Raw genomic sequence first — 60,948 nt, 5'->3', positions numbered from 1 at the left:
GTTTAAGAATATAATCCATGCACTGTTATCATCTTCAATGCCCTGTACCAACATAGAGCAGAGCAGCTATCTGAATACTACTCCAACAGAGGTCGATTATCTTGTTAATAATTTTAACTCCTCACTACGTACGACTCTGGATACTGTAGCTCCTGTGAAAACTAAGGTCTCTAATCAGAAGTACCTGACTCCGTGGTATAATTCTCAAACACATAGCATAAAGCAGATGACTTGTAAGCTGGAGAGGAAATGGCGTGTCACAAATTTAGAGGATCATCATTTAGCCTGGAGAAATAGTTTGCTGCTTTATAAGAAAGCCCTCCGCAAAGCCAGAACATCTTACTATTCATCACTGATTGAAGAAAATAAAAACAACCCCAGGTTTCTCTTCAGCACTGTAGCCAGGCTGACAAAAAGTCAGAGCTCTTTTGAGCCAACCATCCCTTTAACGTTAACTAGTAATGACTTCATGAACTTCTTCACAAATAAAATTTTTATCATTAGAGAAAAATTACCAATAATCATCCCACAGATATAATATTACTGTATCTACAGCTACTCTTAGTACCATTGATGTTAAGTTTGACTCTTTTTCTCCAATTGATCTTTCTGAGTTAACTTCAATAATTACTTCCTCCAAACCATCTGTAACAAGTGTCACCTGGCAGTTTGTTGCTCTCTGCCAGGTGATTGGCTGAAGAGCTGTGAAAAGGTAGTGGGTGTGTGGGGTGAAGTCAGCGCTCTTCTGTGGAAAAAACCAGAGGCAATTAATTCACTCAGGTGCGAGTGGGTATACTGTCGGTAAGAGACTTCTGCCATTTTTGTTTGGATCGTTTGCTATTGCATGTGCCTATTTTTAATGTGTCATTGGACTTTTTTAGTGTGACCACGAATTTTAATAGAAGAATTGATCAAGCCCTAGAACGACTGCGCGCAGGGAAACTGATCAATATTGTAGGTATATTGAGTGTTTGTTTTAGCTTCATGATTTTGAATGGTTTCATAAAATTGAGATTTTATTGGGTAATATTTTAATTGATAATGTTGTTTGTTTTTCAGCTGTGCTGTCTTTGCTGTCCTTTTTTTCCGTTATTTTGATTGATTTGTAATTTTGTTTTGGTTAGTCCGTCCAGCCGTAAAGGCGGTTATTGATTGAGAGTAAGTTGTGTAAGGGCGGACTAACCTCTCTTTTTGTTTTTTGTTTAATTGTTTGTGCCACTTCCCTTTATCTCCCAGATCGCAGGCCGTACATAGCAATGATTCCCAGCTGTGCTGAGACCTGAATTGTTTGCAGTGTGTGCCACGATTGCAGTGTCGCTAAGTGGGGTGTGACGGGTTGCAGTGTTGTTTCGCATAGTTTGTGTGGTAAGTCTCATGTGCAGCTGGGATATCAGCAGGATGTGTTGTAAGTCCTGTCTGGAAATGACTGGGAATTTGTATGTCTAACTCATGTAATAAAGAAATGATCAATTTATTTCTTTGCCCCGTTTACTCATCCCTTGTCCTCAGTTACACATCAATGTGTATTTTAGACCCCCATTCCTAAATATGATCAACCTATCTCTAATGATCGGCTATGTACCACAGGCCTTCAAGCTGGCTGTAGTTAAACCTTTACTCAAAAAGCCATCTCTAGACCCAGCAATCTTAGCTAATTATAGGTCAATCTCCAACCTTCCTTTCATATCAAAAATCCTTGAAAGAGTAGTTGTCAAACAACTAACAGATCATCTGCAGAGGAATGGTTTATTTGAAGAGTTTCAGTCAGGTTTCAGAGCTCAGCACAGAAACAGCTTTAGTGAAGGTTACAAATGATCTTCTTATGGCCTCTGACAGTGGACTCAACTCTCTGTGCTTGTCCTGCTAGACCTCAGTGCAGCGTTCGATACTGTTGACCATAATATCCTATTAGAGCGTTTAGAACATGCTGTAGGTATTACAGGTACTGTGCTGCAGTGGTTTGTATCATATCTATCTAATAGACTCCAATTTGTACATGTAAATGGAGAGTCCTCTTCACACACTGAGGTTAATTATGGAGTTCCACAGGGTTCAGTGCTAGGACCAATTCTGTTTACATTATACATGCTTCCCTTAGGCAGCATCATTAGAAGACGTAGCATACATTTCACTGCTATGCTGATGACACCCAGCTCTATCTGTCCATGAAGCCAGATAACACACACCAATTAGTTAAACTGCAGGAATGTCTTAAAGACATAAAGACCTGGATGGCCGCTAACTTTCTGCTTCTTAATTCAGATAAAACTGAGGTTATTGTACTCAGCCCTGAAAATCTTAGAACTATGGTATCTAACCAGATTCTTACTCTGGATGGCATTACCTTGGCCTCCAGTAACACTGTGATGAACCTTGGAGTCACTTTTGACCAGGACATGTCCTTCAACGCACATATTTAAAAAATATGTAAGACTGCGTTCTTCCATTTGTGCAACATCTCTAAAATGAGAAATATCCTGTCTCAGAGTGACGCTGAAAAACTAGTTCATGCATTTTTTTACTTCCAGGTTGGACTACTGTAATTCATTATTATCAGGATGTCCAAAAAACTCACTGAAAAGCCTTCAGCTAATCCAAAATGCTGCAGCAAGAGTACTGACAGGGACTAGAAAGAGAGAGATTTCTCCTGTTTTGGCTTCCCTTCATTGGCTTCCTGTTAAATCCAGAATTGAATTCAAAATCCTGCTCCTCACTTACAAGGTCTTAAATAATCAGGCCCCATCTTATCTTAATGACCTTGTAGTACCATATCACCCTATTAGAGCACTTCGCTCTCGCTCTGCAGAACTACTTGTTGTTCCTAGAGTATTTAAAAGTAGAATGGGAGGCAGAGCCTTCAGTTTTCAGGCCCCTCTTCTGTGGAACCAGCTTCCAGTTTGGATTTGGGAGACAGACACTATCTCTACTTTTAAGATTAGGCTTAAAAGTCTGTGAAGGTTCTCAGTCATCCAGGTCATCGTAGTCAAAGGAGCTTCCAAAGAAAAGCATCTGGACTTCTTTAAGTTACTTGAAGACGTTTCACCTCGTTTAGGGATTCCCATGATGCATTGAGTTTTTCCTTTCCAGTCACCTTTCTCACTCACTATGTGTTAATACACCTCTCTGCATTGAATCATATCTGTTATTAATCTCTGTCTCTCTTACACAGCATGTCTTTTATCCTGTCTTCCTTCTCTCACCCCAACCGGTCGCAGCAGATGGCCGTCCCTCCTTCTGTCGGAGGTTTTTGACCGAGCCCCAGGCCGAGAGGCCTGGGGCTCGGTCACTCAGGCACAGCTGGCTGCCGGTGGAGCTCACGGGCGCGTCACTGCAACTCCCCCTGGCTTCTGCTCCGCGGCTGCTGAGTGAACCCTCATCTGGGACTCTCCTCAGCTCTTTCCGGGACAATGGCGCAGCTGCCCCTCTGTTGGTCTTCCTTGGTCTCTTGTGTTCTGGGGGCCTCTGGATGTCTGGAGTTTTGATCTCCTCCATACCTGCTTCATGCCCTGGAGGACGGGGCTGTGGCCCCCCCACACTCCCTAGCAGATCATTACATGAAGGAACCTTTTAAAAAAACAAGCGCGTCCATGCTCACAGGTGTACACACGGGTGATCACACCCACAAACTACACCCCTTTTGGCTCCTACCTCAAAGCACACTGTGTTCTGTTGATCTTATGTGCTGCACAATAATGTTTAACATTTAGTATTTACTGTCATATTCCCATATATCATTGTGATGTTGTTTATTCTATTACTCTTGTTCTCTTCTGCTTGCTTTCTTTTTTCTTTCTCAGCAGGTGATCCAGGTGATTGATATATGCATTTTTTTTCTTTTTTTTTCTTTCTGCCCGTTCTGTTGGTTTTTGTTTTTTGCCCTTCTCCCCCGTCCCTCTTCTCAGCTGTTTCTCTTTCCCTCTTTCTTTCTCCCCTTCTTTCCTCCAGTCAAGTCTGTCCCGTATTCAGCAAGTGAAAATAAAATAAACAATAAAAGGTGAATCAAATGGACCATTATGGCAAGGCTGGGATGGTCAATTTGGTAAAGTAAATCCGTTGGGCATCTTTCTTTGCCTTTAGACAATAATTCTGATGGCAAAAGAGCCAAACGGGACAGGCAAAAAAAAAAAAAAAAAAAAAAAAAAAAAAAAAAAAAAGATCTCACTGTTGGGTTTGTAAGGCCATGTTACTCCTAAATTTCTATCTTGTTCAAAGAGAAGATATAAACAAAGTTCTAAGCTAATCGACCTTCGTGTTCTCCTTTTTTAAAAAGAATCGAAAAAGAATCGAATCGTTAAACAGAATCGAAAATGGAATCGGAATAGTGAAAATCGTATTAATGCCCATCCCTAATCATCAGTATCAAACTGTGACAATAAAAAAAAATCTTCATTAAAGCAACCAAGAATGGGATAAGTTTGATGTGAATCTTTGGTAATGCATGGCGGAAGCTCTGTGCCAATTTTATCAACAAAATAAGGATTTTATCGTCTGCTGGATGCAGTACCTTGGCCTCCATTAACACTGAGGAATCTCTGACATTTCGACCAAGATTCGTTCGTCAATGGAAATATTAAGCAAGTATTTAAGACTCTGGTCTCTTAGCCTATGACTGCTGGGATTGGCTCCAGTGCCCCAGCGACCCTTAAAAAGATAAGCAGAAGCAAATCGATGAATCTTTACTTTCTTCCATTTCTGCAATATTATTAAGAGTAGAAATATCCTGTCTGAGTGATGCTGAAAAACTTGTTCATGCATTTATTACTTCAAGTCTGGACTATTGCAATTGGTTATTATCAGGATGTTCTTTTTTGCGTTAGGACAAAGGTAGGATGCGATTGCTGCTGTTTTATCCATGTGTGGATGCACATGCCCAGCTCCCAAATTGTACCCAAATACTGTACCTCCCTCCATCCAACCATACACTTCTTTGGGTTTGCCATCAGTCCTGCCTGCCAAAGGGTCTCTGGGACCGTGACCAACCACTGCACATGCTCCACCACTATGAATGATAACATCATCCAGGTAGCAAACAGCATAAGCAGTGTGAGGATGCAGCTGTAGCTCCAGCACGTGCTGGAAAATGGCCGCGGCTTCAAACAAGCCAAATGGAAGTGTGACAAATTGGTACAAACCATAAAGAGTGGAGAAAGACGTTTTTGATGATAATAATAATAATAATAATAATGATAATAATAATGGATTGCATTCATACAGCACTTTTTCCTCAGACCCTCAAAGTGGTTTACAATTCCACTATTCATTCACGCTCACATTCACACACTGGTGGAGGAAAGCTGCAGTTGTAGCCACAGCTGCCCTGGGGCAGACTGACTGCGAGGCTGCCATTACGCGCCATCGGCCCCTCTGGCCATCACCAGTGTTTGTCTTTGGACTGTACAGACAAGGGAATCTGCCAGTAGGCGTTGGTTAAATCCAGCATCATAAACAACCAAGGAGTGCTTATAAAGTCCAGGTCAACCTTTGGCATGGGATAAGCATCAAACCATGAGACCTTGTTCACTTTGTGATAATCATCAAAGAACCATATAAAACCCTGCACTCACTCCTTAATTCCCTTGAAGTACCTTAAAAACAACCGGGCCCTCTCAACAGCTGGGACAAATCATCTGGCAAACAGATAAGCATAGGAGACCAAACACTGAGGAACAAATCCTCACTTCATCCTATGATAACAGCATTTTCAACATTTCCTCCAAATCCTTTTGCACAATTTGTCTCTTCTGCTCAGGCAACCTGTTAGGTCATGAACACACTTTCATGCCAGGCTGCGTTTCAAAAAGGTGCACAACACATCTGCAAACTGCTGTTGCAATGCAGGAACATCAGCTTTATTGGAATGTGTGAGATGTTAATCACAATGTATCTTAAACACACTCTCTGTTCAGTGTGAGTCTCCTCCTCTGATAAACCTCTACTGAAAACAGTTAAATTAGTTTGAATCTGAAACAAACTACTTGTTGTGAGACCAATTCTTTATTTTTCACACCAAACTATTTAATAAGACAAACTTTACACAGAGTTAATCAAATATAACTAATGCTTTAACATTATCAGGATTTCATAATAAAAACTACAGATTCCATCTGAACTCTGTGGAGCCTGATCTCAAGTCCAACTCTGAAACCAGAAGAGGATCTTTCTCTCTCTTCAGATTCATTGTGATCCAGTGATTTCAGTCCTGCATGATCAGGCTGATGTTTGCACAGAGCAGATAATGAAGTGAAGGTTTTTGCACATTGGTAACAGTGAAACAGTTTATTTACAGCGTGGGATCGTTTGTGTTCGGAGTATGAACTGAGATTCCTGAAGCTCTTGTCACACTGGTCACAGCTGAAGTTCACTTCCATGTGTGTACGTTCATGTTTGTTACGATGACCTGATTGTGAGAAGCTTTTGTCACAGTGTCTGCACTTGTATGGTGTCTCTTTTGTGTGGATTCCCTTATGCTTTTTCTTTAAGCTCACGTGAAGTGGTGAAGGATGACCCACACTGGTCACAGATGTGCTTTTTGACCCCACTGTGGAAGAGTTCATGTATTTTTAATGTACTTGGTGTGTGGAAGCCTCTCCCACATTCTTTGCAGTAGTTCATTTTGTCTCCAGTGTGGCTACGTTGAAGTGGTTTTAGGTCCTGTTGAAGATTGGAAGTTTTTCCACAAAGGTCACAGAGAAATTTTCCCACCACCACAGTGACGACAGGGCTGAGAACAGGATCCATCTGTGTTGCTCTGCTTCTAAACAAAGACACTGTAAGTCAACTCTGCCAACGTCCAATTACATTTTACTCTTTACATTACAAATCTCAGCTTACTGAGTGAAAATGATTCTTCATTTTTCCAAACAGTTCATTCAGAATAACTCCATAAGTTTACTGATCAGACTTGTTCCAAACACTCAGGTTAAAATTACAAGATAAAAAACTAAATACATCCTCACAGTAACTGCACTTGTAGAGTTACTTTCTGGTGTGGATCTGTTGGTGTTTATTCAGCTGATTTGGAGTTTTAAAAGTCTTCTCACACAGGTCACATTTGTAAGGTCTCTCCTCAATGTGGCTAAACATGTGTTGTTGTAGCTGTGCATCTGTTGTAAACGGTTTCCCACACTGATCACAGCAGTAAACATCATTTCCAGTGTGAATCAGTAGGTGAATATTTCGGTACTGTATGTTGTTGAAAGTTTTTCCACAAAAGTCGCAGCTGTACACCTTAATTCCAGAGTGGGTAACTAGATGCTTCTGTAAGTGTTCATTTCGAGCAAAAGCTTTAGCACACAAGCCACAGATGTACTCTTTAACTCCACTGTGGATGAGTTGGTGTGTTTTTAAGTGTCCAGCCCGTAAAAAAGACTTTCCACACAAGTCACAGCTGTACGCTTTAACTCCACTGTGGATGAGTTGGTGGTTTTTTAAACCTCGAGTCTCGGCAAAAGACTTTCCACACTCATCACAGCTGTAAGGTTTAACTGCACTGTGGATGAGTTGGTGAGTTTTTAAGTGTCCAGCCTGGGTAAAAGACTTCCCACACTCATCACAGCTGTAAGGTTTAACTCCACTGTGGATGAGTTGGTGTCTTTTTAAGCTTCCAGCCCGGTTAAAAGACTTTCCACACAAGTCACAGCTGTAAGGTTTAACTCCACTGTGGATGACTTGGTGACTTTTTAAGTGTCCAGCCTGGGTAAAATCCTTCCCACACTCATCACAGCTGTAGGGCTTCTCTCCCTTTCTTCTGTGAGGTTTGTCGGCCTCCTGAGAGTACTGACTTCTCGCTTCATGTTGGTCCTGCAGTGACAGAGATACAAACAGAGGCAGTGAGTGAAATGCAGTCATGGAACAAACTGTAACTCCCTCCATTGGTGGAATTTAATGTGACAAAAAACACATTGTTGGTGTGTTACCACCACCTTGTGGTGATAGTGTCACATTACAATGATGTGCAATGAGAGTTGTAATGAAAATGACATTCTTGAAGAAATACTGATAAGTAGAGGTGGGAATCACCATACATCCCACGATACGATATTATTGCGATTTTTTTTTTTAAATATTTTGCAATATTCAGATTCTGTACATAAAGGTACACTTCATCAATATTCATTTTATCTAATATCAAAGTCTCACACTCAGTCTTTCTCTCATTTCAGTCAGTTTTATTGTTGACAAACTGAACGGTTTGTATTACAGTCTAGTCCAACTTAACTGAATGCAACCATCTGGTACAATTACAGCTATTCTGAACTATGCAATTTAGGAAAACTATGCAGCCCATTCAGCAACTGAAGAATTTGAAAGTAAATTAAAACAAAATAGAATTTTACATTAAATAAAAAAGTTTTAAACTTAATTAAAATAAAACATGTCTTAAATTCAAATAAGTAAACTGTCATGTTTATTGCTGCCAAAAAAAAGTTAAACACATTTGGACAGTGAAGGAATGTCAGGATTCTTGCTCAGAAAAAGGATCAACATGCTCTGAAGTCAGAGCACAAAAACCTTTTTTGTAACAAAATATCGATTTCTGCTGTCCCTGTATCGATACATTATTAGCAAACAAAATATCACGATACTACACAGTATCGATTTTTTTCCCCCACCCCTACGTGATAAGTGGAGAAAATCTTTAACTTCATAAAATTTTTTGAGTTCAACAGATGATATTGTTGTTTCAATATGTGCTGATAAAATATCATCTTTGTATTTTCTTCTAACTTCTGTGGTTTTTGGTTGTGAATGTAGATTCTGTATATATGGAGGAGCCCAGGATGGAAAAGATAAAGCTGCTGTTAATGTGTTATTAAAAACCAACCAGCTGTGCACACAGTTTCAATAACAGTGTAACTGTGATATTTTTCTCACCTTCTGTGTTGAAGACATTGTTTCCTCTGTAGTGGCTGAGCTGAGTCCAAATGGCTGAAATTGTTCCTCTGCTGCACCACCAGACCCTTCTCTTCCTGTTACTCAGCTGGGACACAAAAAGTATATATTTGTATTTTATCCCTGACAAAAAGAAGCAGAGCAAATAAACATTACTACACTCCTCAGTGACAACAATACCCATGAAGCTTCAAGGTAAAACCCCAGAAGCAACTACAAAAAGAAAGTCATCAGTTGCCTACAAGAACCTGAAAGGTAAAAAGCCGCCTTTACCCAGGGGATGCGACACCCTGTATATATGGACTTCCATAGTTTCACAAAGGAGTCCAGCTTGGAAATGTTGTAGCAGTATAAACTCAGCCAACTACAACATTTCCAAGCACCTCATTACCATCCTAGGGGAGCTAGGATGGTAATGAGGTTTTTAAAAAACATTTAAAAAAATCACTTTGTTAATGTGGAATTCAAAAAGTATTTCACAAATGGAGAATGTATTCTACAATTCATTATTTAAGCACAGAATTCTTTATTTCGATGTGCGTGGCTCTTGTGGTCCTCCATATAGGGCTAGCAAAAATCATACCGTATTTTCACGACCATAAGGCGCACTTAAAAGCCTTAGATTTTCTTCAAAAAGTGCGGCGCGCCCTATAGCGCGGTGCGCCCTATGTGTTGTAAGGAGAACGTAGTAGAGAACACCATGAGAACGTTAAAGGGTGAAGTGTGGGCGTTGATCGTATATACCGGGACAATCGCACATACCTGTATAAAAGAACAGGTATGTGCATTATGCAAGACATCGTTGTTTTAACAACCCTGAAAATGGCAAAGAGACACGCTTATGAAGCACAGTTTAAACTGAAGGCCATCAGCTACGCGGAGGAACATGGAAATCGAGCAGCGGCGAGAGAATTTAAGATTAACGAATCGATGGTTCGCAAATGGAGGAAGCTAGAAAACAAGCTCCGGCAGGTCAAGAAAACGCAGCTGAGTTTCCGCGGACATAAGGCGAGGTGGCTCGAGTTGGAGGAAAGACTCGAGCGGTGGATCATCGAGCAAAGAGCGAGCGGGAGAAGCGTTTCGACGGTCACCATTTGGCTAAAAGCAGTTTCACTTTCACTTTTTATGACACGGTGCCATTTTTCCATCCGGACCAGGACTACGGTAGCGCAGCAACTTCCAGCGGATTATAAGGAAAAGCTGGCCATCTTCCGCTCCTACTGCAGCAAACACATCGGCGACAAAAACATCCAGCCCAGCTACATCACTAACATGGACGAGGTCCCGCTCACTTTTGACATCCCGGTGAGTCACACTGTGGAGAAGAAGGGGACCAGCACGGTAGCGATACGCACAACGGGGTATGAAAAGTCTTCTTTTACTGTTGTGCTTGGCTGCCATGCTAATGGACAGAAACTGCCGCCTATGGTGATTTTTAAGCGAAAGACTTTGCCTAAAGAGAAGTTTCCAGCAGGAATCATCATTAAGGCAAATGAAAAGGGCTGGATGGATGAGGAAATGATGAAAGAGTGGCTGAGGGAGGTGTATGTAAGGAGACCAGGTGGTTTTTTCCACGCATCACCATCGCTGTTGATCTGTGACTCTATGCATCTCACAGCCGATGTGAAAAAACTAGTGCAACAAATGCACTGTGAGCTTGCTGTCATTCCGGGAGGCCTGACAAAGGAACTCCAACCGCTGGACATCGGTGTGAACCGCCCGTTCAAAGTAAGGCTGCGAGCGGCCTGGGAGCGATGGATGACCGGTGGAGACCACAGTTTCACTAAGAGTGGAAGGCAGCGCCGGGCGAGTTACGCCACAATTTGCCAATGGATTGTAGATGCTTGGGCTAACATGTCTGCTGGCACTGTTGTTCGAGCTTTCGCAAAAGCCGGCATCGTTTCCGAGGAGCCGCACGGCACGGAAAGTGACTCTGACGGTGAAGACAGTGAACCTGGAATGTTTGATGGAGATTTAGCGCAGCTGTTCAATTCAGACACAGAGGATGAGGACTTCCATGGGTTTGATTGATGATAAAAATGTGAGTACCAAACTCAGTTTTGCTCCTGCTTTATTTTTAAATATGCACACTTGTATGCTTGTGTGTTGTTGATGATGACGATTACCGGCAATAGAAATGTGAGTAAGGTACCGAATTCAGGTTTGCTCCCGCTTTATTTTTAAATACGCATACGGTACTTGTATGCGCCCTATGATCCAGTGCGCCTTATGTGTGTGTTAAATACAGTAATGGCACACATAACTGAGACTGCGCCTTTTAGCACAGTGCGCCTTATGGTCGTGAAAATACGGTAGAAGTGGCACACATCACATCACCTGTTGAAGGTGTTAACAACACCTTTACATCCACTTGGTGAACTCGCAAACGCTTAGGATTTAGCTGAACCTGACTTTAGATGTTTCTGAAACAAGAAGGACATATTGATTTGCTCTCCTGATATTGAGAGTGTAGTATTGATATTTTAACCTTTAAGGAGCACAAAATGTATTAATCCTACTAACACATACACGCATGTAATGAAGCTCAAGAAGACCAGATAGTATTTTAAGCCTGTGTTTCTGATTTCATGGTTCACTTAGTGGGATGAGAAGCAATATATGAACTATTGGACTAATATTATATTAGGAAAGATGATTGAATTATAGCAGGGGTGAACAGAATGCAGCAGAGGGATTAAATGAGTGAGACTAGTAGATTCTTAGTTTCTTGTTCCTGATGTGTAGGGGAGGTTTTACCATGACATACACCTTGTTACATGGGATGAAACTTTTATTATATATGTTTGAGGAGTGCACTGAAAGTTAGGTTTGAGAATCTGCTCTCCTTCAAGCAGGCCTGCATGATTGGAACTAAACGTGCTATACAAAACTGTTGCTTTAAAAACGATGGTAAGGTGAGCTTCTCCACCTTACAATGGGCTCTGGAGAAAGTCACCTATGTGGGACACGATTAGATAGTAAGTCCCAAGTCCCTTGTCTAAAAGGAATCAGCAAGGTAATCAATTCTGAATTCATCTTTTTTCTTTTTTGAAATGATGTCATGTTGCTGGCAGTTAGTGATGGGATTTCCGGCTCTTTTTAGAGAACCGGCTCTTTCGTCTCGGCTCACTAAAAAGAGCTGGCTCTTTCGCCTCCCAGCCAGCTCTTGAGGTTTTTTTGTTGCTTTAATTAATTTATTATTAACAACAATATAAAATTATGCACAAAAAAAATTACTAACGTAATTACTAGGGGTGCAACGATACACAAAATTCACGGTTCGGTTCGGTTCGATACTTTGGTGTCACGGTTCGATATTTTTTCGATACAAAAAAATGTTCATGCCTTTTTAATTTGTCATTTATTAAAATTATAAATATATATTTTAACTCAAAAGTACAGTTTTTAAATTTAACCCTAACCCTTGTGCGTGTTTTTTTATTTTGACAGCGAATGCGCACCTGCGGACCACTTATGTGCTCCCCTGGTTATTTAGCTCATCATATTGCAGCCACAGAAATTCTTTTGTCCATGAAACCATAAAGCTGCACTTTCTTTTTGCCTTATAGTCTGATTTGTCATAACTTTTCTGTTTTGTGGTAAGCTTTTCTTTGGCTGTCACTTCTTCACCCTGACCTGTCTTATTTGGCTCAGCAGAACTAAAATATATATCCTGCTGCTTTTACACACGCACTCACATAATGCTCAGTGATTCTCTGCGCGATCAACCTCTCACATGTTTAAGCTTGCTGCGGGAGATTTCACTTGTCATGCTTGCCCTGCGCTCTTCCTTCTGAGGATGCTGTCTGTGTGGAGCGCTCAGTGGATCTGCGCTCGACAGTGCAGCCTAGGCGGAGTAGTCGAATGCAGATTCACTGAGCGCTCAACACAGACAGCATCGTCAGAAGGAAAGTTGGAAAAGAAATTACAAATTTTGTATTGTTCGATACATATGCGTACCGAACCGAAAGCACTGTATCGAACGGTTCAATATCGATACGAATATCGTTGCACCCCTAGTAATTACACTGCGCCTAGCATCCTGGAGCACTTCTGTTGTGTTTTGTACGTGTTTTGGAGTTTGTGCGTGCCTCAGGGTTTATACATGCTTTGTCTCTAGGGACCACCGTAAATATACTTTTATTGATTCAGTCCACATAAAATCTAATAAATTAATCATATGATACAAAAACCAACTTTTAACTATTTAAATTTTCATCTTTTTCCTTTTGAACTAATTTAAAGTGAAACAAAACAAAACACTGCAAACCACAACACAATAAAATATTAATTAAAATATGAAAACAAAAAGAAGATGCATATTCTCTGTCATATGGGCCTGCATGAATAAACTTTCTGAATCCTTTATCATCTGCAACTGAAAATAGTTGTGGTTGATTCCTATACCTTTCTAATGGGATGTTGTTGTCCCTGGCTCTCTTTCTGTCTCGCTCTGTTCATGTGCTACTGCGAGCGTAACTACTGCCCCTCCCCCCTCTTCTCAGCGCAAAGCACAAGGCTCGCGTGTGGAGTGAAGCGGAAAAAAGTGTGACAGAGAAGGTGAGAGAAAGAAAATAAATCCTACAGCTCGTGACGCTCACTTCAAAGATCCGGCTCTGAGATTCATTTCGTTCGCGACCGACACATCACTACTGGCAGTAGAAACTTAAGTCGACAGAAGAAGTTGTGCTTTCACCAATAAACATACGGGGACTGACTGGACTGATAATGGGGACAAATGGTTGACTGACTTGACACTGATATGCAAGATTGTACCTACTCCAAGCAGACAAGGAAAGGGTTGATGTATGTATGTTTTTTTCAGGAACAGGAAGATGACAGCGACATCCTAGGGTCGCATGAACTTGTGGGCTATGAAGACTTAATCTTGTAATTGTTCATTTCTATGTGTATTTACCACCAGTATGTTATTTTCATGATGTGGTGGCAGATTTCTTTTCCTATGTTTTAATCATATCACATTAGTAATAGTAATTTTATTTTCTCACTTCAGTGTTCATCAGTTGTATGCATTCACATAGAATGTTATCACAAGTGGGCCCCATGTTATTGCACCTTCACAGTGGACCCATCGTAGACTGGAAGATCTCCAGACAGCCTACTTTAAGGGAGGTGACAGGTGGTTGTAATTTTTCTCTGAGGTCAAGGATGAGCTGGACTGAAGGTATAGGGATACGTGATGTCCTGTGGAATGTTCTTTGTTTGAGAGTGTCTGTGAGGGTGGCGGCAAAACTTCAGAGATGATCCTTGTGTTGACTGGGATGTTCCCACCCAAATTGTAATGTGTTTATTAAACACACTTCAAACCCAGCTCACAGGGTATGTTGCAGCGAGTTTTCTAAAATTTCCATAACAGTTCGGCCTTGATGAGCAGGATTTATCAGGTGAGTTTTGATGAATCACAGGCACGTGGTGACTGGCCATCCTGAGGGAAAATTGCCTCAGTCCCATCGTTCTTTTGTTTGCACAAAAGGGGGAACCGCGACATGTGCTTCAGCAACTCACACATGTAGGACGTTTTAACGAACTAGGAGAGAGACTGCAAAGAATTTGCAATGGAAGTGGAAACACCACTATGATTCTTAGTGTTTTGTTAACCCCTGTTTAAAGGACAAAAATTGAGTTTTGTTCTCCAAGCATTTTGTGTCGCCTTAAATCTCACAAGAATGACAGTGGAGGTCTGCCTGTCTTTAAATGAGGAGTAAGAGCTGCCTCAGCCAGATCCCGCCCCCCACTCTATGGCTGTATTCCAATTCAGAAGAGGTGTCAAAATCCATAGGATGCATCCTACAAACGTACTTCAAATGCGGCCTCAAGAGGATGCAGCCCATGAATTTGGACATCCCCAGAGTCTGCAGCTTTGAAAGCGGGATTTGAAGGCCGATTATGTCACGTGATGAAGAGTTTCCAAATTCATGGGTGGGTGGGTTTTGATGGGGTTTTTTTTAATATCTAAAGTAACATGGCTGCTATGAGGCCAGCTAGGATCCCTGTGGACCTTTCCCTACAAATGATCCAAGATGGATGGGATGAAGAGCCCATCGGAGGCATTGACTCGGACATCTCAGATATAGAGGACCCAGACTATTGTCCCCCCCCCTGAACAAGGCCAGTCAGACACAGAGGAGTCCTCAGATGAGTCCTCTGAAGAGGAAATGGATATTGAGTCCAACAGAATGAGCCCCTCTTACTGCTCTAGCCACAATATTCTGAATTAGTCGGCTAGGGCTTGCACCTGGGTTTAGTACGGTCTCCCCTATAGATGTATGGAAGATGTTCATGTCTGATAATATAATAGAAGAGGTGCTGACATGCACAAACATGGAGGCACAAAGAGTCGCCACAGACAGGGGAAAAGAGTGGAAAAATGTAATCAAACATAAGCTCCTGGCCTTTATTTGATTGACCATTCTTGCAGGAAGTGAGAAGAACTGGGATATACCAGTCGGTGTGCTTTTTGGGAGTCCTCTGCATAACCAATTGTACAAGGCCACTATGTCAATTCAAAGATTTGAAGATATTCGCCCGTCTTGCACTTTGATGACAAGAGGACCAGAGCCTACCGACTGAAAACAAACCACGTGGCAGCTTTCCTTTCTACATATGGGGCCTGTTCCTGGTCAACTGCAGGCAGAAATTCATGCTCAGTGATTGTGTTACAGCGGATGAACCAATTGTGCCTTTCAGAGGGAAGACCCAGCTTCTGCAGTATATACTGAGCAAGCATACAAAAGTGATACAAGTGATACAAAAACTCCAATTTCTTAAAATTAATGAAAAAATAAATAAAAATGAAACGGGCCTTATGTCACAAACATGTTTTATGAGGAATACCTCAAATATGAAAATATTACAACTCTTCATTTTAAAGATTTTGAAGAATAACAACCGAGTTTATAGCAAAATGCATTGATTTTATTTGGGGTCATTTTTGACCCCACTCGTGGAAGAGTTTAGGTATTGGTAGGTTGTGCATCCAAGGGTTAAACGTGCTGCTGTTGTTTAATGCGACCTCGCTGGTTTTCTCTTTCTGGCGCAGAGAAAAGCCGATCAGCTGGTCACTGATCAGTTTCATAACTGAATTAGCAGCTTTCTAGCTGAAGTAGTACGGGACAAACCGCCTTGCTTTTCACCTCAACTTTAGTTTGACTTCCTCGGCTGTAATTGGTCCAGCTCAATTCAGTTGATCATAACCAACTGGCCAATCCCCCACCATTCATTTATACCGTAAAAAAGAGAAAAGAAATAAAACCCCATCGGCCCATAAAAACGAAAAATCAAGGGCGGCCCACTGGGCAAATGCTGGGTATGCTCGATGGCCAGTCCAGCCCTGCCCGTACTGCCACACATTTGTTCGTCCAAAGCCAGTTAATCTGCGACGCCAGTTAAACTGGAACACCGGTCTCAGTCAAAATGCCCGGGTCGATTTTTTTTATCCCAGTCCAGCCCTGGATGCATCTGGAGATCGTCCTATGAAGTCCTATTTCAATGACTAATTGCCCTCCCCCACGCTTGTACCCGTGGCTTCCTGTCACCGCGGTAAAGTGAGCCGTCATTTGTGAGCCGCGGTCAAGCCAGCCGCCTCTTATCCGCCGCACAAATTTCCTTGCGCTTTTACACCAGTCTTCACGGTAGCGCCTGTTCGCTTTATGTGCCGATTGAAAGCCTATACCCGCGCACACGTGCGCGAACGCGAGCACGTGCGCACACAAATTACAATGAAACAGCCCGATACAGTCAATACAATTATGGAAATGTCAGAAATTCATTAAAAATCATCCTGAGTAGTTGATGTCCAACTTTCAACAGATTCCTTCTCTGGGACACCTACTGTACCTGTGTGCCAAGTTTCAGCCAGATTTACTGTAGAATTTCTCAGAAATTAAAGGAAACTTATATTCAACGCAATCAGCCAATACAATAGAATTATTGTCAATTTTCAAAAATTCATTAAAAATCATCCTGAGTAGTTGAGGTCCAACTTTCTACACATCCCTCCTCTGGGACACCTACTGTACCTGTGTGCCAAGTTTCAGCCAGATTTACTGTAGAATTTCTCAGAAATTAAAGGGTACTTGTATCCAATGCAGTCAGCCAATACAATATAATTATGTCAATTTTCAAAAATTCATGAAAAATCACCCTGAGTAGTTGAGGTCCAACTTTCAACACATCCCTCCTCTGGGACACCTACTGTACCTGTGTGCCAAGTTTCATCCAGATTTACTGTAGAATTCCTCAAAAATTAAAGGAAACTTATATTCAATTCAATACAGTCAATACAATAGAATTATGTCAATTTTCAAAAATTCATTAAAAATCATCCTGAGTAGTTGAGGTCCAACTTTCAACACATCCCCCCTCTGGGACACCTACTATACCTGTGTGCCAAGTTTCAGCCAGATTTACTGTAGAATTTCTCAGAAATTAAAGGGTACTTGTATCCAATGCAGTCAGCCAATACAATATAATTATGTCAATTTTCAAAAATTCATGAAAAATCATCCTGAGTAGTTGAGGTCCAACTTCCAACAGATTCCTTCTCTGGGACACCTACTGTACCTGTGTGCCAGGTTTAATCTCAATCTGCTGCATCAATAATTGTTTAATATTGATGGATCAAAAGTGCTGCTGAGAGAGTCATGACAGTGACTATAAAGAGACAGCATATTTGCTTTTCTTCACTGACTCGCTCTGAAATCCAGATTTTAATTTTGGAATATTAGGTGTACTTGTGGTTCCTATAGAATTTTAAGGTTGAACGGTAATCAGAGTCTTCATCTCTTAGACCTCTCTTCTGTGGATGCAGCTCACATCATTCTGTACAATACGATCATTTTTAATTCTACAATTGTTTATAACCTGCTATCCTGTTCATAGCGTACAAAATAGTTTGTACTCACTACAGCCTGTAACTATACTTATAGTTATAGCATATTCATAACATACCTTCATACCGTGTACATTGTAACATACCATAATAGACCCATTTCTGTAATATACTTACATACCTATATTATTGCTAATATATATTCTAATATATCTATATCATGGCTAAAGCACTTCTGGATGGATGCAAACTGCATTTTCTTGCCTTGTACCTGTGACATGTGCAATGACAATAAAGTTGAATTCTATTCTATTCTAAATTAATTCAGAAGACAAACACCCGTCTCTGCTTTTGAGATTAGCATTAACACCTTCAGTTTTGACAAATAATACAGTTATAGTGGATCAGGTGCCCCTGAATCTTCCCTTATTTGTGCTGCAATAAGCCTAGGCTCTTGCGGGCTTCCAATCATGTATGAATTTTTTCCTTCTTTGCTCGTTCTGTGTTTATACACCTCTCTGCATTTAATCATTAGTTAGTATGCATCTCTTGCACAGTGTATATGTTTTCCTGTCTCCTTTTCATCAACCTCAGCCAGTCACAGCAGATGGCTGTCTCTCCTTGAGCCTGTTTCTGCCAGATGTTTCTACCTCTTCAAATGGAGTTTTTCCTTCCCACTCACACTAAATGTTAGCTCATATGGGGTACTTAAATTGTTGGGGTTTTCTTTGTATTATTGTTGTGTTTTTACCCAGCAACATAAAGTGTCTTTAGGTGACTGTTGTTGTGATTTGGCGCTGTACAGGGAGTGCAGAATTATTAGGCAAATGAGTATTTTGTCCACATCATCCTCTTCATGCATGTTGTCTTACTCCAAGCTGTATAGGCTCGAAAGCCTACTACCAATTAAGCATATTAGGTGATGTGCATCTCTGTAATAAGAAGGGGTGTGGTCTAATGACATCAACACCGTATATCAGGTGTGCATAATTATTAGGCAACGTCCTTTCCTTTGGCAAAACGGGTCAAAAGAAGGACTTGACGGGCTCAGAAAAGTCAAAAATAGTGAGATATCTTGCAGAGGGATGCAGCAGTCTCAAAATTGCAAAGCTTCTGATGCGTGATCATCGAACAATCAAGCGTTTCATTCAAAATAGTCAACAGGGTCGCAAGAAGCGTGTGGAAAAACCAAGGCGCAAAATAACTGCCCATGAACTGAGAAAAGTCAAGCGTGCAGCTGCCAAGATGCCACTTGCCACCAGTTTGGCCATATTTCAGAGCTGCAACATCACTGGAGTGCCCAAAAGCACAAGGTGTGCAATACTCAGAGACATGGCCAAGGTAAGAAAGGCTGAAAGACGACCACCACTGAACAAGACACACAAGCTGAAACGTCAAGACAGGGCCAAGAAATATCTCAAGACTGATTTTTCTAAGGTTTTATGGACTGATGAAATGAGAGTGAGTCTTGATGGGCCAGATGGATGGGCCCGTGGCTGGATTGGTAAAGGGCAGAGAGCTCCAGTCCGACTCAGACGCCAGCAAGGTGGAGGTGGAGTACTGGTTTGGGCTGGTATCATCAAAGATGAGCTTGTGGGGCCTTTTCGGGTTGAGGATGGAGTCAAGCTCAACTCCCAGTCCTACTGCCAGTTCCTGGAAGACACCTTCTTCAAGCAGTGGTACAGGAAGAAGTCTGCATCCTTCAAGAAAAACATGATTTTCATGCAGGACAATGCTCCATCACACGCGTCCAAGTACTCCACAGCGTGGCTGGCAAGAAAGGGTATAAAAGAAGAAAAACTAATGACATGGCCTCCTTGTTCACCTGATCTGAACCCCATTGAGAACCTGTGGTCCATCATCAAATGTGAGATTTACAAGGAGGGAAAACAGTACACCTCTCTGAACAGTGTCTGGGAGGCTGTGGTTTCTGCTGCACGCAATGTTGATGGTGAACAGATCAAAACACTGACAGAATCCATGGATGGCAGGCTTTTGAGTGTCCTTGCAAAGAAAGGTGGCTATATTGGTCGCTGATTTGTTTTTGTTTTGTTTTTGAATGTCAGAAATGTATATTTGTGGATGTGGAGATGTTATATTGGTTTCACTGGTAAAAATAAATAATTGAAATGGGCATATATTTGTTTTTTGTTTAGTTGCCTAATAATTATGCACAGTAATAGTCACCTGCACACACAGATATCCCCCTAAAATAGCTAAAACTAAAAACAAACTAAAAACTACTTCCAAAAACATTCAGCTTTGATATTAATGAGTTTTTTGGGTTCATTGAGAACATGGTTGTTGTTCAAAAATAAAATTATTCCTCAAAAATACAACTTGCCTAATAATTCTGCACTCCCTATATAAATAGAATAGAATAGAATAGAGTACTTCAGACCGGGAGATTGGCAAAATGTATAAATAGGATGGCGATTAGGGGAATTGGAGACAGCTGTGTAACACAGCAGGGATACATTGGGAATAAGAAGACAGTGGACGTAAGACTCAACACAAGAAAGAGACAAGAGGCCACCAAACTAAAACACAGACCTAAGATACACGAGCTTGACACAGACAAAAGCATAAACAGACATGAAGACAAGACTGGCTTTAACACTAGAGTGTTTTCACAAGTCTTCCATCCACTTGTGGAATGCTGAAAAAGAACTACACTTAAAAGTTTACTTATGGAACTGAAAACAAAAGAATACATAATGTAAACATATCATCAAATAATCCAGGACTCACAAACAATGATATGATGAACAGAACTATAAAAAACAAAACTGAGAAATGCTTGGTAAACTGACCAAGGACTATGTCATCATGTCATTTTTTAAATATCATGGTTAATGTGTCCTGATTTGTAGATAGTGCCATCTTACAAATACCAGGAAATCCAACTGGGTGACAAGCCAGAGTTGTCTGCCCACACACCCACTGACTAGAAAAAGGGTTGAAACCTCAACTACTCAGGATGATTTTTAATGAATTTTTGAAAATTGACATAATTCTATTGTATTGGCTGATTGCGTTGAATATAAGTTTCCTTTAATTTCTGAGGAATTCTACAGTAAATCTGGCTGAAACTTGGCACACAGGTACAGTAGGTGTCCCAGAGGAGGGATGTGTAGAAAGTTGGACATCAACTACTCAGGGTGATTTTTAATGAATTTTTATACAAAGCGAAAAGGCGCTACCGTAAAGACTGGTGTAAAAGCGCAAGGAAATTTATGCGGCGGATAGGAGGCGGCTGGCTTGCCCGCGGCTCACAAATGACGGCTCACTTTACCGCGGTTTCCTGTCCTGGGGGTTGGTTGTTCTCCTGCCCTGCACCCCATCCTTTTGTTCTTACCCCCTAGCAACCGCCATATTCTAACGTTGCAAGCAATCACAAACTCTACAGTCTGTCTAACTCCAATGTATAGCAAGCAATCTATTATTTCTCAACAGAGCTAAACTCAACATAAACTGAACCCACATTAAAGTTAGCTCGGTGCTTACCTTTAGATGAGCCCACAAACCGAGAGAAACTCCGTGATGAAGCTGGAAGTCTTAAGAAACAGATCAGGGAGCAGAGACCCACGTGGTTCACGCTGATCTGAGCTACGATCCAGGAGACAAGGGTGTGCAGATCGATGCAGAAATTGATCCCAACGTTGGTAGTTGTATATGTTCCTGTAAGTTTACTACTTCACTCCCGTTTCATGGAAAAAGCAGCTCTCTCTGCTCGACTCCTCTCCTGCACACACACTTTGCTCCGCCTCCTTTTCCGGCTCTGCTGTGATTTGTTGCTGTGCGGCCACGTGACTAAGCTGGGCAACGTAACCACGTGGGTGTTATTTAAAATTTCAAAATTAGGGCCTATCTCATTTTCCCAAACTCTTTTCCTTGGCTTCGAAGAAAACGTCATCGTGGGAAGGAGAATTGCTAAGGACTCAGGAAAAGAGAGGAGCGGTGCTGAGAATTGGAACAGCCTTACACTCGTCTCTCTGTAACAATGTGACACCGGATGTCCGCCTGTTGAAACTACATTGTGCTGAAGATGGACTACAAAACAAACATCTTACTTCGTCACAATGTGTTCTAACCCTGTTGTTTTATGGAAGTCATATAAACGAGAACAGCCTGTTAAAATATCCCTTCATTACAACGTTTGAATGTTAAAGAAGAAGGAACATTTAGGGTCAGATTTACTAACATCTGCAGCAGCTCAAACACGTCTTTTGATCGTTGCTGCTGTATTTACTAAAGAGACTCTTAGCTTTTTAAAATTCAGTGACAGAAAGACTGAAGTCATAGCTGGACTTGCCATCGGGCATTTGCCCGGTGGGCCGATGGTTATTTTTCGTTTTTCTTTAATGGTATAAACAATGAAATGTGGTGGATTGGCCAGATGCTGGCCGATGTGTAAAAAAGTTTGGTGCTGATAGTGGCGGAGCTTCCACAGAGGCCAGGAGTTGGATGAGGGAAAGGGGAGGCAGGAGAGATCAATGACAATAGAGCATGTGTCCTAATTCATGGACTGCATCCTCCTGAGGACCCGGCCTTCGCGGTCTACGTGGGCCGGGTCCTCAGAAGGTCGGGTAGGCCGGAAGTAAACGGCTGGGGAAATTGGACGGTCTAGCCTTCTGATTAGCTTCACCGCTGTCTCGGTGGAGTTTAATAAACTCGGCCGTCTGCTCCTTGCTATCTAAAATATAACAGGACACTGGCGTAAATTCTCGACCGTCTCACACTTCTGTTTAATCAGTTTTCTGCTTGACGTTTATTCAGCTGTGTGAAAATCCTGGGGGATTAATAAAGTTTTATTTTATCTAATCTAATCTAATAACTTTAATCTCAGCCAAACCGATTTACTCACGAGCAAATAAAACACTGAAAAAAGCCCAACAATAACATTTTTAGGTTATGGTTGGGCTGGTGGGTAGCAGATGCTCCGAAAACGTCGAAGCACTTTTGCAAATATGCGATATCTTGATAAACCGAGCAGATATTTGATGTTTACAAAGCTACTTTCTTGCCTGAAAATATGTTAAAAGTTTATTTTGTGACCCAGAAAGATTAGTAACAGTAATTTTAAAACTTAGTAGCGGCCGCCATTATTGGAAACTGGAGTTTGGCTGGGCTGCGCTATGAATTCTGGGATATGGTAGGCCACGAAGGACACACCCGACCCACCCTTCAAATTCGGGGAAAAAGAGTTCCTGTCTACGAATTTGGACAGCCTTCGGCGCATCGCTGTGACGTAATCGGTCTACAAATGCAGCCTCAGGAAGATGCAGCCCATGAATTTGGACACGACCATGGACGATGCGACAGTACCCCAAAAATGAAGCCAAAACGTCTCTATCGCCTCCTAGTGTCTGGCTGCAGTGTAGGTCATAACCCCCCCCCCATGTTAGCAGATGGAAATTGATTAATTCTCCTTAGATAATTTTTCTTTTCTTTTCAATAGTTCTCATCATGCTGATTTATGTCCAAGGGGTCTCCTTTCCCATAAGTCTGATTCTAATTTCTAGTGCGGTGATGTTAAATTGGGGTGTAACGCAAGGGCGTACATTTGGCATGGATGGAAGGGACATGTCCCCACCAATAATTTGATCTTCTCAAGTAAAGACAGTAAATTAAAACAAAAACGATAGAAAGAAGAAGAAAAAAACAGCGATCAATCAACATCTCATTCACCCAGCGGTGCAGAAAGAGTTAAATTATGTTCTCTACTGGAGTCCTACCTCATGTGACAAATATGGACAATGTGATTGGCTGCGCCTTACAGGGAGCTCCGTTTAGTTTTAGCAGCGGCAAGCCTGCGCTGCGAGGAGGAGAGGAGGATGGGCAATAACGCGTTACAAGTAACGCGTTACTGCCCATCTCTGGATATAAGAAAGTATTTTTCAAAAAGAAACCTGTAAGTCACTTAAAGTCAAGTTTCACTCATAAAATGTGTCTGTCATAAAAACGTTACAGGCTATGCTAGGCCATACATGCGAACCCTCCCAATTTTTTTGTGAGAATCCCGAATTTCAGTGCCCCTCCCGAAAATCTCCCACAGCCACACCATTCTCCCCAATTTCTCCCGAATTACACCCGGACAACAAAATTGAAAAACCATATCCCAGATTGGCCCAGCCTATGCTGTGGTGTGCTGGGGGAGCAGCACAGCAAAGAAGGACTCATCCAGGCTGGAGAAACTGATCAGGAGGGCTAGCTCTGTGGTCGGCATGAAGCTGGACACTCTGGTGACAGTGGCAGAGAAAAGGACACTAAAGAAACTGCTGGACATTATGGACAATGCTGGGCATCCTCTGCACACGGCCATAAACAATCAGAAGAGTCTGTTCAGTGACAGGTTGCTTCTCCCCAAGACAAGAACTAACAGACTTAAAAACTCCTTTGTCCCACACGCCATCAAACTGTTTAACTCCTCTCTGAAGGGGAGAGGGAGGGGAAACAGGAGGACAAAGGAGGGGGGAACAACTAAGCTGTAGTGCCTCTTCACCTCACTGTACAATACCTTGTGCAATACTTTTTGTAAATAGTCAACAGTGCAATAGACTCAATACTTGAAATGTGCAATTCACTTGTATTTTTATTTTTTATTCCTATTTATTCTATTTATCCCCTTTGTATATTTTATTTATATTTGTCTCTGTATTTATATATATATGTGTGTGTGTGTGTGTGTGTGTGTGTGTGTGTGTGTGTGTGTGTGTGTGTGTATATATATATAACAATTCTGTAACTGTAACTTCGGTCGTTGCTGTGCTTTTTTGGAAGTCGAATTTCCCAGAGGAACCCACCTGAGGGATTAATAAAGTTCTATCTTATCTTATCTTATCTTAATTCCAGTTTCAAACAATAGCTACTACTACTACTGCAGCTACTTAGTTTTGATATTACTCTTTTTATTCTTTTCCGGTCACAAAATAAACTTTTAACATATTTTCAGGCGAGAATGTAGCTGAGTAAACTTCAAATATCTGTGTTATTGTACTTACATTATAAAATCAATCAGCTTCCTTTTGTCCGCTTAAAACATGTTTACAGATGGAAGATGTTATGTTCTTTTTAAAAATGGAGAAAATAAAATTTAGACTCAGAGGAATTGTTAATAAGTTCTCACAGATGTGGCAGCCTTTTATCATTTACTTTAACTCATTGAAAACACTTACAACAGACTAAACTTTTGAACCATGGGGTTCCCTTTTGTTATGGTTTTGGGAGGGAGTTGATTTTTTAATAATTTTTTTATTTTGTTTGTTTTTTGTTGTTGTTTTCTGTGTGTGGGTTGTTGTTTTTTTTTCTCTTTCTTTTTTCTGTTTTATTGTTATCATCCGAATTTTAATGGCCTAATTTGTTTTGATATATGTCTTTATATCGGTTGGTACTTGCTGTATTGGGCCTGATATGTCAAATTACATATGCAAAACTTTATAAATAAAGAGGGGAAAAAAACATGTTTACAGAACTATTTTTTGCATTTGTTGCAATCTCAGCTGTCCTCTTGGCCAGATTTCAGTTCAGTTCAGTTCAGTTCATTTTTATTTCAAACATTTAAAACATGTGCCTTCACAATCATTACAAAATATCATTCCATTATTTGTTTGAAAAGGAGTAGGCTGAAGTATTTACTTATTTGTCCCTACCCCCTCAAGTTTTACCTCTCATTCATTTAATTGAAACATATGAAGTAAAACAAAACATAACATGCATGAATCAAAACAAGAAATTAGCAAGCCCCACCACAGTATAGTTTCTTTCATATGAAAAATACAGAATGTGTATATTTGCAGATACACAAGTTATGGAAAAACAACAAACCAAAACAAAACAAAAAAAAACAAAAAAGAACCGCAACACCATTACCAGCTACATTACCGTCCTGGGTTAACCCCGTTTTCTTCATTCAGAATCAGAATCAGAATCAGAATCAGAATGGGTTTATTGCCAGATGTTGAGGTTTACAACATTAGGAAATTGCTGCGGTGCTTCAGTGCAAACAATAAGAATTAAAGTGCTATGTAGAAAGAAAGATATGTGCATGAGATATACATGAGATATATACATGAGAATAAGAATTATGAGTGCTACGTAGAAAGATATATACATGAGTGCAGGTGGTGATCAGTGCCAGACATGAAATGATGCAGTGACACAGCGTAGGGTCATGTGTTAGTGGCGGGGACAGTCATGTGGTTATTGTTCATGTGTCCAACAGCAGAGGGGAAGAAACTGTTCTTGTGGCGAGAGGTTCTGGTGCGAATGGACCGGAGCCTCCTGCCTGAGGGGAGCAGGTCAAACAGACTGTGTCCAGGGTGAGAAGGGTCAGCTGAGATCCGGGCTGCACGCCTCAGTGTCCTGGAGGTGTACAGGTCCTGCAGAGATGGGAGTCTGCAGCCAATCACCTTCTCAGCAGAGCGCACAACACGCTGCAGTCTCTGTTTGTCCCTGATAGTGGCTCCAGCGTACCACACGGTGATGGAGGAGGTGAGGATGGACTCGATGATTGCAGTGTAGAATTGCATCATCGTCCGTGTTGGCAGGTTGAATTTCTTCAGCTGCCTCAGGAAGTACATCCTCTGCTGGGCTTTCTTGATGACGGAGGTGATGGTGGGCTCCCACTTCAGGTCCTGGGTGATGGTGGTACCCAGGAAGCGGAATGAGTCCACAGAGGTGATGGGGGTGTCAGTCAGGATGATGGGGGGGAGTGGGGCTGTGTGCTTCCTGAAGTCCACAATAATCTCCACTTCTTATACTTATTTAAAATTAGGTTTTTATATTTTACTTTAAACTGTTTTATGTTTTGACTGTCTTTTATTTCTTCTGTTAGACTGTTCCATAATTTAACTCCTGCAATTGAGATAGACATAGTTCTTAAAGTTGTTCTAGCACTTTGTATTTTTAAATTCCATCTCCCTCTTAAGTTATACCCACCTTCTCTTTCTATGAACAATTTACAGATTTCTTTGGGAAGCAATTTATTTCTTACTTTATACATTATCTGCGCTGTTTTAAGCTTCACCAAGTCTTGGAATTTGATAGCTTGCATTTTGACAAAGAGTGCATTTGTATGGTCCCTGTACCCTACATTATTTATTAATCTAATGGCCCTTTTCTGTATTATAGTTATTGTTTGTGTGTTACTTTTGTATGTGTTTCCCCAGACCTCTACACAGTAGCTCATATATGGCAGTAGTAAAGCACAGTATAAAATGTGCAGTGCTTTCTGATCCAACATATGCTTTGCTTTCCCCAGGACGGCAATGCCCCGTGCCAATTTCTCCCGAACATAAGTGATGTGTGGCTTCCAACAGAGCTTGTGGTCGATGATCACCCCAAGAAATTTTATTAAGTGTGCCTATGCCAAAAGGCACACTTATTACTATTGCTCGGATTTATTAAGTGTGCCTATGCCAAAAGGCACACTTATTACTATTGCTCGGATTTATTATTCTTATTAAGTGTGCCTATGCCAAAAGGCACACTTATTACTATTGCTCGGATTTATTAAGTGTGCCTATGCCAAAAGGCACACTTATTACTATTGCTCGGATTTATTATTCTTATTATTAAGTGTGCCTATGCCAAAAGGCACACTTATTACTATTGCTCGGATTTATTATTCTTATTAAGTGTGCCTATGCCAAAAGGCACACTTATTACTATTGCTCGGATTTATTATTCTTATTCTTATTATTATTATTTTCCTTTTTCAGCCTGAAATTTCCACGCGTAACTCGCCCCACAGTTTTGAGACAAGGTTCACATATGTTATATCATTTTGTGCGGCTGGATCAGGAATGGTGTGCTATGACTTTTGGTGTTTATTACTTCTATAGTTTTTTAAATATTAATATTTTAGTGAAAATTTTCCCGCGCTCATGTGCCGCACAGTTTTGACACAAGGGTTACATATGTTATATCATTTTGTGCGGCTGGGTCTGGACTACTATGCTATGACTTTTGGTGTTCATAACTTTTATAGTTTTGTAAATATTTACATTTTAGTGCAAATTTGCCTTAAAACTCCACATCTCACAATGCTTTGCCTTAAAACTCAATATCCCACAATGCAAAGCACGCCTCTACCGAGTGAAACAATGGCGGCTCCCACTTCGTGTAATATATTCCTCTTATTCGTGTTTCTAGGTCACAAAGTAAACTTTTAAGATATTTTCAGGCGAGAATGTAGGTGTGTAAATGTCAAATATCTGCTCGTTTTGTCAAAACATCCCATATTAGCAAGAGATTTCTCACAATGTAGCCGGCTAGCTAGCCGCGGCTAGCGACCCTTCGCTAAAAAACACCCTTTCAGTCTCTCCTTTCACCCCCGATCGACCGGTGGTGGCTAACGATAACTCGTACTGCGTGCTAGCTAGCACGACGGAGTTTCTATACAGCTGTGTGCGCTGTGTAAATCTTAAACGGTAGGAACGTTTCTAAAAATAGCGAACGTAGTTTGACCGGAAGTATGGCGTCCCGCTTGCCCTTCACAATAAGAGCATTATAGCGGATTATAATGGGGGACGCTTTTATTTTGTATAACTACCGGAAGTAGTTCCTGTGTACTGACGCTAGCCGGCTAGCTAGCGCCGCTTCGCTTAAAAAGCAGCCGAACCCTAACCCGTCGAAGCACTTTGGCAAATATGTGATATCTTGATAAACCGAGCAGATATTTGATGTTTATGTAACCACGGTAACCCATGACCCCATTTCCGCCAGTCCCTTCATTGTGGCGGGAATGAACCCTGTATAAGTTGCGGGTCAATCAGCTGCATGTCCCTGCTCCTCCCTGCTGCTGTGTCCCTGTGGTGGCGTACTTCTCAGATATCGACAAATCCTACACTACAGACCAGTTGACAGCGTGCAATAACCCAGCCGATTCATTCGTCTTTACACTACCTCACAATCGACTCAACGGTGAGTTATTTGTTTGTTTTGTTTTGTCACAATTAATGTAAATGCGGAGCCGCGATCGCACATCCTACAATGCCGGTAAGCTAATGCTAGGCTAGCGACAATAAGTGCAATTACTAGTTTCATCTATTGAATATTGTTGTTTTTGTTTATCCGTTTTGGATGTTTTTTGTTACTTTTCTGATGAAATGCCGAAACGGCCTATGAGATTTTCCATTGAGTTAAATTCCATTTAAATTATTGAATCTGTTGCGCAACACCTGTGATTAAATGAGTTTTGTAAATATATTTGATTAACTTTGGATAGTAGTTATTAGCTTTGTGGCTGATATACTTTGATGGGACCCATGAGAATGTTTTTCTATAACAGTATTTTGAATGAAATTCATTATAAGAGATGATGGTTTGTTGATTGTTGTATGAAACATGGCATTAATTACTTGTCTTTGTTATTTATGTATTTATTTTGTCACAGCAGTAGAATGCTGTTTCATTTTCTTCTGTGAATGATAATTTATGTTTTTGACCTTGTTTAGGTCAGGTTTTTTTTTTTTTTTTTTCTCCCGCGATCAGCCCTGATCAGCGTGAGATGGCGAGCCACCCGACCACCGCTACGTTGCGGTAGGAATTATGAACCTATGGACTGAATCACAAATTGTTGACACATGACCTATCACAGGTCCATGGAACTAAACTAAATCACATACTGGACTACACCTCATCCCACCTCCTTTTGGAACCTAATAAGCTGTTTTGTATTGTCAACATTATTTTTGTTTGTGAAACATATGCATATGTTTTTCTTTCTTTTGTACATCCGTCTATACACTTCTCATAACAAACATAATATATATATTTTGAGCTCTACTTTTGTTTCCTGTGCTTTATTCACACCCTCAGGCTCCATAGTCGAATCTTATTCTGATAGCTCATTGTCTATGAGGCTGCAGTCAGGCGCCCTGGTCCTTTAACCGCGTTACATTTACACAGCTACTTTCTCGCCTGAAAATATGTTAAAAGTTTATTTTGTGACCCAGAAAGATTAGTAAGAGTAATTTTAAAACTTAGTAGCGGCCGCCATTGCTGGAAACGTTTTTTTTTTGTTTTCAAAATTTATTGAGCTTACAAAATGAACAGCCAGTCATTCCAGTTCAGCCTGAATAGTGGACATACAAGACAAACAAAAGCAACAATATACAGTACAATGAAACAAGCAGGACAAATAAATAAAGGAGAGAAAAAAGAAAAAAAAGGGGGGGGGGGGGGATGTGACAGACTTCATAATTTAGTACTTGTGACAGCTCATTTGTTAAACATTTCTGAATGAATTTCAATCAGTGATAAACCTTTCTTATTGGAAGTTAATTTAAGAGAGTTTAAATAATATTCAATTTCAATCAAAAACAAATTAAATGATGGGGTTGAGTTTTGAAATTTACATTTATGTATATGGAATTTCCCTAATAAGATATAAAGATTGACAATGGCACATTTTTCTTTTTCTTTAGTTTCAAAATAAGTGATAATGTTCTTCCCTTCAATTTTGATTTCGTATGTTGTCTTGCACAGTATATAATTTTCAAGCTCTCTCCAAAATGTAGCACTATATAAACAGTCATAAAACAAATGAGTAACACTTTCAAGTTCAGTTGCCATTGCTGGAAACTGGAGTTTGGCTGGGCCGCGCCATGACGTAATCGGTCTACAAATGCGGCCTCAGGAGGATGCAGCCCATGAATTTGGACACGACCAATAAGTCGTACAGCTGGGTGGGTGCTGTGTTACTGATGGTGAACTTTATTGTATTCATAAGGTTAGTTATTGGGTTGCCAACCGTCCCGTGCAAACGAAATCATCCCGCATTCAGAGAAAATATTACGCGTTTTGTATTGAGCTGAAAAGGAACACAGTTTGTCCCGTTCTTCAGGTAGAATGGAAGAAGACACAAAGCTGGATTTATTCTGTCGTTACTCGGGCTCCCCTGTCATTCTCTCGCCTGTTGCAACTTCAATCGTGAAACTGATCAATGATCGGCTTTTCTCTCTTGTTTGTTTATCGCGCTAAACAACAGCAGCACGTTTAAGCTTGAAGAGCTGTTGTTAGAATTCATTTGATTTTAATTTCTAGTATCAGCTGATGTTTGATGGAGCCACAGCTGGAAAAAAAAGGGCTGGTCTTAACCATGAGATGTCCTTACTGAGTCATCAGAGCTGAACTGGTGATGGAGAAACAGGTTTACCTTTTAGGTGACATGAATGAGTTGAAGGGAAGTTATGAACTGTTTCTGAGAGACAACTAACACCAAGCTCCTTTTTTTTTTTTTTTTTTTTTTTTTGTGTGTGTAGCTGACAGCTGGTAACTGTGCAGGGGCGGATCTAGCACAGCTTTTGCCAGGGGGCCAGGTAGGGCATTAACAGGGAGAGGGGGACACAAAGATATACTTTTCTCTCTTACTCTCGTATAAAATATTTAGCTTTTATTAAATAGTTATCTGAATCTTACAACCAAAGTTTGTATAATAATACACAAGATTGGCTGTAGACCATTGTTAACCCTTTAGAGCCGATCGGAGCGGGAACGCTCTGTTATGCGTAACTATTTTTAAATCCCAGTAGCACTGCAACCACGTAAGCTAGCGCAAAAATTTTTTTTGCATATGAAACCGGAGGAGTTGTACTTACATCTGATGCCATCAGCGTGTCCTAGGTCACGGTTTCCTTCCACATAAAGCTTTGCAAAAACTGCATAAAAAGCGCTTGCAGGAACAAAAACATAATATTCCAGAAACACGCTTTGCCGATCTCATCAGCTGTTCAAAACACTTCCTACGTTGGAATAGACGTCAGCGCGAACTTTTGCATTTCCGCCATTACCTGCCCGAAACCGGAAGTGACGTCATTTTCGCGGAAATGTAGTCTTTTTTGCGATCAGGGCCTCAGGGCCTATACTGCTCTTTTTAAAAGTTATCTTTGACTTTATGACTTTCTGTGTCGTTTCTGGGATTCTTAGGACTCATATTGCACTGCTGGAAATAGTTTATTTTGATGCATATGCTGCTTTTTTGCAAATTTGCAGTATAATATTTATTTTCGTTTTTCCTGCAGTGTATAAAAATTGGTGTATTTCAAAAATAAAACTATGAAGACACTCAAAATAAATTTCCTGTGGTGGGAAACTATTTTGTGCAACTTTTTTGTATTTACAGTTTTGAGGGATAAGACTCTTAAATTTCTCTAACTACAAATATATGTTAAAAAATCAAAAACGATTTTCAATTTTTTTGTAGTTTATTGCACTTTTTTGCAATTTTTGTAATTACTATGCACTTAATGAATACATATTATTAAAATCTGGGCTATAATGGTTGTATTGATGTATAGCAACTTGAAATGCTCCCAAAAATGGCTCCACAGCATGTAAAAATATAATATAAGCTCTGGCGGACTTGGTTCTATGGTAGGTCTTAAAGGGTTAATCATTCAGAACACTTTGTAAAAGTAACAAAAAGTGAATGCAAAAGTGCATAAATATTTATTTTACGTCTTTGATGTGTGTGGCAGGGCGTGGTCTGCTGTGCCGCTGCAGGGGAGGTGGACCCACCTCAGCGGAATCTGCAATCACGCCTCTCAGGCGTAAAGTCTGTGCTCTCTCGGCTGTTTTCTTTTTTTTTTTTTTTTTTTTTTTTTTTTTTTTTTTTGGTATGTGTCGGGCTGTGAGATGAAAAGCTACAGCCGGCTGTGTGGGTACAGCAACTATGTGTGAAAAGTGGTCCATAACGTAGTGCTTCAAAGTGTGTTCATGCAAACATTGTCGGGTCTGCTTATGAACTTCTGCGCACAGCGTCTGCAAATTGGGGCTGTACGAAGTCACCTCATCTTTACACAAAACTGTAAGCTGTCATCTGTGAGGCGCGAGCGGTGTTTGGTTTTACCATAGTTCATGGTGGAGAATGGCTGCTCTGCTGAGTTTTGCTCTCTGTAGCCGTTTGAATGGCAAGCTACACTGATTAGCGGCGGCATAGGCACACTTAAAATTTCTTCAGAAATTTTCGCTTTCTAGTTTCATTTATTCTTTCTAAATATACATTGTCAACACATATTTCTACTTCAATCTTTTTCTTTTGGTTTCCAAACAACATAAATTTGGTTTTATCTAGATTCAATGATAATTTATTTATATCAAACCACTTCTTTAATATTGTTAATTCCTGTGTGATCATTTCCAAAACCTGTGGCAACTCCACACCTGAACACAGTATATTTGTGTCATCTGCAAATATTACAAACTTTAAAATCTCCGATACTCTGCAGATATAATTTAAGTACATAATAAACATTTTTGGACCCAGTACTGAACCTTGAGGTACTCCACAAGCTATATCCATCAAATTAGATTTATATTCATTTATTTGTACATATTGTTGCCTATTCCCTACATAGCTTTTTAACCATTCCAAAACCACTCCCCTAAACCCGTACTTTTCCAGTTTTTTTTTAATAGAATTTCATGATTAACAGTATCAAACGCCTTCTTTAGATCTAAGAAAACTCCGAGCGCATACCTCTTATTATCCATACATTCCGTTATCTTTTCCATTAAATCTATCAGTGCCAAAGCTGTTGATCTGTTGTTTCTGAACCCATACTGACTGTCTGTCATTAATTCATATTTTTCCACAAAACTGTCAAGTCTTTTTATGAAGAGTTTTTCCAGTATCTTAGAGAACTGGGAGAGTATTGACACTGGTCTATAGTTTGTAAAATGATGTCTTTCACCGGTTTTGTAAATGGGAATAACTTTAGCAACTTTCATTTTTTGTGGAAAAACTCCTTTTTGAAACGACAAGTTGAATATATATTTTAATGGTTTTACGATACCATCAATAACTGTCTTTACCGTTACCATATCAATATCATTCCAGTCTGTACTGGTTTTGTTCTTAAGTCCTCTAACCATGTCATAAATCTCTTTCTCTTCCACTGCTCTTAAAAACATTGAGCTACTATTCCTTTCAATATTTTCACCAGTGTCCCTTTCTATTCCATCAACCTTTATTTCTTCTGCCAGTTTTGGCCCTATGTTTACGAAGAATTCATTAAAGCCATTTACTATCTCTTCCATGTTATTAATACTTCTTGTCCCTTCTATAAAGTACCCAGGGTAATCATTATTCCTTGATTCATTTTTGATTATTCTGTTTAATACATTCCATATATCTCTTGTGTTATCTTTATTGTGTTCTAACCTTTTAATGTAATACTCTCTTTTACAGGATCTCATTATATTAGTTAATTTATTTTTGTAAGTTTTATACTTCATTTCAGTTTCTATTGTTCTCTTTTTTATGAATTCTCGATATAGGGTATTCTTTTTTTTTGCTGGCATTTTGTAGTCCTTTTGTCATCCATGGTCTTCCTGCATAATTGTGTTTCCTATTGATTTCAATTACTGGGCAGTTTTTATCAAGTAATGCGTTAAATGTTCTTAAAAATCCTTCGTAAGCTTTATTAACTTCTGTTTGTTCATACACAATATTCCAATCTTGCTTTAAAAGTTCATTTCTAAGACAATTTAAGGTCTTCTCTGTTCTTATTCTTTTGTAAATAATCTTATGTCCATCGTTGTTCACTTTATAATGGCATTTATAAGATGCAAAGACTGGTAAATGGTCACTTATATCATTGATTAACAGCCCACTTTTTATCTTTCCTTCTATTATATTTGTAAATATATTATCTAATAGAGTTGCACAATGAGATGTTATTCTGGTCGGTCTTGTTATCAGTGGAAATAAACCGATGCTGTACATGGAATCAATAAATTCTTCTGTACTCTTATTATGATTTGGATTCAATAAGTCAATATTAAAGTCCCCACAAATAAACATTCTTTTCTGATTTATATTTGTAAATAAGTCCTCCATATTATCCTTAAATATCTCAATCTTTGATCCTGGTGTTCTATATATACAACTGACAATTAGGTTTTTCCTTTTTTCTATACTTATTTCCACTGATAAACATTCCATCACTCCATCAATAACAGTTGTCATTCTTCCCATTCTTTTGTACTTTAGGTTTTTATCAATGTAAAGTGCCATCCCACCTCCTTTCTTGTTGATCCTGTCTACATGAAGGAATTCATATCCATTTATTTTAAAGTCTTCTTCTTTTCCAGGAGTTATCCAGGTCTCCGATATGGCTATCACATTGAATGGCTGTTCAAACTGTGTTATGTAGTCTTTGATGGATTGAAAGTTTGCATAGAAGCGTCGACTATTAAAGTGAACCATTGTTATACCCTGTTCTACCTTGAATTCCTTTTTAAGTTGCTCATTTGTATAATAATTGCATTCATTTGTCTTATTGTTAAAGAAATTACAATCAGGATCTATGTTGCTGTCATACATCAATGTCTTATTTTCAATATCTATATGAGCTGTTAGTTGAAAATTGTCAGACATCTGCGTTGGTTGTGCACTTGGACGGTCCCATCATATTTAGCACTGCTTTGCATTTATCAGTTTTATTTTTCTAGTTCAGTCCTCTCTTTGATGACTAGAACCTTAGCCTGCTCTGGTGTTCCATTTAACTTAATGAATATTTTACAGTCTGACGTCCAAGTTGACTGTATTTTCTTCTGTTTTTTAAATATTCTTGCTTGTCTTGCAATGTCTGCATTTTTCTTGATTAGGTGTTCATTTAAATAAACATTTGTACCTTTTAGCTTTCTTCCTTGCTTGAGCAGTTCTTTTTTCTGTTTTCTATTAACAAAACGAATGATAATGGCAGGTATTTGATTTTTTTTCTCGGAAGCGGATGGCATCCCTCAATATTTTTACTGTCCATTTCTATACCTTTGCTTTTAAAGAAGGCCATTACCTGCTCTTCCAAAGAGCGTAGCTCTTGCTCGGGTGGCTCCCCTCTCTCTGATGCTGCTACCCGTGCGTATGTCTGATGCTTGGTTTCCAGTCCTGTCACTATCACATCATTTACTCTTGAATATTGTTCCAGATCTGACACCCGTCCTTCCAGCATAGCAATCTTCTTGTCCTTTTCCTCGCCCTGCCTTCTTAGTTCTTTAATATCATCCATTAAATTGAGTATCAGTTTTTGTTGTTTGGAAATTGTTGTTATTTCTTCAGACATAAAGTTTAGGGATTTCTTTATGTCCTCCAGTTCCTCCTCATTAACGTTGCTCCTCCTAGGCGGCATCTTAACGGCGTTAAGGCCCACTGGTTGCGAAGCACCCTTGAGGGTTGCTGAAACCCGGCCTGTCCTGGCAATTAACCTCACTGGTTAATTGCCTTCAACTCCTGGGTTTGCTTTTTTAGGTGGCATTTTGAAAATGATGAGATTGGTATTTCCTTGTGATGGCCCGTTGAAGTCACTGTTGATTTACTTGTTGGTGCCTTGCTAGAGGATCCTGGGCCTGGTGGCTGCTGGAAGAGCCTGGGCCTGGTGGCTGCTGGAAGAGCCTGGGCCTGGTGGCTGCTGGAAGAGCCTGGGCCTGGTGGCTGCTGGAAGAGCCTGGGCCTGGTGGCTGCTGGAAGAGCCTGGGCCTGGTGGCTGCTGGAAGAGCCTGGGCCTGGTGGCTGCTGGAGGAGCCTGGACCTGGTGGCTGCTGGAGGAGCCTGGGCCTGGTGGCTGCTGGAGGATCCTGGGCCTGGTGGCTGCTGGAAGAGCCTGGCCTGATTAAAAGTGTCTCTCTTAAGAGTTAAGTAAACAATATTTTTTTTAACTGTATAAATGCAGGATACATAAAAGTGTGGTGGCTGTGGCTGTGGCTCAGGTGGTAGAGCAGATCAGCTACTGATGGGAAGGTTGGTGGTTCGATCTTTGGCTTCCCCAGTCTACATGCCAAATATCCTTGGGCAAGATACTAATCTCAAGTTGCCCTCCGATGCGTTCATCGGAGTGTGAATGTAGTTTAGTTTGCACTTGACTTTAGAAGTGCTTGTATGAATGGGTGAATGAGGCATTATTGTATAGAGTGCTTTGAGTACTCCGGGAGAGTAGAAAAGCACTATATATGAATCAGTCCATTTACCATTTAAAAGTCACTGCCAAAAACTGATTGCGGTGTCTACCTTGTTACACGAATGTTGTTTGTTGCTCAAGATGACTTGGTAAAATTCATAAGGGATAAATTTGACATATTTTTCACATATTATAGACCAACAAGTTATTTATAGCAGTTTAAATACAAGCAATCAGTTTTTGGCAGACACTCACTTTTTGGCACAACACCTGGTCTTCAGGTGGACGCAGCCTCTGAAATTGGACAATAATAACGGTGACATTTAAATGTCTCCCTAATTCTAAGGTCTGAAGGTTGGCAAGTATGTTCTAGGCTTTAGCCCACATCAGTCTAAAATTATATGTAACCATGAATAACATGTTGCCATGTCCACCAGGGGTCCGTTCTTCGTACCTCGCTAAGTAAGTTAGCTGGATTTGATTGTTGACGATTTCGCGTGATCTTGGATCGTTCGGTTCTCCGAAGCTCATCCGGGACTTGCTGTCATAGCAACAGATCCGTAAGCGTAAACCTGCTCGGGAGCAGGCTTACTTTATGTAAACAAGATTAGATCGCGGCCACTCAGGTATGTCCGCTTCATGTATATGAAAGCAACAGCGATATTTTACCACTGTTTTTCCATAAATAAATATTATCAATGTAACTAAAGATAATGCAGTACTTGATCCTTTTATTGATATAGCAAAAATACTGAGCGCGCTCCTTCGACATTTTCGCCGACCAATCAAAGGGTTGCCGATCAATGTTTCTACTATCGATGCATAGCCCCTGTTAAGCCACCCAGTGATCTCACATTACTTCATCCAGCTATACTAATCGTCAACAACAGGTGTGTTCGGAGAACCGGAATAGCGAGCTCAAAGTTAGCGCGATGATTTGATCTTGGATGTGTCATTTGATCTTGGATGTAGTAAGCGAGGTACGAAGAACGGACCCCAGGAGAGACTGGACAGTATAGATGTGAAACAAATATGCCAGCAGTTTATCTCAGTTAATGAGAGGAGAATGCATGTGTTTTGCTCCTTCACATAGTGGACATTGAGTTGTTGTGTGGGGCACCAGTAGTATTAATGTCTGTTGCTGTAACAGTAGTTCATGTTTAGAAGAAAAAAAATTCCAGCTCACTGATTTGATAGGGCAATAGTGTGGCTAAAATGCTGCATTGTCATGGTCTGGTTGGGCACCTGCAGGTCTCAGACAGCGGCTCCTCCTCCTTTAGGCGGAGTCCGGTTGCCCCTCCCTGGCTGACCACCTGTGAGCAATCGTGCCAGCGGTATATCAGACCTGCGCTCTCAACCATTCATCGCCCGAGTATCTGCTATCCCCATAGATAGCACCCGGAGTGGAGATCTCGTTCCCCTCGCTCCCATCCTCCTGGACCTGGGCCGCCTGCTGCTTACACAACATGGCCTGCCGGCCCACCGCTCACCTGCCTGCCTCCCCACGCCTCGACCGCTTCCGGGCTTTCCGCTCCACCTGTCCCCTCCATCTGAAACCAATGCCCCCAGTCCCTACCTAGTCCTGTTTCTACCTCCCTGCTGCCCCCGCTGTTCAGCCGTCTCCTAGAGGTGTCTAGGTCACCCTCATTATTCACCGACGAATCCTACGCGCCACTAGTGTGGTGGCGTCGCTTTGTTTTTTACCTTTGTTTACCTGTGGGCGGAAATAAATCATTTGTTCTCTGTCACCTCGCTTCCGGGTTGGTTTCTGCACCTGTGTCCATCCCTGTTCCCTCGTGCCGCTGGGCCGTGACATGCATAACTTTGCTTTCAGCGCCGGGTTAAGTAGCTCTTCAGGTAATCACTCCGATGGAGAGCAGGTGTGCCGGTGATGGCCAAGCCTGGTGCTGTGGTCCTGTGTGTGTGTGTGGAATGTGTGATTCCACCACATTCCACACACACACAGGACCACGGACCATGACAGTCTTGATGTGAGCTTCTACTCAGGGTTTTTTCTTCCAGTTCAGAGCAGAAATATTTTTGTTAAGATACTGGAGGTTGTTTTCCCCCCACAATTTTAATTATAAGCTAGATATATTTCTACTAATGAAATTCGTTTGCTAACAGCAACAGGGATGAGTCAGTGAGTCAGCTGGGCTTGTGAATCATGATTCACGAGTCAGTAAAGTGATTCTCGAGTATTGAACGATTCGTTCATGATTCGCACAGCACTACTGAGGTGTTCTTCAGTGAACTGGATTACACGACAGAAGGAACCGAGGCCCCGCTGCACTTTTTCGGGAAGGTAAATGTGTTTTTAAGCTACTCTGTAACTACCAGTGTTGGTCAAGTTACATGAAAAAAGTAATCAGTAACTAATTACTGATTACTTCCCCCAAAAAGTAATCCCGTTACTTTACTGATTGCTTATTTTCAAAAGTAATTAATTACTTAGTTACTTAGTTACTTTTTAAAAACACGATTTACAACCTGAATAGGTGATAAAGCGATAGATCTCTCAGCCCAACTCTACTTTTTCTACATAATCCATCATACAAAATGTAATCAAATGGAAAAGTCTCTTTTTAAAACTTGTTTTATTAGTTTTAATCTTTTAACTTTATGCATCAAGCAAAAATGTAATTATATGCAACATTCACTGACTGGAAGAAATTTGTTTAATATTTAAACCTATTTTCTGCACATTCCAGCACATAAATTTTTTTTTTTTTTTTTGTGTGTGTTTACACTCAGTCTTTCAAATAGATGCAAGTAAAACACAGCAGAAAATAAAGTCAAAGACTCAGCGGTCCTGTTGCTCTATTTTCACCTGTAAAGCAGGAGCAGGGTAGGCGGAGGTTTACCCTAGTGCAGGTGTGCTGCAGCGGTCAGTGGAAGGATATGGCAGCTCTGTGAATTTCCCATTACATCGTTGCGCACTCGGTGCTTGCTTGGAAGTTTAGGGGGTTTTTTTCGCTGTGAAAAGAAGTTTTCTTCCCACGCACAACGGACACTAATGTTTTTGTCACTTTTTATGGAATCAAACTCAAAGTAAGGTCAGTACTTCCACGCTTTAAACGCTGCACGCTCATACTCTTTCCAGTACTCGATATATTATCCATTGTTGATCTGCACACAGCTGTTGTCACAAACGTCGCACGTGCTTACGCCACTGTCATGAGACATTCTCGCAAAAAAAAAAAATCACGGTTTTAGTAACGCAGTAACGCAGCGTTCCTACGGGAAAGTAACGGTAATCTAATTACCGTTTTTGCAATAGTAATCCCTTACTTTACTCGTTACTCGAAAAAAGTAATCAGATTACAGTAACACGTAACGCGTTACTGTAATCTGATTACTCTGTATATAAGTAACAACATTGAAAACTAAGAAATTGATTTGGACAAATTCGGAAAAAAGTGCAGCAGTATTAAACGGGCCGTATGGCCAAAATGCTTTACAAAATGCAAAATAAAGCACAATAACTGTAGGAACTGTGTAAACAGTATTTAACTCTACGTTGCTGTGGGTGTAGTCAGTGCGACTGTGAACACCATGGCTATGTGAAAAAGATCATTTTTGCCAGTGGCCACCCCGCTGGACACGCCACTGCGAGTGGGTAAGTGCAGGCTAAGAAGATCTGAAATGTAACCTGGAGCCAAACCATGTAGAGCTTTAAAAACAAATAGTAAAACCTTAAAATCAATTCTATATTTAATTGGCAGCCAATGTAGAGATGCCAGTATCGGAGTAATACTCTCTCTCTTTCTGGTACCTGTCAGGAGGCTTGCGGCTGCATTTTGAACAAGTTGCAGGCAGGTCAGACTTGAGTGAGAGATGCCTAAATAGAAAGAGTTACAATAGTCAAGACGTTATGATATGAAAGCATGAAAGCATGGATAACAGTTTCCAGGTCTTTAGATGACAGGATATTTTTGAGTTTAGAAATGCTCCTTAGTTGGGAAAAACTGAATTTATTTGCTTGTCCAGCTTGAGAGTGGAATCAAAAATGAAACCAAGATTTTTTGCATGGGATGTACATTAGCTGATAGTGGGTCCAAACTGTTTCTAATGAGACTAATAGAGTCCTGCTTACCGAAGATTATAATGTCATTTTTTCATGATTTGGAGTGTCTTGGCGACATACATTGCTGGATGTCTCTGATCTTTCTCAAACTGAGAATTTCTGCAGTGTACTATCAGCACCTGGTTTTAGAGAAAGGTAGAACTGTGTATCAAGTGCATAAGAGTGGTAGGAGATCTGGTGTTTGTGAAAAATGGAGCCTAATGGGAGCATGTATAAGGAGATTAAGACAGGGCCCAGAACAGAGCCCTGAGGTGTTCCACAAGTGAGTGTAGCTGGGGAAGAGTATTTGTTACCCAGCATCCCAGAGTATGTTCTGCTCTCCAGGTGAGAGGCAAACCATTTTAGAGCAGATCCTTGAATGCCGACACGTCTTTAGATGATTTAATAGGATTGTGTGGTCGACAATCTCAAATGCTGCGCTCAAGTCTAAAAGAATTAAAACTGTACTTTTTCCAGAGTCAGCAGCTAAAAGCACATCATTGGACACCTTCAGTAGAGCAGACTCTGTGCTGTGGAAGGCTCTGAAACCAGACTGATATTTATCCAGAGTATTATGCATGTCTAAGAATGAGGATAATTGGTGGAGGACAATTTTCTCAAGAACCTTAGACAAGAATGGCAGCTTAGAAATGGGTCTAAAATTGCCAAGAACTGATGGATCCAAACCAGGTTTTTTTAGACGTGGCTGAACAACAGCTTATTAAAACAAGTCAGGAACAGTTCCATTTGAGATAATGCCATTTACAAAAGGAGCAATTGAGTCCATTATGTTGGTACAAGCACAATTGAAACATGCAAGAAGCTCATCAGGATTATTGCAATGAGGAGAACTTTCATCAAAGGTGGCTAAAGGAAATGCAGTGAAGGCAGCTGAGAATTGGGGAGCAGTTTCAGGTGTTATAGGGCATATAAGAGAGGTGGCCTGGGTTTGTTTGGAGGGTGAGTGAGGGGTGGAAATATTAAATAGAAAGAAATTATGATCAGATGGACACACATCAATCACTGCAACGCAGATCACTGAGAACCCAGATGACAAGATGAGGTCAAGAGTGTGGTCCTGCGTGTGTGAAGGGCCGTTGACAGACTGGGTCAGGTTAAATGAGTCCAAGATTTGTACAAATTCCCTAACCAAAGGTTTAGAGGGGCAACACATACGGATATTGAAGTTGCCAAGGATTAGAAGCCTATCAGTGGTTGGCAATGGCACAGATAGAAAATCAGAGAATTCCTTGATGAAGTCGTTGTTAAGGTAAGGAGGCCTATAAACTAGAGCACAGAGTACAGGAGAGGACAGATCCAGCATAAACAGTTGCAGTTCAAAACTAGTGTATTTGCATAAAGAAAGGTAGCATCTTGTTCAGCGTGTGCCTAAAACTGATGAGACTGCAGTTTACACATGATTGGCTGCAGCCTGAATAAAGCAGCCATGCCTGTGGAAGCAAAACATTCTGCAATTTTGCCAGAGATATGCGTGTGTCAATATTAATTTTGGGCTATATCCATCAAAAGTTGGGACATGCAGGTGGAGTGCACATGCTGTCAAAACTAATACAAAAATACTGGATAGTGAATGTAAATTCGGCTGCCAGCAAAATCATCTCTTGTTGTACCATGTGTAGATGCAACAGAGGAAAGTTTGTTGAACAAAAGATCTGCAGAAAGAGTGTATTGATAGCCATGGCTCCATTCTCAAATGTTGGAGTGGACTATAAGTGTTAAAAGAGGACGAGGTCTCCTTAGAAGGTATGGAGTTTTTTACTTGTTTGACCAGTCGAGCAGTATATCTGGAAATTGCATTTATACCCTTAATACAGAATCCTGAGTAAATGCTGTTCCGAGGTTTATCTGTGGATGAGGCCCAGTTTTGACCATCAGATCTGATAATACTACAAATTTTGTTGGTGCAATTCAAGAGTTGAAAGAGAGGTTGACTGAGCTGAACCATGCCAAAATTCTAAATGCTTTTGTTCAGGATGGCATCAAATGGAACTTTAATGCGCCTCTGCCTTTGTGTCGTTGCCCTTATGATTAGTATTTGATCCAAGTGATCTTCGTGTCAGGAAAAGGAAACTGGTACAGTACCTGTCAGAGTTGTTCTGTTAGAGATGGCTTTCTGAGTACCTACTTCTGATGCAAGAAAGACAAAAATGGATGAGGACTAAAGGATGTCTTATACCTGGAGATAATATCTTGATTGCAGACACTCCAAGAGGATCATGGATGATGGCGAAGGTCTTAAGTGTTGCGAAAGGTTTGGTGTGTTCTGTGAGACTACAAACAAAGTGTTTTGGAAAGGCCAGCGGCAAAACTTCTAACTTAAAAACATGATCCAAAACTTAAAATAAATAAATAAATAATAATAACAAAGGTCAATCACGTGGACCAATATGGCAAAGCCATAACATTCCACTTGGTAAAATAAATCTAATGGGCATCCTTCTTGGCCTTCAGACAATAATTCTGAATCCTCAATTTAAAAAAACTAGGATGCGAGCTTGTTTCCGGCTCGTAACCAGCGCGCTCTGCCATCAAAGGATGAGCTTTGATCAATGTAGTCATGTGACTGATGCAAGCCAGGTCCTTTTATTTAGCATATTTGTGATTAATAGTTAAATGTTTTTGTTCCAAACCTTTAAAAAGAAATTGCATCCAAAAAAGGGAACTTGGGGCACCCATCAGGAAAGGGGCAGGTGCTCAAGCCCTCCTCCCTAAAAACATGACGACAGAAGAGCTGAGATGATGATAATAATAATGGATTGCATTTATATAGCGCTTTTCTAGGCACCCAAAGTGCTTTACAATTCCACTATTCATTCATTCTCACACAATGGTGGAGGCAGCTACAGTTGTAACCACAGCTGCCCTGGGACAGACTGGCAGAAGCGAGGCTGCCATATCGCGCCATCACCAGTAGGCAGTAGGTGAAGTGTCTTGCCCAAGGACACAACAACCAGGACAGAGAGTAGGGGGATCGAACCGGCAACCTTTCAGTTACAGATGAGCTTCCCAACCCCCTGCACCAGAAGACTGAGATTTATTTATTTATCAGAAGAAGAGATTTATTCTAAAAACTGTTAAAGCTAGAAGCTACATCATGTCGGGTTTTATTTTCCATTAATTCAAAAAGAAATATTTAAAGATATTAATCAAAACAAAAGAAAGGAAATGTTTAGCTGCTGATTTCATTCATCAGGGTTTCTCAGCACAGGAAGAAGAAACTTTTTGTCTTGTCACCAGGTCATGTCAGGGACAGATGCATGATGTTTGATTCAGAAATTTTCCTCACACTGAACCTGCTGCTTGTTTTTCTCCTGTTCTTCATATTTCAACCAGAAGAACGGGAAAAACTAATTGGTAACATAATTGCTGAGAAATAGGTTTCCTGTAACATAATGGGTTTTTTTTTTTTTTTTTTTTTTACTATTTCATTAATCTGAGTAGGAATCATCATCCCTGAAGTCAATTGACAAGAGTTGGTGCTGAAAATAGAGCCATCATTCTAGTCTTCACAGAAACCCCTGTGGCCCTGTATTGGATAAAACGAGGAACGTGGATGGATCTTTAGGCAGCTTCTTATTAGCAATCTGTTGCCATAAACACGTTCCCATTGCTTTAGCTGAACCTACAAAAAGTGTCAAAGAAAACACAGACAGAAAATATTTTTTGTTCACCAAGAAGTTGATTACCAATGAGCTACTAGTCAAAAACCTATCCAAACAAGCTGTTCAGTGTGTTATTAAAAAATTAAGACAACTAGAGAAAAAAAGACCCCCCCCAAAAAAAATCAGCCATCAATTTAAATTTTGTTTGGTACTTTGAGACACTAAAATTTCTTTTTTTATTATTAATATTACCAGGTTATTACCAGGAGAAGCTCACAAAACTTTCTGCTACACCTCAGTTTCTCCTTAAAATAAATAAAAGCTTTCATTTCATGGTACATCAGAAAAACAGACAAAAAAAAGAAAGGCATTGCACATGATGTAGAACCTTACATAAGTTATATTATTTAGCTTTTCTGCAAAAAAAGTTAGATAAGAGGCTATCGAGAGATCAGGGAGAGAAACATGTCAGTGTAAAACTACATGGTTCTTTACTTTCATATAACACTTTAAACACTCTACCTTTGGTAAACTGGACTGACTTAAACGATTATGAAAACTTGTTACCTAAAAAAAAAACCCTCACTTAAAGAGGATTGTTACACATACTTCGTTTGCTTGAGAGGGAAAGAGTCACACAGAGTTCATATTTTAGACCAAGATGAAAACAACAAGTCTGTTTTGAAGCATTTCATATACTTTCCTATACAACCTTTATGAACCCTAAACCATGCCAAATGTCATTCAGTTATAGTTGATCAATGGATCCTGAATTATCAGGCACATTAATGATTCTCTATGAGCCACAGAACATCATCTACACTCAGATCATCACATACACTGTTTGTGTTGTCATGTCAGGGCGTGAGACCTGAAATCTGAATGACTGACATCTAAAGTCATCTGAGGACTAATAGCTGATCAGCATCTTTCAGGATTGGTATAAACCCTCATTTAATTTTATTTATACAAAAAATAAGTGAAATAACACAAACAACAACTGTAATAATTGTATTAACAACAATAAGAACGAAAGTGTCACGGTTCTGGGTCCATTGGACCCAGCAATTGAGTTTATTATGTTTTGGTTTACTTTTGCATCATGGATTATTCATTATGTTTCTCTGGTACTTTGTGTTTCAGTTATCTTGGTGTTTTGGATTGTTTTCTCATTCTCTTGTTGTGATGATGATGTTTATTAGAGTTTCATGTTTCTGTTTATCCATGTTTTAGGAATTGTGGTTTCATATATTATTTTCTGTCCGTGTCTTTTAGTAGTGTTTCATGTTTCCTGTTTTATTGTGAAAGTCTTTGTCTTAGGTTAGCGTGTGCAGCTTTGTTCCCCCTGTCTCGTTAGCCCTGATCTCTCCCAACTGTGTCTCCCTCCTGTTGCCCATTCCCTCATTACTACCCTGTGTATATAAGCCCTGTGTTTTCCCATGCTCGGTGTCGTGTCGTACCATCAGATTGTGCCTGTGTGTTTCTGTTCTCCGTATTCAGTGTTCACGTCATGTTTTATTTTCGTACCAACAATAAAGCTGAGGTTTTTGAGTTTCAAGTTAGTGTCTGAGTCCTGCGTTTGGATCCTCTCCGCCTGCCTGCACACAGAGCCCTGACAGAACGACGCGACCAGTAATGGATCCAGCGGACTCACGCTTCGCCTCTGAGGGAGAGAATCTCGCGCTCCTTTGGGATTACTGTTGGAGGGTAGTCCACGCCGCGAGCCCTTAAAAGAGGCAGCTGGAGGTAGTATTTTTTGATAATTTTTTGTCGTCCACTGCCTCCACTGTCAGTTTTCTAAATATAAATGGACTTAAACAAATAATAACAGCTTTAAGAGTGAGGCTAAGTTTTGAACCGTTTGGCATGGGTGGCCCAGGGAAAGAGGATTCAGTAGTTCTCCTGGAGGCCCTCGCCACTTGGTACTCTCAACGACAGCAGCATTTTTTGCCAAGGTTTATCGCCAAATCGTTTGATCCGTCCTTGAAGAAGAAATGCAACCCTCGCCGTCATCACCCAACCACACTTCCATTCTCTCCTGTAGTACGGGCTGGTGCAGTTTTCATTTCCACACCTTCAGCTCAGTTAGCTGGTCAGCAGCCCCCCCTCAGCTCAGTCTCCAGTGTCCCCTGGTCAGCAGCCCCCCCTCAGCTCAGTCTCCAGTGTCCCCTGGTCAGCAGCCCCCCCTCAGCTCAGTCTCCAGCGTCCCCTGCTCAGTAGCCACCCGTAGCCCTGTCACCTACTCCACCACCGTTTTCATCTCAAATTCAGTCACCCGTAGCTCAGTCTTCACCCCCGCTACCCATAGCTCAGGCTCTACCACAATCAGACTTTCTCCAAACCTTGTTACAGTCCATAGCCCAGTCAGTAGCGCAGTTAGTGGAGGAATCATCAGTGTTGTCATCTGCTCAGTCAGCCACTCATCTTCACCCTCAGCCAGGGGTCCCAATTGCCTCTGGTCCTGCATCTGGCCCGAGGAGCCCGTCCAGCTGCAAGCCAGCAGTCTTAAATAAGTCTTAAATAATCAGGCCCCATTTTATCTTAATGACCTTGTAGTACCATATCACCCTATTAGAGCACGTCGCTCTCGCTCTGCAGGCCTACTTGTTGTTCCTAGAGTATTTAAAAGTAGAATGGGAGGGAGAGCCTTCAGTTTTCAGGCCCCTCTTCTGTGGAACCAGCTTCCAGTTTGGATTCGGGAGACAGACACTATCTCTACTTTTAAGATTAGGCTTAAAACTTTCCTTTTTGCTAAAGCATATAGTTAGGGCTGGACCAGGTGACCCTGAATCCTCCCTTAGTTATGCTGCAATAGATGTAGGCTGCCGGGGGGTTTCCCATGATGCATTGAGTTTTTCCTTTCCAGTCACCTTTCTCACTCACTATGTATTAATAGACCTCTCTGCATTGAATCATATCTGTTATTAACCTCTGTCTCTCTTCCACTGCATGTCTTTATCCTGTCTTGCTTCTCTCACCCCAACCGGTCGCAGCAGATGGCCGCCCCTCCCTGAGCCTGGTTCTGCCGGAGGTTGCTTCCTGTTAAAAGGGAGTTTTTCCTTCCCACTGTCGCCAAAGTGTTTGCTCATAGGGGGTCATATGATTGTTGGGTTTTTCTCTGTGTCTATGAAGCGCCTTGAGGCGACTTTTGTTGTGATTTGGCGCTATATAAATAAAATTGAATTGAATCCACGCCTGGTCCGGCCTCCGTGCCTTCATCCACGCCTGGTCCGGCCTCCGTGCCTTCATCCACGCCTGGTCCGGCCTCCGTGCCTTCATCCACGCCTGGTCCGGCCTCCGTGCCTTCATCCACGCCTGGTCCGGCCTCCGTGCCTTCATCCACGCCTGGTCCGGCCTCCGTGCCTTCATCCGTCCGGCAGTTGCCACACTGCCGTCAGAGCCATCTCGACCTGTTCCGCTTCGCCTCTGCCGGCCGTTTTCCAGGCCTCTAAGTTGGCATCATGGCCTTCGGGGACTGCCTCCGGAAAGAGTTCGTCACCGCCACTGCCTTCCATGTGGTTGGCCTCCTAATTGGGTTTGCCTGCGTCGCTGCCGTTGCCGTGTGCACGGCCAGCCTCCAGAACTGTCTTCGTCCTTGTGTTGTCGACCCCCGGGTCGACCCCCTGAACTTTTCATGGACTCTTGGTGAGCTCTAGTTTCATTTTTGATGTGTTTTCCTGCACTTTTTGACTCTTATGCACCTTTTTTGTTTGGTTTCTTTTGTTTGGTTTACCATCAGATTGTGCCTGTGTGCTTCTATTCTCCGTATTCAGTGTTCACGTCATGTTTTGTTTTCATACCAGCAATAAAGTTGAGGTTTTTGAGTTTCAAGTTAGTGTCTGAGTCCTGCGTTTGGATCCTCCTCGCCGCCGGCCCGCACACAGAGCCCTGACAAAAAGAAGCTTCTAGAACACTCAGTCAAACATAAACCTCCAACAGATCCAGCCATTTGGTTCCTCCTGGCTGACCTGCAGGTAAGAAACAGATGTGGGGTATAAGCTGTCAGGTAGATGAGTGAAATAAGTAAGTAAAAATTATTAATGTAGCACTTTTAAAGACAAGAATCTATTACAAAGTGATTTAACATTGATATTAAAAACAGTGCACAGAAACACAATGCACAAGATTACCAAAATGTTTGTTAGCTCATCAGAAATGTTCTGTAATTTTTTATTTTTTGTCTGGGAGTGTCATCTACTGGTTGTAACTTAATCTCGGCTCCATCCAGAAAAGCCCAATGCCTAGGTGGAGTTACCAAGCTGGATATTACACTACCAGGATCACAACAAAGATTCTGGTAAGGAAAGGTGTGACCACAGCAGAGAGCAACCAGCGTGTTGCTGTGGACTTAAATAAGGCATGTGTGAAAATTGTACTCTCCAAATTCCACCAATATTAAGTGTCCTACCAGAGGGGTGAGGACACTGGACCATGTAAATACATCAAGCAGTCCTACAGACTGACACTCCTCCATGACCTAGGACAATCTGACAAAACAAGCCCCTGCAAGCATCCTGGTCATGGTTACAGACCTAGAGCACTCACAGGAAGCGCTACATGGAGATGGTCTTCGTGGACTACAGCTCAGCATTTAACACCATAATCCCAGACATTTTTACCATGAAGCTGGACCACCTTCAACCTGATCCTTGATTAAATATTTCCTCATCAACTGGCCCCAAACACTCCAATAGTCGGGCACCCATATCTCTGCCAATCTCATCTGGGCCCACAACACCAACGTGCTGGAAAAGAAGGCCCAGTAGCAGCTGCAGTTCCTCCGTGTCCTGAGAAAGAATAAACCAGACCAGATGCTGCAGCTGGTCTTCTACTATGCCTCAGTGGAGAGCATGCTCTTCTACTGCTTTGGTATTTGGGATGCAGGGGCTACAACTGAGAACAGAAAGGCTGCGCAGAGGGCAATTAACCACACCCAAAAAGCATTGGCTGCCTTCTGCCTCCCATGGAGGCCATCGTCTCTTACTCCTTTCTCATGGAAAAGAAGGCCATCACCAATGACCCCTTGCACCCCGCCTAGCACCCGTTTGACCCATGCTCTCTGGTCGGTGCATAAGTTGAGTCACTTTCCACACCTCCAGAGTCCAAAACGCCTTCTTTCCATTCGGACTCTCAACAAGTACTGTCCCTGCTGGTGACTTCTTGTAACAATTGGATGAACCTAGAATCTTAGCTCACGATGACGTCTTCATTTTCATCTGGCCAATCACATGCAAAGATTAGGATCACAACATTGTGTGAAAGAAAGGAGGGCAGAGACTGTGAAGACAGCGACTGTGGTGATACAGGCCAGGTACACAGAGCGACACAGAGAGAAGGATGTGGAATTAAGTGCAGATGTATTGGGAAAAGTGATAAAAATATCAGAAAAGAAACTGGCTGCATTTAAATGATACTGGAGACAGCAAAGCTGAGCGCTGAATTTTTAAAATTGTAATAGGTTAAAACAAATTCAAAAAATACTCCTAAGCGTTGCTCATATCTACCTGTAGCTGGAGGAGAGGTGTTATTCATTGGCCCTGGAAGAGTGTCCTGTTTTGAGTCAGGTATCTGTGCTGCACCATCCACTGTGTTGAATAAACCACAGCCTGCTGCAAGTCATATCAAAAGAACAACATTTATTCCAAAACAAATGACCCCTGACAAACAAACGTTTTGATGAGGAGCTGGCTGACATCACTGGCAGTGACTTTCAGACATTTTTTCCATCGTAGAGAAAAACAGATTTCAGATTGTCTTTGTCCAGGCTTTAAACCCCATGTGTGTTCTTCTGAGCAGCAGTAAATGCACAAAAATAAGGCTTTCATGAAAACACTAATTCAAACACTTCTTACCAACACAGATCATTCACAGCTGGGCTAAAATAGAAGGCTCCCAGTGATACTGAATGAAGAGCCATTAAAGAGCAATAAGGCAGCAGAGCTAAAAGAGCCAAAGATCTCACAAACACTGAACACTTCTCACTCACTTGGAGAACCAACTTTCAGGTTGATGATGTTGATGACCTTTATAGGTTTTCCAGCTCTCTTGATGACACGGCACTCGTATGTTCCAGCATCATCTTGTCTCACATTCTTCAGAATCAAAGACACGTCTCCATCAGCTATCTGTCTGTCCTTCAGATCCACCTGGTTCTCAAAAGATGGATGCTGGTAATCTGGAACAAGTCGTCCATGCTGATATAAAAGGACAAGTTCTTCATCTTCCAGGTCAGTTCTGCTCCATTCTACAACTATGACGATGTGGGCTTGAGCTTGACATGTCAGAGTGACGTCCTGTCCAGACTCAGCTGTGATGATTTTGTGATCTGAAAAAGAGGAAACAACACAGCGCAGCGAGGTTAAAGGTCAAAGTAACACTGTTCACTTCTACAGCAGTCAGAGTGATGATCAGACAGCACTAAACTGTACTTACACACAGAGAATTTTCAATAATATCACTTATCACAAAATTAATGTGTGCAGGCTCATGTTGCCTGCACACACACAGACAAACGGAATGAATATGAAATAATCCTACTCAATTTCTTTGTCTTTATCTATCATTGAAATGGTATTTATCTCCTGACAGGTAAAACTCACCTGCAGAGGTAAACATGCAGAGGCTGAATAACAACAAAGCTGAGCAGAGTGATGCAGTCACAGCAGACATTTCCTCTAGCACAGATGGTCTTAGTTTGTTCTAAATGTCTGTATTTTCAGTGAATAACAGAACGTGAGTTTACGTGGGAGAAACGTTTCGTCACTCATCCAAGTGACTTCTTCAGTCTCAGCTGACTGCAGGTTTCCCCAAATCTTATAAACAGTACATTTGCATAATGACTGAAACCAGCCCACTGAATCAACAATGGGCTGGGAGGTCAGTTCCTTGATCATAATTATGCAAAGCTTTCATGACCATTGATCAACAACCACTAACCAAAACCCACTGATCGAAGACCACCATCATTTCCATCAGTAATGGGGAACATCTAAAAGCTGACGTGTACCGTAAACCTACGCATACGGATCAGTATCTAAGGTTTGACTCTCATCATCCACTGGAGCACAAACTGGATGTCATCAGGATCAGGACGCTACAATACAGAGCGAAAACCATCCCCACTGACACAGCGGCCAGGGAGGCAGAAGAACAGCACATCAAGAAGGCTCAGGGCCTTCTTGATGTGCTGTTGGCTATCCGATTGGCCTCCCTGCTGCTGCGGAGCCTGGGACGCTCTGCTTGCCTCCACCCCGGGGGGAAGGGTAACAACTCTTGGGTCTGGGTTCTGTTTCCCCCTACTGTGGGCGAGGGTACCTGGACCCGGGGTGTAGAGTATGTTTGGGGAGTGTGATTGTGTTTACATGTCCATTTATGTCAGTCCTTACGTTGGGTGAGTGCTGAGTGTTTATATATGTGTGCATGAGGGTGGGAACGCATGTTTGTTTCTGTGTGTGCCTGTTTGTCTGTGTCTATATGTCAGGTCGGGTCTTAGACTCCACCTCTCTGGGAACTCCCAGGCCCTCCAAGGCCTATCTCCCCTCACCACACTCCCTGCCGGTGACTGATGCTCTCAGGGGTCGGTGCATTGGTGGTTCTTGGTGTCCGGGGCTGGGCACTCAGGTATGTACCGGCTCACTCCCGGTGGCTACCTGGCGGGGCCTGGCGCCTGTTGCTCGGTCAGGCCTCCTCCGGGGTGCGGGGGGCCCTCGGGCCTCGTCTGGGGATCCTCGGCCCTTCCCATGAGGGTGGCACGGATGCCCCTCCGGTGGGCCTCCTTGGGCTCTCGTGTTCCAGGGCCTCTGGATGTCTGGGGCCTGGATCTCCTCCATGCCTGCTTCATGCCCTGGGGGACGGGGCTATGGCTCGCTACATCCTCTTGCAGACCATTACATGTGGAAACCATTTGAATACAAGCGCGCTGATCCACACAGGTATGCACACGGATGTTCACTGCTCGTAGACTTAAATTACACCTTTCTTGGCTGCTACTTCAAAGCACACATTGTGCGCTGTCTGTCCTGCGTGCTGCACAACAACACTGAATATTTAGTATTTACTGCTGTTTACACTTAGCTAGATTAATGCGATGGTGTTGTGTTTAGTATGTTGCTTTGGTTTTTTTTGCTTGTTTTCTATTCTTTCTCTTTCAACAGGTGATCCAGGAGATTTTATTTTATTTTTTTTCCCCCTTTCTCACTGTCCCTCTCCCCTTCTGTTTTTCTTTTCCTTCCTCTTTCTTTCTCCCTTTCCTATCCCTCACTCATGTCTGTCCCATCTGTAACAACTGAAAATAAAATAAAATAAATAATTAAAAACAAAGGCCGATCAAATGGACCAATACGGCAATGCCATGATGATCCATTTGGCAAAGTAAATCCATTGGGTATCCTTGTTGGTCTTCAGACAACAATTCTGATGGCTAAAGAACCAAATGGGACAGGGGAAAAAAATAATAATAATAATTTTCCCTTTCCAGTTCACAATCAATCCCACCCCTAGGTCAAAAAATATGTATAGGACAATTGGCCTAATCTAATATTTTGTATGAACCTGTCCAGCTGTCCATTTAGTTGAATGTAGGATTAACTCATAAGTCTTGCTAAAGTACCTTGTATTCTGATTCATCGCAGCAGCAACAGCAGCAGTTTGGTTGGATGATGTTAGCAACTGCAGAAAGTGTCTTGCTGACCGAATAATTTCATCCTGCATAATCTGCATTATTTATTTGCAGTGTTCGTCTATCTATCAATATCTGCGGAGTATTTTTTTTTTTAACGAGTATCCTATTTTCTAAAGCACAGCATGTAAATGGTAGCTCAGTTAGCAGGATGCTAGCATGTAGCGCTTAGTGAGACACGCCTCAGACGAGTTGAGCAAAGACCCCGTCTGTGTACTTTATACGTGAGCAACGGATTTAAATAAAATTAAGGTTTCAAAAGACAAACTTGAAGATGAAAAACAATATACTCACCGGAGAGCTGCCAGGGTTTGCCGCTGCCATTTTGGCGCTCCTAAATTCAAAACTGCCTCTGCAGACAGGCATGGGAGGCGTGGAAATTGTCATTGAGTTAGTCAAACGTTTTCCTTAGTTCGAGTAGATGATAAAATAAAATAAAAATAACTGGGATTTTAAATAGGACTAGGCGTTCTGTAATGATCTCTATTTAGGAGAAAAACTTAATCACTCACCTTTAAACAGGTGTCTTTTAGGAGACACATTGCTGGCTAACGGTGTCATGTGATCAAACAGCGTAATTTAATTGGCTGAGAGCCACTCGACTCGATCTGGTGCTGATTGCTCTGGCTTGGGTCATTAAAGTTCATCACTTTTGCAGGTGAATTTTTTGCAGGTGAATTTTTTGCAGGTGAATTTTTTGCAGGTGAATTTGGAGGATAAAAATTCAGTGTCATAAATTCAATGTCTAAAAATACTTGAATTCTGATGATACTATATTTCTTCCATACATTTGCAGTTTGGACGCACAGGTGTGAACATCTCCTGCAGCAGGGGGAGGACTATCCTCCGCCCGTAATGCTGTAAATAATGGTCGACAAAGTTATGTGACATTAGTGATGTTTGTACTAACTTGGTTTAAAAGTCTTTACTTTAAAATATATGCTGTTCAGTAGTCGACCTTAATCTTACAGAGAATGTGATAATTTTATTGATAATTAAAGTCAGTCATATATCCACAAACACAACAAGATGAAAGTCAGTGATGCTGCTCGGTTTGCAGTCCTGAATATCACGGCACAAGCAGGATCCACTACACTGTTAATGTTAGCTGTGTTATATTGCTGCCTCTGTTCGGTGGTGTCGAGCCAAAGGGACTTTAACGTGTGTTTGAACGAGCTGACAGTTCACTCGTTAAGCTGAAAGAAGATGCTTTAACCCTTTAAGACCTACCATAGAACCAAGTCCGCCAGAGCTTATATTATATTTTAACATGCTGTGGAGCCATTTTTGGGAGCATTTCAAGTTGCTATACATCAATACAACCATTATAGCCCAAACTTTAATAATATGTCTGCATTAGGTGCATAGTAATTACATAAATTGCAAAAAAAGTGCAATAAACTACAAAAAAATTGAAAATCGTTTTTGTTTTTTTAACATATATTTCTAGTTAGAGAAATTTAAGAGGCTTATCCCTCAAAACTGTAAATACAAAAAAGTTACACAAACTAGTTTCCCACCACAGGAAATTTATTTTAAGTGTCCTCATAGTTTTATTTTTGAAATACACCAATTTTTATATACTGCAGGAAAAACGAAAATAAATATTATAGTGCAAATTTGCAAAATAACAGCATATGCATCAAAATAAACTATTTCCAGCAGTGCAATATGAGTCCTAAGCATCCCAGAAACGACACAGAAAGTCATGAAGTCAAACATAACTTTTAAAAACACAAGTATAAGCTCATGATGCCACGATGGTTAAAAAAAAAAACTACATTTCCGCAAAATGACATCACTTCCGGTTTCGGGCAGGTCATGCGGTCATGTGATAGTTCACGCTGATGGACGTAGGAAGTGTTACAAACAGCTGATTGGATCGGCAAAGCGTGTTTCTGGAATATCATGTTTTTGTTGCTGCAAGTGCTTTTTATGCAGTTTTTGCAAAGCTATATGTGGAAGGAAACTGTGACCTAGGACAAGCTGATGGCATAAGATGTAAGTACAACTCCTCCAGTTTCATATGCAAAAAAAATTATTGCACTAGCTTACGTGGTTGCAGAGCTACCGGGATTTAAAAATAGTTACGCAAAACAGAGCGTGCCCGCTCCGATCGGCTGTAAAGGGTCACACATGTGTCCGCTATACCATCTGAAAACTCTTCTTGTTTTGTAGTAACACAAACACTAAATCCTGCTTCTCTTGTGCTGTTTTGTAGCAGTGTATACACCTGAGACTGTCACCTGTCTGTCTGTCCTGCACTCTCTCTCTGTTTCTTTCTCTCTGATTGTGGAATAAAAGTATGAACATGTGTTTATAAGTTACACTTGTGTTTGAATCCTGCAGCTTATCACACATTTGATTTCCATGTGTGACAACTGCAAGTGTCCAGAGTGAGGACAGACTGATGGACCCACTGCTGCACATCATCTGTGAGGCTTTGCACCCCTGATGATCCACCAGGACAAACTCAGCAGTGTGTGAGGAAGAGGAGGAGGAAGAGCCAGCAGCAGCTGACAGATGGAGAGAATAGACAGACTGTTCCCTGTTTGTGAAGGACTGCTAGAAAAGTTTAAAATAACTAATTGTCTGTCCTGAATCAGTCTTATTAGGTAATGTTAAAATAATTGTATTATTTAAGCGTTTTCAGTGTGGGAGAAAGTACTTAGGGCCTTCAGGTTACACACTATGAAAGGCAGCAACAAGTTTAATGTTCAGAAACCTAAAGTATGTATCAGCAGCAAAATGGAGCTAAAAATAAATGTTTGTTTCAGTTCTATGAAGCTTGAGTATTTTGGATAAGTAGCACTGCTGTGTTTGTTGCATCATATTGCTGTAATTGTTTATATGCTTTATATATTCTGAAGTAAGTTGATCTATAATGTTACATTGTTGGCCCTGCGACAGACTGGCGACCTGTCCAGGGTGTACCCTGCCTCTCGCCCTATGACAGCTGGGATAGGCTCCAGCGCCCCCTGTCACTACCCGATCCGTACCGGAAACCCGATCGGTACCCCGCATGCGCGAAAGGTTTCTACTTCCGGTCGTAGCGTTTTACGATAGTTATGGGTCAGAGTAAGAGTTAAGATGTTAAGAATAACAAGTATATCTTAAAATGTTTGCAATAATGAAGCATTTCAGTACAATGTAGACAAAAACGAAAAATAAAAAGAAAGTTACGGATCAGGACTCTCCGATCCTTACTGCGCATGTGTAAAGTCTGACCGTACAAATCGGGTCTACCCGATCCGTACCGCGCATGTGCAGATGTTTTCTTCTTCTTCTGTTCGTTTAATGGCAGTTTACTCCCCAGTGTACGAGGATACCGCCACCTGCTGACCGAGCGAATAAACCCTATTATAAACTGAATTATCGTCATTACAAACGTGTGTTAAATCTGATTTAGCGATAGTCGAGTGTGTTTATGCTTGTCTGTGAGGAGAGGATTGTTGGAATAGTGATGATGATGTCCGCCATCACTGTCAATTGTCAGTAAACACTTAATCTGGCTGATGAATCTACACGTGAGATATTACAAAGTCTGCATTATTAACTCTGTAATTAGGCGCCATTCTTCTTATTTTACGGCGCTGTTGTTCAATCGGGGGACGCTCTCTGTTGAGGAGAAAAGCATGAATTTCTTTGCATACGGATTATCCATTGTTTAAATGTCCCGGGCAGTCGAAAAGGAGGCAGAGCTGTTGAGAAATGCTAGGAGCTAACTGGGCGCTAACCGTATCAATCAAATATATTGAATGCCGCAATGTTGGCAAAGAGAGGAAGTGACGTAAGATTTGCGCATGCGGGGTACCGATCGGGTTTCCGGTACGGATCGGGTAGTGACACCCCTCTCGACCCTGAAAAGGATAAGCGGAAGGGGGAGCAGCCAAGATGGCGACCGAGGTAGACGCTCTTCTCCGCGGCTAAGCAGGATTTTGCAGTTTTACTTCCCTTTCAGCCGTCGTTTTTTCTCTGAATCACAAATGAGTTATTCTACTGACTGTTTATTCAGTACACGTATGCGACATTTCTAAGTAACGGCTTCCTGAACCATACTTCAAAGGACTTTTTCGCGACCCAAGCCTCTTTGCAAAGCGATAGCTCAGCTAATAGCAGGAAAGCTCTGTTACCTCAGCGATGTTTTCAGCAACACAGGGAAGCAAAAGGAAGGAAAAAGGAAACACCCATGAAGTTTAAAATTCTAACCAAAGGAGCAACCAAGGAAATGGAGAGAAACACAGGTGTTGCTGGCTCAAAAACCAGCCCCAAGAATGCCGTGACTGCCGAACATGACTACAACCGCAGCAAAAGTCCTGAACTGATGCCACTGCCGGACTCGGATCCCGATACTCCAGCCAGACCAGATGGTAAAAAACACAAAGGTGATATAACTCTTGCTGATGTGCAAAACAACATTGCTACTTTAATTAATGAGCGCTCAGATAATCTGGAGGCTATGATCAGCAAGAATACTGTTAACATCGAGGCCATGAAGAAGTCTATTGACTTCATGTTCTTAGAAGTAGAATCTTTGAAGAATGTCACCAAAACCATTAAAGCTACTTGTGAAAAAAAACAGCAGCAGAATGTCTCAAGTAGAACTGAAGGTCAACGAGGTTGAAAGATACCATCGGAGATGGAATCTCAGGCTCTCAGGTGTCCCTGAGCAAAAGCAAGAAGACATCACCAGGAAAGTACTTGACATCTGCTGCACTGTTGCCGGGGAAACAAGTGCAGGATTCAAAAACAGCATTGATGTAGTTCATCGCCTGGGCCACTACAGCGAAACTCATAAGAAACCAAGGCTGGTTATCATTCGATTTGTGACAAGATCAGCTCGTGACTTGATCTGGAGAAAAGCTAAAAACTGCTCCTTTCTGAAAGAAAACTACATGAGGTTCACTGAAGATCTGTCCTCTGCTGACAGGGCAATTCAAGAGAAGCTTTGGCCTCTTATTGATGCTGCAAGGAAAGAAGGAAAAAGAGCTCACTTTGCCGGGGTCCGTGTGATCATTGAGGGGAAAGAGGTGCACCCAACGCTCACTTCGCCTGAGGATCAAGCTGCACCTGCGATGATGGAGGTTTCATGCCCTCCTTGAGGTATAAAGTTAAAGAGGTCAAAGGGGTTGTTTACAATTTTGAGGTTCAGGATAAAAGTTAATACCAGTTCCATGTTAACTATGGGAAGTAAACTGTTCATTATTTTGTGTTAACGCCGCACTGTCTATATCACTTTGTTCTCTCAATGTCAGGGGTTTAAGAGACACTGTTAAGCGAAAAGCTTTGTTTTTGTTTGCAAATCAACAGAATACTGACTTTGTTTTTATTTTTTCAAGAATCACATTCTGTTATTAAGGATACTGCTTTTTGGAAAACACAGTGGGGCAAGGACCTATGGTTCTCACATGGATCAGAAAGATCGGCAGGAGTTACTACTCTGAAGAACAAATTTAATGGGAATGTTATGCACTCTGAAATGGACTCAGAAGGACACTATGTGTTAATGATTGTCAACATTGATGGTACACTTCTTCTTCTTGCCAACGTGTATGGTTTTAATTCTAAGTCTGATAATGACTTCTTACTGGATGCCCTTGAAACACGCTTTTTGTTCTGGTTATCCAAATACCCGAATCTCCTGTTATTAGTTGGAGGCGATTTTAACATTGCTCCAGATCCTTCACTAGACAGATGGCCACCTAGCTCAAATAACTCTCTGTCCTGTTGTTTAAATACATTCATGCAAAAGTTTCATTTAATAGACATTTGGAGATTTAAAAACCCTAAAGCCAGACTATTTACATGGAGTAACAAATCCAACTCTTCTAAATCCCGTATTGACTTCTGGTTAATTTCTGATTGCTTAAATAGGGATAATGTTATAGCCAATATAATGCCAACTCCACTCACGGATCACAAAGCGGTATCACTTCAGGTCTTTTTCAATACTAATGCTGCCCAAACTTGTAGGAGCTGCTACTGGAAACTTAATAACTCCCTTCTAAAACATGAAAAAGTGCTTGAAGATATTTTGTCATTAATCAAACGTTTCTGGGATAAAGCCCTAACCAGTCATCTCTACTGTCAAAATTGGGAACTCTTTAAATTTGAAGCCGCTAAATATTTAAGAGAGTATGGCTCATCTGCAGCAAAACAGAGGAAAAATGAAGAAATTAATGTAATTACTAGGATATCTGCTCTCACTCAGATCCCACCAGAGAACCTATCTGAAGAAGATAAAACTGACTTAGCTTTGCAACAGAGTAAGTTAAATGATATTTATAAACTGAAAGCAGAGGGAGCCTTTGTGAGATCAAGAAGATGGTTAGAAGAAGGTGAACAACACTCATCCTATTTTTTTAAATTAGAGAAATCTCATTCTAAACTTAGTTCTGTTCGGAGACTTAATATTGACGGTATTATAACTGATGATCCCCGAAAAGTCTCCACCTATTGCTCCAATTTTTATAGAAATTTATACAAGTCAGAGTTTGATGAGAGTGCTGCTCTGAGCTTTATGGAACAAATCCCTGATGTGCGAACAGTTAAAGAAGATCAGATGAGTTTCTGTGATAGGCTGATATCTATTAGTGAAGTGCTACCTGCTATTCGACGTCTTAAACTTAATATATCCCCAGGAACCGATGGCTTAACCTCTGAATTTTACATTACTTTTGCAGATCAACTGGCTCCATTTCTTCTTAATGTATACATTGAAAGTCATTTAAATCAGTCTCTCCCCCCCACTTTATCACAAGGTCTGTTAACCCTAATCCCAAAGCCAAAGAAAGATCCCACTTATATTGACAATTGGAGGCCAATTTGCCTCCTTAATAATGATTATAAGATCCTAGCTCAGATCTTTGCCAAAAGACTGAAAGCTGTTTTGAATGATATTATTGATGAAACTCAGTCTGGCTTTATGGCTAACAGACACATATCCAACAACATCAGACTTGTTTTTGACCCAATTGATTATGCAGATTTGTGTAGGGATGATAGCTTTATCTTATTTGTAGATTTCTGCAAAGCGTTTGACACGATTGAACATGGTTTTATTTTTCAGGCTTTGGACAAATTTGGCTTTGGCCCTTATTTTCAGAATGCAATTAAAACAATGTACAAAAATGTGAATTGCTCCATCAAACTACAAGCAGGTACATCACCTAGGTTTAACTTGAACCGTGGTATCAGGCAAGGCTGCCCCATCTCCCCATACTTATTTCTCATCTGTGCTCAACTCCTCTCTGATTATATTAAACGCAGTCCTCTGAAAGGTATAACAATTGCGGATGAAGAAATATTCATTAGTCAACTTGCTGATGATACCACTCTCTTTTTAAAAGATGCTTCACAGGTGCAGATGGCTATTAACACAATTAATGCCTTTTCTTTAGCTTCAGGACTCCACCTAAACATTGGCAAATGTGAACTGCTTGCCCTTAGAAATTGTACCAGTCTATCTATTGCTGGCATCCCAGTGAAAGAGTCTGTCACTTACCTTGGTATAGTCATTAATAAAAATCAATCCACCAGGTGCTCCCTTAATTTCACTCCAATTTTGGACAAAACACAAAAAAAGCTAAATGCTTGGCTGCAGCGGGATTTATCCATTAAAGGGAGAGTTTTACTCACGAAAGCAGAGGGTTTATCTCGTCTAACTTATGCTGCTTTGTCTCGATGTAAATAAAGAAACCCTGGCAGATATTGACAGACTTATTTATAATTTCATATGGAAGAATAGAATTCATTATATTAAAAGATCAGTTTTATCCAACTCATACCAACATGGTGGAGTAAACTTTCTTGACTTCTCCTCATTAAACAATGTGTTTAAAATAAACTGGATTAAACAATTATTCAGGAACCCAACCTCAATTTGGAACTTTATTCCCAATTATATTTTCTCAAAAATTGGTGGTCTTAACTGTCTT

The 60,948-nt window shown here is 41.1% G+C and overlaps 1 protein-coding gene and 1 long non-coding RNA gene across 3 annotated transcripts; one reads left to right on the top strand and one right to left on the bottom strand.

The window, feature by feature from the left end:
• Positions 1 to 6,248: 6,248 nt before the first annotated feature.
• Positions 6,249 to 21,512, bottom strand: LOC146578568 (uncharacterized). Of its 2 annotated transcripts, none has more exons than XM_085268759.1 (3): positions 21,251 to 21,512; positions 8,875 to 9,015; positions 6,249 to 7,800 (listed from the first exon to the last, which is right to left on the bottom strand). In XM_085268759.1, exons 2-3 carry the CDS (start codon positions 8,890 to 8,892, stop codon positions 6,976 to 6,978), a joined length of 843 nt encoding a protein of 280 aa, XP_085124885.1. In that variant the 5' UTR covers positions 8,893 to 9,015; positions 21,251 to 21,512; the 3' UTR covers positions 6,249 to 6,975. The 2 variants fall into 2 exon arrangements, with proteins under 2 accessions (XP_085124885.1, XP_085124884.1); XM_085268758.1 differs by having other exon boundaries at positions 8,875 to 8,980.
• Positions 21,513 to 27,845: 6,333 nt separating this feature from the next.
• LOC146578567 (uncharacterized) lies at positions 27,846 to 38,796 on the top strand. The gene is made up of 3 exons (XR_014891496.1): positions 27,846 to 28,669; positions 36,086 to 36,381; positions 37,897 to 38,796. It is a non-coding gene; the product is annotated as an uncharacterized LOC146578567 (long non-coding RNA).
• Positions 38,797 to 60,948: the final 22,152 nt, after the last annotated feature.

The sequence above is a fragment of the Mchenga conophoros genome, linkage group LG3 (assembly GCF_057382185.1).
Source record: "Mchenga conophoros isolate Kocher_MC1m ecotype Shallow Benthic linkage group LG3, M_conophoros_male_GT1.1, whole genome shotgun sequence".
NCBI lineage: Eukaryota > Metazoa > Chordata > Actinopteri > Cichliformes > Cichlidae > Mchenga > Mchenga conophoros.
The sequence above is the reverse complement of the archived record's forward strand: the minus strand, read 5'-3'. Positions and strand labels throughout refer to the sequence as shown.